At 41.1% G+C, this 72,089-nt stretch overlaps 3 protein-coding genes across 3 annotated transcripts in view; 2 read left to right on the forward strand and 1 right to left on the reverse strand.

The window, feature by feature from the left end:
• The first annotated feature begins 12,406 nt into the window (after positions 1 to 12,406).
• Positions 12,407 to 16,829, forward strand: LOC137075008 (serine/threonine-protein kinase pim-3-like). Its single transcript, XM_067443143.1, has 8 exons — positions 12,407 to 12,552; positions 13,156 to 13,353; positions 15,048 to 15,142; positions 15,394 to 15,441; positions 15,566 to 15,944; positions 16,048 to 16,224; positions 16,382 to 16,470; positions 16,695 to 16,829. Exons 1-8 carry the CDS (start codon positions 12,468 to 12,470, stop codon positions 16,773 to 16,775), a joined length of 1,152 nt encoding a protein of 383 aa, XP_067299244.1. The 5' UTR covers positions 12,407 to 12,467; the 3' UTR covers positions 16,776 to 16,829.
• A 21,093-nt stretch (positions 16,830 to 37,922) lies between these two features.
• On the forward strand, positions 37,923 to 39,808 carry LOC137075819 (serine/threonine-protein kinase pim-2-like). The gene is made up of 6 exons (XM_067444773.1): positions 37,923 to 38,199; positions 38,418 to 38,512; positions 38,766 to 38,813; positions 38,938 to 39,316; positions 39,420 to 39,596; positions 39,786 to 39,808. The coding sequence occupies exons 1-6, from the start codon at positions 38,196 to 38,198 to the stop codon at positions 39,806 to 39,808; spliced, it is 726 nt and encodes a 241-aa protein (XP_067300874.1). The 5' UTR covers positions 37,923 to 38,195.
• A 14,156-nt stretch (positions 39,809 to 53,964) lies between these two features.
• agps (alkylglycerone phosphate synthase) overlaps positions 53,965 to 72,089 on the reverse strand; it is a 62,732-nt gene continuing 44,607 nt past the window's right edge. Inside the window, exons 14-20 of the mRNA XM_067443144.1 lie at positions 69,842 to 69,954; positions 69,249 to 69,318; positions 67,188 to 67,249; positions 66,381 to 66,470; positions 65,510 to 65,609; positions 64,666 to 64,723; positions 53,965 to 56,066 (exon numbers count right to left, since the gene is read on the reverse strand). Of these exons, the coding sequence (XP_067299245.1) occupies positions 55,945 to 56,066; positions 64,666 to 64,723; positions 65,510 to 65,609; positions 66,381 to 66,470; positions 67,188 to 67,249; positions 69,249 to 69,318; positions 69,842 to 69,954 (615 nt within the window). The 3' untranslated portion in view covers positions 53,965 to 55,944. The remainder of the gene's footprint in view (positions 56,067 to 64,665; positions 64,724 to 65,509; positions 65,610 to 66,380; positions 66,471 to 67,187; positions 67,250 to 69,248; positions 69,319 to 69,841; positions 69,955 to 72,089) is intronic.

The raw sequence follows: 72,089 nt of genomic DNA on the forward strand, positions 1-72,089 counted from the left end.
TCAGGGGCGTGATTGATTAGGTGGGAGTGTGGGCAGGACCTTGATATTGTGGCTCCTCTTTGCGCGCACTACTGCGCAGACTCGAGACCCAAGATATCAGCGCCATATTTAAAGACCAGCTTACTCACTTCAATAAAAAAGAGAGTGAAAGGTGCGTTGTTCATCTTTTTTTACAGTCTATGGCAATTATGTGTTAAGACATCCGTTTGACACGTTTTACCCTGCGCGGGGGCGGGCAATTCAACAGGGACGCTAAAGACTTAATCTATGAAACTTGCAGGATGTTTTAATGGTACAAAGACCTCTGATATGACAAACAGTCATGGTAAATTTGATTTCTCACATCATGAGCCCTTTAAATAAAAGCTCACAAACAGTTTATCACTAGAAAATATGTAAATAACCTGCCGTAATTTAAGACATTTCACCTTCTAGAGCCCTTTTGAATTGAGCCGAGAACCCTTAAAGTTCTATACATAGACCGTAAAAAAATATGGATGACTCGACATCACCCGTTTCCGCTTGCTAGATTTGAAGCTTTCAGGCAGCCTGCACGGCGCGGACATCTTGGGGCCGAATCTGCGCAGTGGCGATTTCGGGACCGAGTCTGCGCAGTAGAGAGCAGGAAGTACAGTAGGAAGTACAGTCGCGATATCAAAAGCACTCACACTCTCGCAGATGCAGAACAATTAATTATGTTGGTGTGAAATAAACAGTTATGGAAATGTAGAAATAAAAGCTAAAGTTTCAATCTGCTCCCAAAAATCCCAAAAAAAGCCTGTTAGTCCCTCAGTGACAACTTCACTCAGAGAAGCCGTTGATCTCAGCTGTCAATCATGACGTCACACACCCCCTTTTTAAAGCGTCAGATAACTAACTAAAACTAAACTTATTTTAAAAACGAACACTTGAAATAAAATCATCGTGATGATAACTGCCTTCAATGACATAAACTAACTTTGGGGAAAAAATATTTGAAGTGTAATTTTATTGTTTAGTTTGCCTGGCGTCCATTAGAAAACACAGAGGGGCGGCTATACTGGGACCGGTCACCGGGGGGCGATCGAGGCGCGAAAGCTTCAGTATCTGAGAGGGAGACTGCCAAGGGTGTAATCTAGCGCTCGGAAAGCGTTCCACCCATTGCTAACCAAGCCATCACCTGCTGTTAGCATCCCATTGACTCCTATTCATTTTTGAGTCACTTTGACAGTGAATAACTTTACATCTGAGACGTTTAAAGACTCCATTTGTCCATTGTTTATTTCTAAAGAAACACGACAATGCATAAAAGTCTGCATTACCTTGTATCTTACACTATCACCCCGTAGAAGCTCCTTTTGTAAAAATAGGCTAACGATTGCGTCATAACCAACGCGACTCTGTCGCACAGATGATAAATTACCGTATAGACCTGAGGAGACGCTCAGAAACAATCTTTACTGTCTATGAGACAGTCGGGGGGACGTGGAGACATAAAGTCTGATAAAGTCAAGAATGGGGAGAAGCCGATAGTGAGCCAAAAGCTACGGGACAAAACATTTAAACAACGGGATTCAGATTTCACTTTCCACAACTACTAGAAGACCTACAGCTGTCAGACAGGTTACTCACGTCACACGTCCGTCCTCAAGCTCAGTCTGAGCCGGCGCAGTTCGCTCAGCCATCAGGAAGTGAGTGCTTCTCATTGACTTCATTTTCCGCCGTTGAAGTCAATGGGATCGCTCTGTCCATTTCTTTTACTGGAAACTGCAGGCTTGGTTCTATATAGTATCTATATATCTGTTTCTGACAGTGAAGTCTCCCTCCACCCAAGAAAGGGCAGCTATAGTCCACATTAAACCACAAATACTTTCTTGGATCAGAATCTTGTTTCTCTTCCCTGTCCCATATCTTTTGCGTCCTGAAGTGGACTCTGATTTCTGTAATCAGTGACTGCATTTTGATAATTGTGTTGTGGTTTTGAAAGCCTCCTTGTGCTGCTAAATGTCCACACACTCGAGGAAATTGGAGATAAAATGCCAATCGATGGAGAGTAAAAGTGAGTTGCATGAAGAAGTGTCTGCTTCAGAGATGAACAGTTAAGCTGTGATGAGATTCATTATTCTGTACTTGATTTAATGTACCTGCATGAAACCAGCTGTGGCATCACAGGGGGGAGGAATACTTCATATTGTGTAATTGCTTTATTCAGAATGTTTTACATTATTCCAAACGATTTGTTGGGGGATTGGGTATTGCTATCACCACTGTTGGACTCTTCTCTGAGGCATTATGTAAGTGATGATGCTGTCTTGAATTGTCTTGTTCTCTTGGTCCAACTCTCCTTCTTTTGTCTGGCAGAGATTTCTGGAGAATCCCGAAGCATGATTTCTGGAAGTGTAAACTGTCAGATTCAAATAAACGTGCTGCTAGTAATAATGAGTTGAAGATTTCTGCGAGTAGTTCAGGTGTACACTTCCCACAGTTAGCCCGACACTAGCAAAATCCCATTTGCTATGTCTATAGATTAAGGTGACCGGATTTCTGAAATGGAAATCGGGGACGTTTCTTATTTGAGTGGTCAAAATATCACTGAAATCTAATCTGTTTTTATCTATTAATTAAAAAACGAGGACAATACGTTTTTGAATGTTTTTTTTTTTTATGGTTGTGGTGTTCCTATATTATTATTAACATTAATAATTATAATTTAGTTTGATTATTGGGATTTTTGGTCTAGTTTTAATACAATTCACCACACACAGAAAAAACACTTATAAACAAACAATGAACACAGTCAATAGTGAACACTGTAAATAGCAAGCAGTTCAAAACAAAAGGCTATTATAACAAAATTATGACTTTACAAAAACACATTACAAAAATAATACCATAAATATGATGTGAAAAATAAAACTATTTCACAAATATTTTATATTTAATACTTTAATACAAATATTTTGTATTTAATACTTTAATTTACCCCAAAAAAACCACAAGAACAATGTTATATATTTTGTTGACTTGTTTTACATTCTCCCAAATGTTTCCAAGAATGTTTAAATCCAGAGAATTAAGCGATTTTAACCAGGACACGGCCCGCCGCCTGTCAGTGACATCATGTGTTACCCTTGATTTCCGTTTTATTTTGTAGAAGCCATGGAAACACCAAAGCCGCTTTAATATCTGATGTGTTTTATTAGACAGATGAGCAACTGTTTGGATCATTCATGGACTGAAACCGATCATTGTTCTCCAGCTCAACACAGTTAGTCTTAATGTTTAAATATGGTGTTCTTGATTTACCGCACAGAGTACCATGTTTTACCATGCCTAATATCCATCTCTCACTGCAGTGGGAACAAGTGTCTCAACAGCCGCCGAGCGAACGCACAGAGTAGCTTTATAACATCACTTTAACACACATTAAATGTGTGTAATATGATAAAACAGCACTGTGTTACCACACATAGGCCTACACATAAGCAGAAGAAGCGAGCGGTAGAAGAGGAAGAGGCAGAATAAAATCCCCACTTTGTTTTGAATTAGCGACCTCTAGCAGTGAAAAATTACATATGGACGGTGTTAACTTTTAGGAACGTAATTGTGCAAAACAATCCCGCCCCCTGTTATAAAGCACATACAAACAACATTACCTTATTTAACATTAAAGGTGAACTATGTAGTATTTTTGCAGTAAAATATCCAAAAACCACAAGGCCGGTGTTATATATTTTGTTCAGTTGAGTTCTTACAATATCCCAGATGTTTCCAACTATTTGTAAATTGTGAGAAAATTGCTATTTTAACTAAGGACAGGGACGTTGCAGCATTGCATTTGAGAGAGTCGCCTGTCGATCGTGTCATATCTGCGTTACCCTCGGTTTCGGCTTTTATTTGGCAGGAACGCTTTACTCTTAGCAGTGTGAACAACTGAACGCATGGAGTAACGTCATAACATCGTTTTAAACACACTTAAATGTATCTAATATGATAAACAGAGCTGCATTACCTCAAAATCATAACCGGAAGAGCGGATCAGTGCAGGCGCCCGGCGAATGAGTCCCGTCCCGTCATAATAAAAGTCCCGGTATTCGCGAGGCGGGTATTTGTTTAACAATCGCTCCAGCAGCTTTGCTCAGGTCCACAACACTCGGTCCTGCTCTGCTTTAGACTACAGTAACGTTAATAACCGCATGCATGAACGTGATTTCTGCCCGAGTCCTATTTTCCACTGGCTGTGATGAGAAGACCACATCTCCCAAGATGCAGCGCGCACACTTTGCGTCATCAAACTACGCATTTGTTATGAATAGGCGCCCTCCAGTGGACAAAAGCTGCATAGTGCACCTTTAATAGTTACTTAAGTTACTATACCTTGATAGCGATAGCATGTTTATTTTTTTTATTTTATTTTTTACTGCTTTTAAAGAAATACAAATATACAAACAGTCAGGGGTACAATAAACAAACACAGTAAGACATAAGTACAATAATAAAACAGAGTAGTGACAAACTTATCATTTAAATAAAAATATGAAAATGTTTACAAGTAGCCTAAACACATTTTACAGCTTTCTTATTTTTCAAATATAATATTGTTTTAAGGTATTGTTGCATTTCTAATTTTAGAATAAGAAATAAAGGCTTATTACCCCCAAATTTACATTTATGGATACTAAATTTAGCTAACAGTAGCATCAGATTAATTAAGTAATATTCCTTATGATAAGAATTGTTATAGGAAAAAAAGTCAAATAAAACATTTTTAAAGCTGGGCATGACGTGAGCCTTAATAAAAATACAGAAATCTGACCAAAAACAAACAGAATAAGGACAACTCACAAATGATAAAATGATTCAACACCACAAAATGTACATAATATATCAATGTCACAATTAAACCTGTTTACAAGATGATAATTACAGGGGTAATATTTATAAATGAGTTTACGAGAAATTTCTTTGGTTTTATTTGTGATTGAATATTTATGAGGAAGTTTCCAAATTTTGCTCCACAATAGACCATCAACATGACCATTCCAAAATGAGATACAACTGGAGACAATATCCCTTTGAAATAAAGACCGAATACAACGGTTATTATTCTTAATAGGAGAAAGAGAGAAACAGATATGACCAACTTCAGTATCAGCAGGATCCAATGGGTATGGAGAGGGCTGAGGACAGGCATTTTTAAGAAGCATTTTAAGACCAGAGGGAACAGCATCCATAACCACAGCATAATCTTTAGGAGTGACTGGAATATTATATTCAGAATAGGACAGCATAAGACCTTCACAGTTATAAAGTTGGCTAACATAAACTATGTTGTTACTAAACCAGTACTCAAGAAATAAAGATTTAGATTTATACAGAATGTATTTATTATTCCAGATAAAACATTTGTTTGGAGAGAAGTTGTGTTTATAGATTAAATTCCAAGAAAGAAGCATCTGTTTGTGAAAATTAGAAAGTTTTAAGGGAAGTTTTGTAATGCTGTAGTCACAGAGTAAAAGGAATTGAAGACCGCCAACTTGTGAGAAGATAAAGTGAGGTATAATGTTCCAGATAGATGTTGTTTTTTTAGGAATTGCTTAATCCAGTTAATTTTAAAGGTGTGATTAAGGGTGGTAAAATCTAAGAAGTTCAAACCTCCATTTTCAGTTGAGTTCATAACTACAGATTTCTTTATATAATGGATTCTATTTTTCCATAAGTTAAAAAGCATATTATCAATGATTTTACAAGTATTATTATTCACTGCTAAGGAGAGCGCTGCATATGTGAGTCTCGAAATGCCTTCTGCCTTTGTGACTAATACTCTCCCCCTCAAAGATAAGTCTCTTAGTAACCAGTAATTACATTTTTTTCTTTGCTTTATCAATAATTGGGGAAAAATTAAGCTCACATCGGTCCTCTTCATTCTTTACAATTTTAACACCTAAATGTGTGATCTCATCTTTAATGGGAATATTACACATTGACAGAAGATTACACTTTTTTTAAGAGCCAATAATTCACATTTGTTAATATTCAGATAAAGCCCAGCAGAACCTTGAGATTATTAAGTTTGTGATATTAGAGCTAAATATATGGATAAAGAGCATGTATACAACTAAAGTAACGGTTTTCTAATTTCACTAAACATTTTAATTCAAATTAAATTAAAATGAATATGTGAATATCGTTATTAAACATTAGGGCTGTCCTCGACTAAGGATTTAGACAATCGAATCAGAATTGTCGAATCTCTCTATGGTCGACCGATAGTCGAATCATCTGTGTGTGTGAATCATAGACCGTAAAAAAATATGGATGACTCGACATCATCCGTTTCCGCTTGGCAGATTTGAAGCTTTCAGGCGGCCTGCACGGCGCGGACATCTTGGGACCGAGTCTGCGCAGTAGAGAGCAGGAAGTAGGGTAGGAAGAACAATTAATTATGTTGGTGTGAAATAAACTGTTATGGAAATGTAGAAATTAAAGCTAAAGCTCCAATCTGCTCCCAAAAATTTCGAAAAAAGTCCGTTAGTGCCTCAGTGACAACTTCACTCAGAGAAATCAGTCTCAGCTGTCAATCATGACGTCACACCCCCCATCAAATAACTAACTAAAACTAAACTTATTTTAAAAACGAACACCTGAAATGAAATCATCGTGATGATAACTGCCTTCAGTGACATAAACTAACTTTGGGGAAAAAATATTTGAAGTGTAATTTTATTATTTAGTTTGCCTGGCGTCCATTAGAAAACATAGAGGGGCGGCTATACTGGGACCGGTCACCGGGGGGCGATCGAGGCGCGAAAGCTTCAGTATCTGAGAGGGAGACTGCAGGCTTGGGCACACTGTCAGCAGAAGGGTAAAACTATTTTTATTTTCCTTTACACACTGCACACAGCAACAACTTTTAATAAAGCGATCAAAACTGCCTGCCAACTGACAGACGAATTGACAATGGCTTTCTTATTTAGGTTTAAATAGCCTAAAAGGTAATGTGGTGGATAAACATTAATAAACCGTTTTCTCATAGCATGTTAAAGCCGCGATCGAAATACAGAACATCACACAAATATATAAGATAACATTTTGATAAATAAACCTAAAAAAAAAATACCTGCCTAGAGAGAAAAAGAACACTTTGAGTGCGTTTATATGCACGTTCTTCAGCCGATTGTGCCTAAAGGGGTGAAGACGTACGTGAAGCTCAGCCCCGCGCCTCAGGATCTCACCCACACCGACACCTGACGCGCACATTATACACACGCGAGCTCAATTTTAAATTGACTGACAGATGAGCTGCACGAAAGCGCTCTGTGGTGCGGCAGGATTTTAAACAACTTCCCGAGTGGCCGCGGACAGGCGCTGAATGCTGCCGCCCCGCCGGTGTGTGTGTGTACACTCATTGAACGTGTTCTAATTTTAAAGGCGCGGTGCGAAGCTCGGCGCCCTTAAAGGACCCCTTTAAGGGCGACCCGCACACCGATGCTCAGCTTAGCGCCGCGACACGTCTTTAAAATATTGAGCCCCCCCATATTGACAAAATAGTATGATCATCATAACACCCGCGGTGAGATCTGTGATTGAATCAGGGCATATCGTGCATGGAATCTTCGACTATTCGGGGTTACCCCTATTAAACATGGGCAATTGTTTTCATTAAATGGCTTCTTTCTGTTATTTTGGGCTCAGTTTGTAAATGTATGAAACTAGTTGAGACACTAAATGGAGGCAGAAGCCCACAGCACAGAATGGACCAATCACTGGAACTTCTCTGGGATTCCATCAACATTGTGACGTCACAGTATCAGGTATTAAAGTGCTTATGCTTTGTTCAAGACTTCTCTTGCTGTTCGTTGCTGATTTTAGTGTTTCTTGTGTTTCTCACTCGACTCGAGCTTTATTCACAACGATTTGCTAGCATTTCATGCCAATATTACTCAACTTTTATCTGTACACGACTTCAGTACTCAACTTTTATCTGTAGACTTCAGTCATCACAGATAAATACAACCCGTTGATCTTGCTGCAGATCTTGTGGTCTACGCTAGCTAGCCTGCTTGAGACGTCGAAATGGTGCTATTGACTGCATTTGGGCTATATGCTTATTTCCAGAGGAGAAGGAAAGAGGCCAAAGATGACCACGAGGACCAGAGCGAGGATGTTCCACCTGTGGAGAGTAATGATGGTAAATCAGATGATATGACAATACGTTACTCTTTTGATCATTGGAGTCTGTGCTGGCTATACACTTATTTTTATGTTTAAAGGCGTTTTGAGGACAGTCAAAAATGTACAGGCACATGTAAAGTTCAGTTTGTCGTGTCCGTAATGTGTCACAATACAACATACAGTACATATATACACCATCACAAATGTACAACAAAATTCAGACTTAATATACTCAACACATGATACAGGACATTACACACAATCTTTAAGTTTGTATCTTCATGAATTAATGCATTTACACAGAAATTAAAATGCTTAACCTCACTGTATGTTGCCTAACAAGGTGAATGTGCGCATTAATATTAATCACATTCATGATGTTTATTGTTTGCACACATTGACTGACGACTGAAAAACTGGAAAGAATGTGTCCTGTGTGAATTCCCCCGAAAAGTCTCTTCATAATGTACAGCAAGCGTAGATGCAGTAATGTGAGTGTTTTATTAATAATGTTGGTGTGATTGCCCTCTGTAGGTCAGTCGTCTTCTCAGGACAGCAGCGGACCTCCTCAAGTCTTCCACATTTCAGAGGAACCCGTCACTGCTGACCCTCGAGGCGACCAGGACTGGATTGACAACACCTTCCAAGTTTTCAAACGTGCCATGACAAAATTAAATGGCGACTCCTTCCCAACCCCTGTCCATGATGCTCCGGACACGAGTGTGGACGTCACCCAAGCTTCAGATGGTAAATGAGATCATTTAAGGAGCACTATGTAGCATTTTTGCAGTAAAATATCCAAAAACCGCTAGGCAAGTGTTATATATTTTGTTCAGTTGAGTACTTACAATATCCCAAAATGTTTCCAACTATTTGTAAATCATGAGAAAATGGCCATTATAACCAATGAACCCGGACGTCTGAGAGAGTCGCCTGTCAATGGTGTCATATCTGCGCTACTCTCAGTTTCCGGTTTTATTCTGAAGCGCTTTACTCTTAGCAGCGTGAACAAGAGTCACAGCAGCCGCTGAGCGAACACACAGAGTAACGCCATAACATCATTTTAAACACTTAAATGTGTCTAATATGATAAACTGAGCTGCATCACCTTATTCTCATGACCGGTAAAAGCGGAAATGGCGCCGGTGACTGCGGCATAATAAAAGTCCCGCTGCTCGCGAGGCGTGTGTTGTGTTCAATCGCTCCAGCGGCCTCGCTCAGCTCCTCAACACTCGCTCCTGCTTCACACTACACAGGGTATCCGCGGGGTCTTGAAAAGTCTTAAAAGGTGATAAATCAGTTTTGGGAAAATTAAGACCCTTATAAAGTATTAAAAAGTCTTATCACGGCTTTATAAAGTCTTAAATTTTGAAAGTATTTTGTTCAATCTTTGTCAAAAGAGTTTGACTCCAAAAAGTATTTTATGAATATATTTCTTTTCATCACCATAAGTATTAAAAAACAACGGGGCGCTCAGTCTGAGATCGGCTCGGAGCGCGCGCGGCAGGGGTGGAAATTAGCACTGCCACCAGCCAAATGCGGCTGATTTTGAGTTGTGGCGGGTAAACTCGCTTCACCTACCGAGCATACTGTTCACCTCTTTGTAAACTTTGTTTAATGCACACGAGTGCTGCCGTATGTGCGCATATGACCAGTCGTTTTCTCCGTCATCACTCGCGTGCAGATGCGCTGTGAGACTCGCGCGCGCTGAGAGAAGATCTGACGCTGTGCATCATCCGAGAGCGCGCAAATATTGAGTTCTCTTTCAAGTCTTGAGCGTAAACGGACAAACTCACACAAGAAGTATGTCAACATGTCCATCTTGATGAGTATCCTAGCAGACATACTCTGAATATGCCTTAAGTGAACTGTATAGTATGCACAGTCGAGAAAGACGAGCATATCCCTGCCTCAGGTCTTAAAGGCGCAGTAGCCTTTACTGCTGCCTGAGTGATGTTCTTATATTTAGTTTGACATTAAACAATGCTCTTGATTGAATAGCTTTTGTAAGTTTAATAAGGATTAATCTTTCATTTAAACAGTTAAATATTCAGTTATTTTACATTTGATTACTTTATTCAATTTCTGTACCTTTGTGCAGGCCAGTAGGCATGTGCATTATTATTTAATGTACACATGAGTGAGGTCGAGTTAAACATTTTAGTTTGAATTTTATTTTTCGGCTTTGGTTTCGGCCAAGAATTTTGATTTCGGTGCTTCCCAATCCCTACTGACAATGTTCTGCTCGTATGTTGTCAGGACGCTTCAAAGATGCCAAAACGAATAGTTTCATTCTTGGGACTAAAAAACATAAAACTGGAAGCCATAAAAGACCACAAATCATCGTGAAAATGTCAAAATGAAATTTCAAAATTTCATTGAGACTTGAGATTAAATAAACTGCTTAATTATTGTAGAGCGTGTAGTATTAATTTTCACGTGCAGTTACACATTGTCAGTTAAAAACAAAAAAGTGGCTGATAAAAACATTGAGTGGTAGACTTTGAAAAAAGTTAATTTCCATCCCTGGCGAGCGCTGTCTCAGTGACGTCATGTATTTTGCGAAATGCTTAGTTAGGTGATCTGTCGCCCTCCATACGTTGCAAAACAGATATGCAATATAAACGATACAAAATTGGCCTACGATAGAGATTTTAAGTCTACATTCGACTACAGCTGTTTATTCAAGGTTTGTTGCCGATTAGAACTTGAAGTGCGATGAGGTCTTAAAATATTTTGAAAAGGTCTTTAAAAAGTCTTAAAAAGGTATTGAATTTAACTTCAGGATTCCTGCATATACCTTGCTACAGTAACGTTAATAATCGCATCCCTGAGCATGATTTCTGCCCGAGTCCTATTTTCCACCGGCTGTGAGGTGAAGACCAAATGTCCCAAGATGCTGAGCTCAAATTTGGCGTCGTCAAACTACGTCTTTGTTTTGAATAGGCGACCTCTAGCGGACGGAAAGTTACATAGTGCACCTTTAACATTATGTCATGAGAATGTATTACCTCAGATTTTTTGTTTTAACAAACAAAAAAATATGTTTGTTTCCTAACAAAGTGAATATGCACATAAAAATGAGTTGCAGTAATGTGAGTGTTTTATTAATAATGTTGGTGTGATTGCCCTCTGTAGGTCAGTCGTCTTCTCAGGACAGCAGCGGACCTCCTCAAGTCTTCCACATTTCAGAGGAACCCGTCACTGCTGACCCTCGAGGCGACCAGGACTGGATTGACAACACCTTCCAAGTTTTCAAACGTGCCATGACAAAATTTAATGGCGACTCCTTCCCAACCCCTGTCCATGTTGCTCCGGACACGAGTGTGGACGTCACCACAGCTTCAGATGGTAAATGAGATCATTTAAGGAGCACTATGTAGCATTTTTGCAGTAAAATATCGAAAAACCGCTAGGCAAGTGTTATATATTTTGTTCAGTTGAGTACTTACAATATCTCAAAATGTTTCCAACTATTGGTAAATCATGAGAAAATGGCCATTATAACCAATGAACCGGGACGTCTGAGAGAGTCGCCTGTCAATGGTGTCATATCTGCGCTACTCTCGGTTTCCGGTTTTATTCTGAAGCGCTTTACTCTTAGCAGTGTGAACAAGAGTCACAGCAGCCGCTGAGCGAACACACAGAGTAACGCCATAACATCATTTTAAACACTTAAATGTGTCTAATATGATAAACTGAGCTGCATCACCTTATTCTCATGACCGGTAAAAGCGGAAATGGCGCCGGCGACTGTGGCATAATAAAAGTCCCGCTGCTCGCGAGGTGTGTGTTGTGTTCAATCGCTCCAGCGGCCTCGCTCACCTCCTCAACACTCGCTCCTGCTTCACACTACAGTAACGTTAATAATCTCATCCCTGAACATGATTTCTGCCCGAGTCCTATTTTCCACCGGCTGTGAGGTGAAGACCAAATGTCCCAAGATGCTGAGCTCAAATTTGGCGTCGTCAAACTACGCCTTTGTTTTGAATAGGCGACCTCTAGCGGACGGAAAGTTACATAGTGCACCTTTAACATTATGTTATGAGAATGTATTACCTCAGATTTTTGTTTTAACAAACAAAAAAGTATGTTTGTTTCCTAACAAAGTGAATATGCACATACAAATGAGTTGCAGTAATGTGAGTGTTTTATTAATAATGTTGGTGTGATTGCCCTCTGTAGGTCAGTCATCTTCTCAGGACAGCAGCGGACCTCCTCAAGTCTTCCACATTTCAGAGGAACCCGTCACTGCTGACCCTCGAGGCGACCAGGACTGGATTGACAACACCTTCCAAGTTTTCAAACGCGCCATGACAAAATTAAATGGCGACTCCTTCCCAACCCCTGTCCATGTTGCTCCGGACACGAGTGTGGACGTCACCCGAGCTTCAGATGGTAAATGAGATCATTTAAGGTGCACTATGTGGCATTTTTGCAGTAAAATATCCAAAAACCACTAGGCAAGTTTTATATATTTTGTTCAGTTGAGTACTTACAATATCCCAAAATGTTTCCAACTATTTGTAAATCATGAGAAAATGGCCATTATAACCAATGAACCGGGACGTCTGAGAGAGCCGTCTGTCAATGGTGTCATATCTGCGCTACTCTCAGTTTCCGGTTTTATTCTAAAGCGCTTTACTCTTAGCAGCGTGAACAAGAGTCACAGCAGCCGCTGAGCGAACACACAGAGTAACGCCATAACATCATTTTAAACACTTAAATGTGTCTAATATGATAAACTGAGCTGCATCACCTTATTCTCATGACCGGTAAAAGCGGAAATGGCGCCGGTGACTGCGGCATAATAAAAGTCCCGCTGCTCGCGAGGTGTGTGTTGTGTTCAATCGCTCCAGCGGCCTCGCTCAGCTCCTCAACACTCGCTCCTGCTTCACACTACAGTAACGTTAATAATTAATTTTATGTTGGTGCACATAAAAATGAGTTGCAGTAATGTGAGTGTTTTATTAATAATGTTGGTGTGATTGCCCTCTGTAGGTCAGTCGTCTTCTCAGGACAGCAGCGGACCTCCTCAAGTCTTCCACATTTCAGAGGAACCCGTCACTGCTGACCCTCGAGGCGACCAGGACTGGATTGACGACTCCTTCCAAACCCCTGTCCATGATGCTCCGGACACGAGTGTGGACGTCACCACAGCTTCAGACAGTCTAGCAGAGGATCAGAGAACAATTATGGGTCAGTTTGCTAAGAAACGCTAACATAACCCAACACACATGCACTCTTTAATCAGCAGGTCAATGGGTTATACTTTAAAGGGGGGGTGAAATGCTGTTTCATGCATACTGATCTTTTTACACTGTTAAAGACATGGAATCCCAAACTAAACATGGACAAAGTTTCAAAAGTTAAGGTGGACGTTTGATGGGAGTATTTCTTTATCAAAAATACTACTTCCGGTTAGTCATAAGTTTCGGCAAGTTTTTTGCGATCATGCGTCCCCTTTGACGTTAATGGGGGCGGAATTTCCTTGTATGGGCCTTACGGACAATTCTACCGGAAGAGCGTGAGAGAGAGAGAGGGAGAGAGCGAAAGTAACAGCCTACGCCCATCAAAGCGCTGGCTCGTAGGATGCTGCACAGGTGATGTGCACATAACAATGACATCAAAAAGTGCGTTTTTGGTTGCCAGACCAAGACAGTCCTGCACAGATTCTCCAAAACCCCGCGGTAAGGCAACAGTGGATGGAATTTGCTTTTCCGGATCAGCAACTGAGTTGCGCGAATGTTTATATCTGTTCACTGCATTTCGGTGCCGACTGTTTCATAAACAAGGCCCAGCTTGATGCCGGATTTTCCGATCGCCTAATGCTGAAGGATGGAGCAGTCCCAACGATAAAGGTCCCAACGTTAGAACCGCAGGCGGTGAGTTAGACTGCTTCAAATGTCTGTGTTTTTGACTATGCTCATCAAGTAGCCCAAACATGATCACGTATAGTTAATTGATCAATGGAGCATGCGATGTGTAGAGCGTGTACATTTGTTTAGCTGGCCACTATATGTGTAACTTTATGTTTGTGTATTGTAAAAGCACTCCAAACAACAATACACAAAGAGGGGGGAAATATGTTGAACTAAATAAGCGAGCTTCTTCATTCAAATGCGCTACTATTCCGTGTCTTTCTATGTAAACACTAACTTAGCCTGCCGTGCAAAACCAGTCCGCTTAATAACGTTACAATTGTCTACACAAACCACGCGTAAACACACACACACACGTGCACAACTGCTCTTCTCACATGTACACCTTCAAAGACAAAAATACGACGATATAATTCAAGTATAAATATGTAAATAACACAAGCCGCTAAGCATATTATATAGTTAGTGTATAACTTGTACCACATAGAGACGTCCTGCTCTAGTCGTTTTTGCTGCTGCTCCTGTTCAACTGCAGCCTCTGGGTCTGATTCCGGATCATAGATGTATGGCTGTATCTGATTAAAAGCCATATTTTTATTTTGAATAAAGTTTTTTTCCCGCTGTTAGGGATGACACAGCTTTACGACGCATCGACTCAACACAATAGCAGCAGCGTGCACACGTCATTATTTAGCTCCGCTCACACGATAGGCCCCCACCCGCTCGGCTTTTTTCGGAAAGACTCGGAACAACGCATCTTTCTTATATAATTATTAAAAAAATAAAGACTTTTCGGAGATATGCAGGATGCAATGCTACTCTATAGGTACTCAAGATTGACATGACACTGACTGAAACTGAGTGTTTCACCCCCCCTTTAAATTCATGCTTTCTTTAAGGGTAGTTGATAACATGCAAATTAACTTTTTTTGAAAGTGTGTGTGTGTGTGTGTGTGTTAGATAAAGGTTTTGATCAAGTAGGTGACCTTTCTTTCTTTCTTCTTTTAACAGACATCGGTTCCTCCAGATATGAAATGGGCGCTGAACTGGGTGAAGGAGGCTTTGGGACGGTTTATGCAGCGACACGTTTGAAGGATGGCCTTCAGGTATTCATTTTCATTACTTACAATATCTATATATGATTATTTGTGTCTTATATCACACACTTATATTCTCTATTTAGTGCACTTCACATGTCAGACCTGTTTTAATAGACAGACGTGCTCTGCATGTTTACAATTAAATTCATGGACATGTAAATGTTTGTTCAGGTGTAATGATTGTAATTTGTGAACTCTGAACACATGTATTATAAATAATTCTAACGCAAATCCATTTTCTGTTAATTTTTCATCAGGTGGCGGTAAAATTTGCCTCCAATCGGGAAGCAAGATATACCAGGATTGTAAGTCGGCTGTGCTCTCTCTGCTTTACCTCTCAGTCACTGTTTTCAGTTTTATACATCTCATGTTAACATTAATCACAGACTATAAATGATAAATATATTATAATGACTGTCTTTCTTCTAGAGCGGTTATTCCAGACCCATCCCGCTGGAAGTGGCTCTGCAAATGTTTGCCAATCGAGGGCCCAGTGCTCCTAACATCATCCAGCTCTTGGACTGGCAGGACGAGCCTCACCGATACCTTATGGTGCTGGAGCGGCCCATGCCCTCTCAGACCTTGAAAGAGTTTTTAACAAGCTACACGGGCACCAAATATGTAGATTCGGTACGCATTATTATGCGCCAGGTCATATTTGCGGCTCAGGCCTGCTGCCGGCGGGGAGTTTTTCATCGGGATATCAAGCTGGAAAACCTGCTGATTAACCCGGACACCTTAGAGGTCAAATTAATTGACTTTGGATGTGGAGAATTCCTCAACAGCAAGGGTTACCGCTCCTTTTCTGGTATGTATAATTCCTCAAAGCTGCGAGGTGTGCCTCAAACTCTGGTGCCGATTGTGAGCCGTTAATGTTGTGGTAATGTAAATGTGAAAATGTTTTCCTCCAGGCACAAAAAAGTACAGCCCCCCTGAGTACCGTTTGAGTGGCTACTATCACGGGGAACCTGCGACGGTTTGGTCGCTCGGCGTAGTCTTGTTCGTTATGCTGTGCAAGAAATTTCCGAGGAGCCGAGACCTGGAGGAGATACATCGGAACATCTGGACCAGAAACGGCTTGTCACAAGGTGAGATCCTCATTTAATTCTGGATCTTATTGGACAGATCAAAACAACAATGCAGGAAAAGGAACATCTGAGCCCAGTGGCTTAATAAATGATGGCTTTGAGGATATTTGTGACGTTTAAGCTAATAATCAAACGTCTCTTCCTTCGTTCTCCACAGAATGCTGCGATTTGATTCGCTGTTGTCTGCAGGTCTTCCCAACAAGGAGGATTGAACTGGAGAAAGTCGGTCTCCACGACTGGTTTAAGGTTTTCATTACATTTTGACACTTAGCTTTATTCACGCTAGTTTTCGATATGTGCTGCGAACCTCATTTAGTCACATGACACATTACAGTGCTGCTTTTCACTCATGCTTTTAAATTTCCATTTCTTTAAACTTTATATATGTTGCCTCTTTTTATTCATATCTCTATATTGTTTTTGTACTGTATTTAAACAATAACCTGATTTCTGTTTGTTTCAAATTACAGACTAGAAGTAATAAGGACCTTATTACTCTAACCTCTGTAACCTCTGGACCTCTGAGGAACCAGCGTGCCTACTCAATTTAAAACCTCTGAAAGATAAGGGTTTTTCTGGATCTTTAAATACACACAGACACACACACACACTCTCATTTTATAGAAAAACGTTTTGAAGAAATGTTTTGTACGAAGTAAAAAAAAAAAAGTAATTTATTTTTATTCATAAATTATTGTTTATTATACGTTATTATATGTTTTTGAGGAGGTATAATGTGACATAAAACAAGAACTAACCCTCCCCTGAATGGTGAAACTAGTCCAATCCTGATTGGTGTTACGTCATGATGTAGATGTGACGGCATACCCGGAAACTATAAAGGAGAGTGAAGCAAAACGCTCTCAGGCGATACGCAGTGCTCGTTCCCTCTCAGGGAACAAGGGTTATATACATAACTCGAGACGTTCCCTATATCGAGGGAACTTCGCATTGCGTCGAAACGACGAATTTGGGGAACGAGTGCCCACTAGGCCACACCAAGGATACGCCTGCCCTATTGTGAAGCTGGAGACCAGGCACAATTAGGACTGGAGCACCCTAGCGCCGGCATCGCAGGGAGGTGTTGCTGACCTTCCAAGTATATTCTCAAGGCCCTGAACAGGCATAAAAGGAAAAGCCTCCCTCCTTCCGCCGTCACATAGGGCGGGGGATGAAAAACCTGAAGAACCAATGACCTGGCCACCTAGATGGCACCCGAGGTACCTAGTTTAGGATGTAAAATGGCCTTAACTCCGCCAAGGGCAAACTCCAGGCATGTTGCTGTCACTGCCAAGGCCTAGAGGTCCCCCACTCTCCTCAGAGAAGTGATAGCAAGGAGAACGGCCACCTCAAGGGTCAGGTTCTTAGCCTCAGCCGACTCCTGTGGCTCAAAGGGGGCCTCAGCCAATCCTTCAATTACCACTGCCAGATCCCTGGTTGGAACACTGACAGGAGCCGCAGGCCTCATCTTCCGAGCCCCACGGAGGAACCGTACAACCAGATGGTGCCTACCCAAAGGCCCATCACTCACAGGAGCGTGGAAAGCTCTAATGGCAGCCACGTACACCTTGAGTGTGGACGGGGTAAGACCCGCAGAGAAACACTCTTGGAGGAACTCCAGTACTGAAGCCACTGGGCAGTTAACTGGGTCCACCTTACGCTCTCTACGCCAAGTAGAAAAAACACATTCCACTTAAGGCTGTACAGTCTCCTTGAAGACGAAGCCCTCTCAATCACATCTAGATACCTGACCCCCTCAGGGGCCAGACGTAAGGCTCCAAATTCCCAGCCGGGGGTAATATTGTGCCCCCCGCCTGAGATAGGAGATCCCTCCTCAGAGGGAGCCACCACTCCCCAGGCCTCAGCCCCTGCCTCGACAGGATTTCTGCTCCCTGGTTCGGTCCCCGGGGGTGTCCATCACCCTGAGGGATGACAGTTCCCCCCTGGGACCATAGGAGGGCCTGGTGCGCCAGTCTGCATAGAGGGCGTGACCTAAATAGTGAGACAATAGTGAGTGTCTTGAACCTGAATCTCCTCAGAGAACTGTTCAAGTACCTCAGATCTATTATGGGATGCAACCCCCCCCCCATCCTTTTTTTAATTTTAATTTTAATTTTTATGAAGTAGCGGCCATAAAAGCCGGACTCCCTGTCTGGCGGAGGGACACTTTATGGCCTCATTACTAACAGGGAGACACTTCCTGTTCCATAACCTGCCACTGGGCTAGGCACATCACCGTCCAGACCACACCGATGAACCTCGGTGGTGGAACACTGAACTGCAGTCTGTAACCTTTGCCCACAGTACACAGGGCCCCAGCAGATATATTCGGGAGGCATAACCATGCACCAAAACATTCTGCTTGGGGAACCAGCCTAGAGGCTGGTCTCTGGTACGCACCGATCCTCCTGCCCGACCCCCTGAAGTGGCCAGCCGGCAGAGCTTAGTCGGGGAGGATATTCAGTGTGTGAACACATTCACTGCCCAGCTGCAGGTCTTACTAGAGGCGGCTGGAGCAGCATTCGTTCGCTGGAAAACGATGTGGCCCGAGCGTCGTAGATGGCAGATCGCAGCATTGACTTCCATAAGACTCCACGGAGGGGGCGACCTCGATCGCTCCCCGGGAGAGGGGGCTGGCCAGCAGGCCACTGAGCTGGGCACACCACAGTCCAACCCACACCGATAAACCTCAGCAGTGGAACACTGAACTGCAGTCTGCACCCTTTTGCCCATGGTAAGCAGAGCCAAAGTAAATATATTCGGGAGGCAAAACCATGCCCCGAGGTACTCTACTAGAGGAATCAGTCTCTCGATGCTGGCCTCTGGTACCCACCGAGCCTCCTGCCCGACCCTCTGAAGCAGCCACCTGGCAGAGCTTAGTCGGGGAGGATTTTCGGTGTACAAACGCGTTTGCTGCCCAGCTGCAAGTCCTCTAGAGGCGGCATGAGCAGCATGCATTCACTGGAAAATCGGTGTGGTCCGAGCGTCGTAGACGGCGGATCGCAGCATCGACTTCCAAAAAAAAAAAAACTCTACGGAGGAAGCAACCTTGATCGCTCTCCGGAAGATTTCCCTTTTAGATTAATATATAAATAAGTGAACACGATTTGGATGATAGGCATAAAATATCTACTTCGAAAAGTCGGATAAATCCCATTTAATCCCTCAGATTATTAAATGCCACCAGTCACCCATCAATGAACATGGCCAGATTGATAGACTGAATAAACATATCTAACTCCTCAAGTCTGATAATATTTAATTCATTTTAATTCCTCAGAATTAAAATTCGGCCATAATCACCACCAGTCAATACTGTTTTAATATTTATTCATACGGAATCGTCAACTACACGCTGCCTCGGCAAACGTGAGATTCGATCCGATTACAACATTTAGCTTCCATCCCTTGAGATAAAAGACCACAGGCGTGAGGCTGAAATGCCCGAAAAGCGCAAGCGTCGAGATATTTCTCAATAACCACAGCCGGCACCCTCAGGAGCTGACTGCTGCCTCGCCCCAAACAGTATCACATGTACACCGATCGCACGTGTTCAACTTATTTTATTGCAAATCCGTAATCTGGGCGCTGCCTCGGCAATGCGACATCGAGCCTGCATTATGAAGTGGCGAACTCTCATTTACTTCACTCCTTCGATGCTGAGTATTTCTAATCCTCGGAATCAAACTACTCAAGCATCTGGTTCTCCACATCTGAATTGTCAGTGAGGACTGAGATGGTGCCTCAGCAGTCCCAAGACCCGCTAATAAGTTCATTAGATGATGATTTATGCCGCCGCACACTGCCTAAACAGACGCGGGACAGATGAGGCTCGCCGGCCTCTTTGAGCACACAGCCAGCAGAGAGCGAAGCACCCTGAGCGTCATCTTATCACAATGCCAACATGCGCGGCTCCCTCGAGAGCCACCCTAGCATACTGAACACCCAGGCACTTCACACAAAGCAAATTTGTGTCCGAGCCCGCATGAAACGGGGACACGGGCGCACACATTGCTTGAACTCTCTCTCAGTCGCCACTCACACAATATATATTTTTGACAAACAACAATAAATAGACAGACAATTTCACACAGAGCGTTATGCTGAAGAGCGATAACTGACGCTACTATGCGCCGGCCTCCCCTTTATAGTTTCCGGGTATGCCGTCACATCTACATCATGACCTAACACCAATCAGGATTGGACTAGTTTCATTCATACTTCAGATGCGTTGATGCTTAGGGAACATCCCGAAATTCGTTGTTTCGACGCAGTGTGAAGTTCCCTTGATATAGGGAACTGCACAAGTAGTAACCTAGAATACTGTCTAACCGTGCGTTCACACCGCCGCCGGCGAGAGCGTCAAAATTCGCTCTTGCCGCCCTGCCAACGACGCTGTAGAAAGCTTTGTGGACGCGCTGCCGCTCTGACGTAGAACGAATGTTTTTTTCTTTTTTTAAACTCTATTTAAAGAGGCCACAAATCAAACAAGCATGTTGATTGATAGACTGACCACTAGTAGGGTGTGAAAGAAAGTAAGAATGAATTGCATACCCGCTGAAAAACAAGCGTTCTAGCGCCTATAAAATAGTGTTGCGCGACTTCTTAACAAATTAAACATCACTTTGAATGGTCTCGTCATAAATGATAGGGAAAACCACACAGCAATGATCAACTTCTCCTACATTTGGCTTGGGAACTAATGTCGTCGTAGCCAAAGTTTACAGGCCTGCGTTCTCTGGATTTCTCTCAAGCGGAGCACTTCTACATTACAATTGGTTGCTGCCCAACCGCGTCATTTCCATAAAGTTGAGCTGATTTCAACTCTCCTCGACGACCAAATCGCCCAAGACGCGGCGTGCCGCTCTCGCCGCCCGGCTCCCATTGAAAATTAATGACTTCCGGCCACCTTGCCGCTCTTGCCGCCCGGCTCCCATTGAAAATTAATGACTTCCGGCCACCTTGCCACTCTCGCCGCCCGGCTCCCATTGAAAATTAATGACTTCCGGCCACCTTGCCGCTCTCGCCGCCGGTGTTGTGAACAGTAACACTCTCGAACACTTCCCATAACACCTGATTTACTCGTTGCATCATAAGAAGAATGGCATCTACACTAATGTTAGTCTCTCTGTTTATCCCGAGGTTAACTGCAGTCAGCCGGATCCAGGCCGTGTCCGGATGGGATGGTGGAGCTGCGTCTGGAGATGACCAAGGCATCCCTGAAGTGTCTGCTGAGACTGTGTCAATTAAACTCTTCAGATATTGTGTAATCAAACTGCGAATGGTCACCTTTACAAATTCATGTTCCAATAATGACTTATTGAGCTTCCAATATGAGTTATGGAAGTTAGAGCAAAAGGAGGAGTGTAATAAGATATTGATAGACACAGCCTTATGATCTGTTAATGGAGGGGGAAGAATATTAACAGAAATATCTTCTTTCTGTAAACTACAGGGAGTTAACCAGTAGTCAATACGAGACATAACGGTACAGGCTTTATTATTCCATGTGAAGGATCTAATCCCAGGGAATTTCTCTCTCTAAATGTCTATTACTCCAAATTTCTGCATAAACGTCTTCAGTATGGAATTATATTCATTTACATTGCGAGGTGGCCACCGGTCAAGCAAGTTATCTAAAGTGATATTAAAATCCCCTCCTATTAAAATAAGTGAATTTGGGAATTTAGACAAAAAGTATGTAATTCGAGTCTCTAAGCTTTTAATTAAGACATCATTTTCAGATTTAGAATTGTATCCATACAAATTTATTATAATTACATTTATCAGATCTAATTAACAAACTAAAATAATATAATGACCAAGGGGATCCCCCTCAGAAAATAAAATGTCCCCAGAAAATTTGTTTTTTAATATTGCAACACCAGCCTTACGCTCAGACCCATGAGCAAACCAAACATCGTTACCCCATTGTGCTTTCCAATAGTTTACATCTTTGGGAATTGAATGAACTTCTTGAAAGAAACAAAAGTCAGACTTCTGCTGTTTTGCAAATAAAAACAAAGCCTTACGTTTAACATTTAACCTTAAACCCCTGACATTAAGAGTTATTAATGAAAATGACATGAAAATATGAAGAACTAAAGGAACAAGAACAATATCACAAGAAAACTTCCATTCCCTTCAAAATAATAACGAATAAGAATTTTCCCGGTTATGAAACTATAAATGTTATTGTCAACATTATACAGAAATTTATTCTTTGTAGATCAAGTGGTTTTATAAACTTAGCTAGTTGGCTAACAGCAGGTCACAATGAAAAGTGATCATATTACATGGTGAAGAGCACTGTCATGTCTTCACGAGGGTGAACGCACCTCTTTCCCATCGATGAATACGCGCACAAAGAAAGCTCTTTTTCCTTCCTTCCTTGCAGCTTCAACCAACGGCCACCTCTTCATCCTCAGCAACTTGTCTGCTTGAGACAGATCTTCTGGGAATCTCAGCTTGTGATTCCTAAGGTATTCAGAGTTCTTTGCCTGCCGCCAAATCAGGTCCCGCGTAGATCTTCTCACGAAGCGAAGGATTATTGGTCTTGGTCTACTGTCCTGCTCTTACAGTCTTCCAAGTCGATGCACAACATCTATGTCATCTTTGAAGGAAACGTTTGAATCAGGAACAGTTGCAACACAGACTCCGATGACTTTTTGCTTGATGTTTTCCTCAGAGTGTTCTGGAATTCCATACAGACGGAGGTTTCCATCATCGCTGATAGCGTTCAGCATCGTTCAGTCTTTTGGTGCTGTTTGTACTGGCAGTAGCTTTACAACTTTCCATGTGTGTTTTCAAGTCATTTACTTCTTGAAACACAAAGTTAATTGATTTCTTAAGCGCCTCAATGCTCACGGTATTGTTGGTAATCAGTTTTCCGAGGTCGTCAGCACTTTCCTTAAAGCTACACTGTGTGATATTTTCCCCCATCTAGCGGTGAAAAGGTATATGACCATCCAGTGTATAATAGTTTCTGCTCCTCTCAATTTCGATTTCGTTTCAACTCCTACGGTGGCCGATTTAGTCACGGCTTCCAGTTCGACCTCTTCGGTGAGTGTTGCTTCAACTCAAGTGATGAGGTTACTTTTGAAAACTATTGTAATTTGCAGTTATTTAATTTACCAAATGATCTATGATCAAATTAATCTATGTAAAATGAATAATAGTTTTACGTTTTCGTTATTTTTAACCAGTTCATTGCTAACATCAGCTATCAGGTTCTTTTATCAGTGCTATCGTTATTCTGTATATTGTACGACATCACTAGCGTAAGGCAAACAAATTATAATGCAATTAAAATATTAATCTCATGTTATCCGTCATAGAACACGGATTTATGTTATAAGGTAAACAATACTTTTTCATCATTGGAGCGAGGAAAACTATCCTAGACGTCGTTCTAGTGTTATGCACAGCACACCATGATATAATTAGCCAAGCAACAATAAAACTTCCAATATACACAAATAGGCTGAATTAATATTACCTGTCGAGAAGAAAGCAGGCAACGTCGGCGTTCTTTTTAAAATCGTTTCTCCTCATGAGCTCTTTATCTTGGAAAGGCCACTCCAATATTTACTTTTGTCTTGTTGATTTGCCCGTTGCGTTGCCGTCTTAATTCTCTTTTCCGCTTCCTTGGCGACTCTGATACATATCCCGCAATGTTACTAGGTCCCCGACCCGGGTCGAATTCGGTAATCAATTCCGGGACGTGGTTGCTTTCACACAGAAGGCGACCCGGCAATGCTCCGGGAATATTGCGGGTCGGACGTGCAATGTGAAAGGGGCTTAAGAGTGATCCTCCATCGTCCTATAGCAGCCTCAAGCAATCCTCCTCTTCACATGCGACACGGTGCCATCGAGTGTAAAAACGCGAAAAGCGAAGCTTGAATTTACGGGTATGTCCCTCTTTGCCAAATGTACTTTCAAGATGGAGGAGCAACATGGTGACCGCCATCCGAACCCTCACCCGTATGTATTTTCAATGGTATATTATAAAATTACGAGACTGTATTATTACTTGAAAGAAGTAAATATACATTAATGAACACATATATTTTTGAAAGAACTAAGTGATTTTAGCTAAGAATAAACTAAAAAAGTTACACAGTGTAGCTTTAATTTTGGATGTCAATGCCGCAATGATATTATCTTGCAATTCCATCAGAGAAATGTCCGCTTGAGATTTCTTTTGCTGAGGTTTCACAGGCGTATCTAAGTTGGAGTCGTTTACAAACTCAAGGCTTGGGCTATCAGACCGGCTGGCAACTGAACGTTTTTGGTGATATTGATGGTCTGCCTCGATCTGTGGATCATTACCAACAGCGACAGGAGCATCAAAATCCATCTCTTCCACAGGAATCTTGGAGGTAGAGTTTTTATTTTTCCCTTTGCGTTTCACCATGCTATCCTTAACGTTAACTTCCATGTGCGCCAGTTAACGATCGCCAACTCAAGAGAACTTTAAGATTGTATGCGACCGGGTTACATATAAATAAAAGATAGGGAATGGCATGGGCGTAGATTACGCGGGGGACGGGGACGTGTCCCTCTCACTTTTAATAAAATGTATTTTCGTCCCCCGCACTTTTACTGGGTCTCACCGATCCTAGTCGACCCGCTCCGAGCGGGATTCGAACCGACGTTACCCTGCGCGGGGGCGGGCAAGTCAACAGGGACGCTAAAGACTTAATCTATGAAACTTGCAGGATGTTTTAATGGTACATATCACTGAAATCTAATCTGTTTTTATCTATTAATTAAAAAACAAGGACAATACGTTTTTGAATGTTTTTGTTTTTATGGTTGTGGGGTTCCTATATTATTATTAACATTAATAATTATAATTTAGTTTGATTATTGGGATTTTTGGTCTAGTTTTAATACAATTCACCACACACAGAAAAAACACTAATAAACAAACAATGAACACAGTCAATAGTGAACACTGTAAATAGCAAGCAGTTCAAAACAAAAGGCTATTATAACAAAATTATGACTCTACAAAAACACATTACAAAAATAAAACCATAAATATTATATGAAAAATAAAACTATTTCACAAATATTTCATATTTAATACTTTAATACAAATATTTTGTATTTAATACTTTAATTTACCCCCAAAAAACCACAAGAACAATGTTATATATTTTGTTGACTTGTTTTACATCCTCCAAAATGTTTCCAAGAATGTTTAAATCCGGAGAATTAAGCGATTTTAACCAGGACACGGCCCGCCGCCTATCAGTGACATCATGTGTTATGTCCGGTTTTATTTTGTAGAAACCATGGAAACACCAAAGCCGCTTTAATATCTGATGTGTTTTATTAGACAGGTGAGCAACTGTTTGGATCATTCATGGACTGAAACCGATCATTGTTCTCCAGCTCAACACAGTTAGTCCTAATGTTTAAATCTGGTGTTCTTGATTTACCGCACAGAGTACCATGTTTTATCATGCCTAATATCGATCTCTCACTGCAGTGTGAACAAGTGTCTCAACAGCCGCCGAGCGAACGCACAGAGTAGCTTTATAACATCACTTTAACACACATTTAGATTAGTGTGTAATATGATAAAACAGCGCTGTGTTACCACACATAGGCCTACACATTAGAGGTTAGATCGGGCTCAAAAAATCAAGCCCGACTCTACCCGAGCCTGTGCACGTTGTGTCCGAGCCCGGCCCGGCCCGACACATTAACTGTAATTATGAGCCCGAGCCCGATTTAAACCCGACCATTGTTCAATACGTGGGCGTTTGATGAGAACGAGCCTGTAATGAGCAAAGCGCAGCGAAACGGACTGCTGAGGCTCATGATAAAACTACATTTAGTTTTCAGTTTTCTCCACAGCGACTACAGCCGAATAACATTTTGTTGCAATATTGTCATATTTAACACTTTGAAGCTGCTTTGAAACAATCATCATTGTAAAAGCGTGATATAAATAAAGTTGACTTGACTCTGCTCAATAATCCGCAGGCGCGCGCTCATGATCCGCTCACCGCTAAACTGATGTCTGCTCAAATCCAGCTCAGACATTTATCTGTAGCTTACTTTGTTGTTGCCATTAAACAATGTGTTTTTTCCTTCATATTTATGTTTAAATATTATAATATTATTTTTACATATTTCATCTGATTATGATGAGTGAAAAGATGCGAGTGGGTCAGAAATGATTTTGGTGGTTATATTTAGTTTAATATTAAGTTTTGTTTTGTAGAAAGCATTTATTTCGTTTTGTTTAAATTGTATCTTAATTTTAAAAAAGGTTTCTTAGGCCAATTGCCTGGATTTAATAAATAAAAAGCAAATAGCAGACTATAATCGTGAGGTGAAGTCGTGATCGCTTTCATTGCTCATGAACTGGAGCGCGTCTCATAAATAAACCCAAACTCAGCAGGCCACTCGCCTCACAGACATGAGAAATATGCGTATAGAAAGCTTGAAATGACCACTTTTAAACGAAACGATTTGAAGATATTTAATTAAGCAAAGTGTTGACGTGAGCAGCTCTTGACAGAGCGTTTCTGTTTACAATGCTGCGCTCCATCACTGCTCGAGCTGTGAGTTTAACACACATTTTTACACTAATCCTGACTTGTGCAACTTTGTAGCCTACACATTTGTTTCTTAGTTGTTGTATTAGTTCTTACTTTGCTAAATATGTATATATAATTTCTGATTATAGCATAGCTTTCTGCCCACCCAATTAGACTAGTAAAGTAGGCTAATGATTAAAAAAACAAACGCTTGATCACGGCCCGGCCCTACCCGACCCGAGGATAGTGCAGGGAAATCTCAGCCCGACCCGAGGATAGTGCAGGGAAATCTCAGCTCGACCCGAGGATAGTGCAGGGAAATCTCAGCCCGACCCGAGGATAGTGCAGGGAAATCTCAGCCCGACCCGAGGATAGTGCAGGGAAATCTCAGCCCGACCCGAGGATAGTGCAGGGAAATCTCAGCCCGACCCGAGGATAGTGCAGGGAAATCTCAGCCCGACCCGAGGATAGTGCAGGGAAATCTCAGCTCGACCCGAGGATAGTGCAGGGAAATCTCAGCCCGACCCGAGGATAGTGCAGGGAAATCTCAGCCCGACCCGAGGATAGTGCAGGGAAATCTCAGCTCGACCCGAGGATAGTGCAGGGAAATCTCAGCTCGACCCGAGGATAGTGCAGGGAAATCTCAGCCCGACCCGAGGATAGTGCAGGGAAATCTCAGCCCGACCCGAGGATAGTGCAGGGAAATCTCAGCCCGACCCGAGGATAGTGCAGGGAAATCTCAGCCCGACCCGAGGATAGTGCAGGGAAATCTCAGCTCGACCCGAGGATAGTGCAGGGAAATCTCAGCTCGACCCGAGGATAGTGCAGGGAAATCTCAGCCCGACCCGAGGATAGTGCAGGGAAATCTCAGCCCGACCCGAGGATAGTGCAGGGAAATCTCAGCCCGACCCGAGGATAGTGCAGGGAAATCTCAGCCCGACCCGAGGATAGTGCAGGGAAATCTCAGCCCGACCCGAGGATAGTGCAGGGAAATCTCAGCTCGACCCGAGGATAGTGCAGGGAAATCTCAGCTCGACCCGAGGATAGTGCAGGGAAATCTCAGCCCGACCCGAGGATAGTGCAGGGAAATCTCAGCTCGACCCGAGGATAGTGCAGGGAAATCTCAGCCCGACCCGAGGATAGTGCAGGGAAATCTCAGCTCGACCCGAGGATAGTGCAGGGAAATCTCAGCCCGACCCGAGGATAGTGCAGGGAAATCTCAGCTCGACCCGAGGATAGTGCAGGGAAATCTCAGCCCGACCCGAGGATAGTGCAGGGAAATCTCAGCTCGACCCGAGGATAGTGCAGGGAAATCTCAGCCCGACCCGAGGATAGTGCAGGGAAATCTCAGCTCGACCCGAGGATAGTGCAGGGAAATCTCAGCCCGACCCGGCCCGCGGGTCGGTTCGGGTCAGGTTTCGGGCTCGGGCAGAGAATCTAAACTCTAGGGTAGACCGAGTACAGTTGGTACAGGGGTACATTTGAGACACCTCAAATAACTTGCGTGCTCAACAAGTCTGGTGTGTGATATTTTGCTTCGCACATGCGTATTAGCGTCCTCTTCAATCGTGGAAAATTTGAAGTCTGTGCGCTTCTCCAGTCCGAAGATATCGGTGAAAGTTTTTTTTGTAAGGTCAATTTTTCATTTCACCACAGCTCTTCCACATTGAATAGCTTCTTATCCTTACATGACTTTTAAAGTTAACTTACATTTTCTTAAACCTTAATCTGTGCTCTAAAAACTGGCATATAGGGCTTGGGCGCCGCGTTGCATTCTGGGACGTCGCGGCCATGTTGATGGCCTCGTGAATGTAAACATACAGCAAGTCGAATGAGGAGAAGCAGAGTTGGGAGAAAGAAAAAACATGTTAAAATCCTGAAAGGGATGTGGAATTTACCGGGATACGTTAAATAGGGAAGGCAGGGAACGCTGTAGAGACAAAATCAGAACTATTAAAGTTTTGGATCCACATGCATTTCCAAAGAAAGAGCGGAGCACCGACGACGAAAACTTCATTTTGTTGGTCCCCAACAGACGTTCTACTGACTATAAGTAACTTTGCAACTACAATTCAACTTATTCTACAAACCCGAACCCCAACACATATAACCATAACCTACAGTCTACTAACAGTACAGTTAATACTCTAATTAGTGTTAGTTGACATGCTGTTGAAAACGTACATAGTTAGTAGAATGTTTAAAGTCGACTATCGAAATAAAGTCTAACCGAAACGTATATATTATTATTTTTTTTATTATATAAGAAATTGCTCTGCCTCCGTTTTTATTTGTTATTGCAAAGTTATTGTTTACTATATTTATAATTGGCACTTCCTCCATTTTCTGTGTCTTTTGTTGTTGTTTTATAGATACCTATTTATTTGCTTATATAGTATTGAAAGAATTTATTTTTTTAAAAAGTGTATTTATTATTGTTATATAAAATGCACTCCGTTATATAAAGTGCAACAACTTGCACTCCGTTTTCTGTGTTCATTTTTTATTTGTAACCTTTTACCTTGAAGCATTCCACATTTCTGTGTTCTCAGGTTGCACTACTTGCAAATAAACACTAAAAAAACATCTGATTGTGTGACAATTCTTGCGTTTTGCACATCGTACTGTTATTACTTCTTGTCCGTGGTTGCGCCTCCAAGCATGAAAGCGGTGGAAAGCTAATCCATTTTCGACATTTCCCATGGTGATTATGTGTTGCGCTGTTACACCCCAAAATGCAGCAACGGTTTACCATAGTTGAAATAACGCCAAAATAATCAAATTAAGACACAACTGAGAGGGAGTACGTCTATAAACAGTGCGCAGTAGTCCGAGAAGCAGTAGAGGATGCCATCAACATGGCCGCCACGCCAAGTAATGACGTCATGACGTCCAAACCCTATTGCATGACTGTGTGTCATGTAAGGCAGTCGTAAAATATGGAGAAATGTCCAAGGTGGTCAGCGGGGTACAGTTGAGACGCAGTGTATCAATTGTACCCCGCACTAGAATCCTATTGCAGCACATGCAATTTAGTTGCACGATGAAATTATTTTCTTATAGTATTTTTGTCTTATTTCAAGTCCAAACATAAAAAAACATTAAATAAATAAAAAATAAAGTAAGAAGTATTTACTAGACTAGTAAAAATCAGTCTTGTTTTGGGATTTAATAATTTTTTTCCTATAGTTTTTGCTTAAAATAAGCAAAATAATCTGCCAATGGCAAATGGCAATTTATTATTGATAAATAATCAAATAAAATACTGAATGGAAATATAAAAAATGTTGAATTCTCATTTTAAAAGTATTTTACAAATTCAATGAATGGGTTGGGCAGTTTTACAGCATTACGGATGGGTGTCTCAACTGTACTCGGGTACTGTTCCAACTGTAGCCAACATGGGTACAGTTGGAACGAAAAAGCTTATTGTGTTTATAAGCTAATTGTGGCAAATATGACCGGTTTGTAGTGACTGGAATATTATATTTAGAAAGAAATTCAGAATAGGACAGCATAAGACCTTCACAGTTATAAAGTTGGCTAACATAAACTATGTTGTTACTAAACCAGTACTCAAGAAATAAAGATTTAGATTTATACAGAATGTATTTATTATTCCAGATAAAACATTTGTTTGGAGAGAAGTTGTGTTTATAGATTAAATTCCAAGAAAGAAGCATCTGTTTGTGAAAATTAGAAAGTTTTAAGGGAAGTTTTGTAATGCTGTAGTCACAGAGTAAAAGGAATTGAAGACCGCCAACTTGTGAGAAGATAAAGTGAGGTATAATGTTCCCGATAGATGTTTTTTTTTTTTAGGAATTGCTTAATCCAGTTAATTTTAAAGGTGTGATTAAGGGTGGTAAAATCTAAGAAGTTCAAACCTCCATTTTCAGTTGAGTTCATAACTACAGATTTCTTTATATAATGGATTCTATTTTTCCATAAGAAGTTAAAAAGCATATTATCAATGATTTTACAAGTATTATTATTCACTGCTAAGGAGAGCGCTGCATACGTGAGTCTCGAAATGCCTTCTGCCTTTGTGACTAATACTCTCCCCCTCAAAGATAAGTCTCTTAGTAACCAGTAATTACATTTTTTCTTTGCTTTATCAATAATTGGGGAAAAATTAAGCTCACATCGGTCCTCTTCATTCTTTACAATTTTAACACCTAAATGTGTGATCTCATCTTTAATGGGAATATTACAAATTGACAGAAGATTACACTTTTTTAAAGAGCCAATAATTCACATTTGTTAATATTCAGATAAAGCCCAGCAGAACCTTGAGATTATTAAGTTTGTGATATTAGAGCTAAATATATGGATAAAGAGCATGTATACAACTAAAGTAACGGTTTTCTAATTTCACTAAACATTTTAATTCAAATTAAATTAAAATGAATATGTGAATATCGTTATTAAACATTAGGGCTGTCCTCGACTAAGGATTTAGACAATCGAATCAGAATTGTCGAATCTCTCTATGGTCGACCGATAGTCGAATCATCTGTGTGTGTGAATCATAGACCGTAAAAAAATATGGATGACTCGACATCATCCGTTTCCGCTTGGCAGATTTGAAGCTTTCAGGCGGCCTGCACGGCGCGGACATCTTGGGACCGAGTCTGCGCAGTAGAGCGCAGGAAGTAGAGCAGGAAGTACAGTCGCGACATCAAAAGCCCGTCCACACTTTTGCAGATGCAGAACAATTAATTATGTTGGTGTGAAATAAACAGTTATGGAAATGTAGAAATTAAAGCTAAAGCTCTAATCTGCTCCCAAAAATTTCGAAAAAAGTCTGTTAGTGCCTCAGTGACAACTTCACTCAGAGAAGCCGTCAGTCTCAGCTGTCAATCATGACGTCACACCCCCGTTTTTATTGCATCAAATAACTAACTCAAACTAAACTTATTTTTAAAACGAACACCTGAAATGAAATCATCGTGATGATAACTGCCTTCAGTGACATAAACTAACTTTGGGGAAACATTTTTGAAGTGTAATTTTATTATTTAGTTTGCCTCTTGTCCATTAGAAATCAGAGGGGCGGCTATACTGGGACCGGTCACCGGGGGGCGATCGAGGCGCGAAAGCTTCAGTATCTGAGAGGGAGACTGCAGGCTTGGGCACGACACTGTCAGCAGAAGGGTAAAACTATTTTTATTTTCCTTTACACACTGCACACAGCAACAACTTTTAATAAAGCGACCAAAACTGCCTGCCAACTGACAGACGAACTGACAATGGCTTTCTTATTTAGGTTTAAATAGCCTAAAAGGTAATGTGGTGGATAAACATTAATAAACCGTTTTCTCATAGCATGTTAAAGCCGCGATCGAAATACAGAACATCACACCAATATATAAGATAACATTTTGATAAATAAACCTAAAAAAAATACCTGCCTAGAGAGAAAAAGAACACTTTGAGTGCGTTTATATGCACGTTCAGACGATTGTGCCTAAAGGGGTGAAGACGTAACGTTACGCGAAGCTCAGCCCCGCGCCTCAGGATCTCACTCACACCGACACCTGACGCGCACATTATACACACGCGAGCTCAATTTTAAATTGACTGACAGATGAGCTGCACGAAAGCACTCTGTGGTGCGGCAGGATTTTAAACAACTTCCCGAGTGGCCGCGGACAGGCGCTGAATGCTGCCGCCCCGCCGGTGTGTGTGTGTACCAAGCCTGCAGTCTCCCTCTCATTTACTGAAGCTTTCGCGCCTCGATCGCCCCCCGGTGACCGGTCCCAGTATAGCCGCCCCTCTGTGATTTCTAATGGACGCGAGGAAAACTAAATAATAAAATTACACTTCAAAGATTTTCCCCCAAAGTTAGTTTATGTCACAGAAGGCAGTTATCATCACGATGATTTCATTTCAGGTGTTCGTTTTAAAAATAAGTTTAGTTTGAGTTAGTTATTTGATTCTATAAAAACGGGGGTGTGACGTCATGATTGACAGCTGAGACTGACGGCTTCTCTGAGTGAAGTTGTCACTGAGGCACTGACTGACTTTTTTCGAAATTTTTGGGAGCAGATTAGAACTTTAGCTTTAATTTCTACATTTCCATAACCGTTTATTTCACACCAACATAATTAATTGTTCTGCATCTGCGAGAGTGTGGGCGGGCTTTTGATATCGCGGCTGTACTTCCTGCTCTACTTCCTGCGCTCTACTGCGCAACTCCGGTCCCGAAATCGCTACTGCGCAGACTCGGTCCCAAGATGTCCGCGCCGTGCAAGGCTGCCTGAAAGCTTCAAATATGGCAAGCGGAAACGGATGATGTCGAGTCGTCCATATTTTTTTACGGTCTATGGTGTGTACACTCATTGAACGTGTTCTAATTTTAAAGGAGCGGTGCGAAGCTCGGCGCCCTTAAAGGGGTCGCACACCGATGCTCAGCTCAGCGCCGCGACACGTCTTTAAAATATTGAGCCCCCCCATATTGACAAAATAGTATGATCCTCATAACACCCGCGAAGATTCGACCGTGAGATCTGTGATCGAATCAGGGCATATCAATGCATCGAATTTTCGACTATTCGGGGTCACCCCTATTAAACATGGGCAATTGTTTTCATTAAATGGCTTCTTTCTGTTATTTTGGGCTCTGTTTGTAAATGTATGAAACTAGTTTAGACACTAAATGGAGGCAGAAGCCCACAGCACAGAATGGACCAATCACTGGAACTTCTCTGGGATTCCATCAATATTGTGACGTCACAGTATCAGGTATTAAAGTGCTTATGCTTTGTTCAAGACTTCTCTTGCTGTTCGTTGCTGATTTTAGTGTTTCTTGTGTTTCTCACTCGACTCGAGCTTTATTCACAACGATTTGCTAGCATTTCATGCCAATATTACTCAACTTTTATCTGTACACGACTTCAGTCATCACAGATAAATACAACCCGTTGATCTTGCTGCAGATCTTGTGGTCTACGCTAGCTAGCCTACTTGAGACGTCGAAATGGTGCTATTGACTGCACTTGGGCTATATGCTTATTTCCAGAGGAGAAGGAAAGTGGCCAAAGATGACCACGAGGACCAGAGCGAGGATGTTCCACCTGTGGAGAGTAATGATGGTAAATCAGATGATATGACAATACGTTACTCTTTTGATCATTGGAGTCTGCGCTGGCTATACACTTATTTTTATGTTTAAAGGCGTTTTGAGGACAGTCAAAAATGTACAGGCACATGTAAAGTTCAGTTTTGTCATGTCCGTAATGTGTCACAATACAACATACAGTGCATATATACACCATCACAAATGTACTACAAAATTCAGACTTAATATACTCAACACATGATACAGGACATTACACACAATTTTTAAGTTTGTATCTTCATAAATTAATGCATTTACACAGAAATTAAAATGCTTTACCTCACTGTATGTTGCCTAACAAGGTGAATGTGCGCATTAATATTAATTACATTCATGATGTTTATTGTTTGCACACATTGACTGACGACTGAAAAACTGGAAAGAATGTGTCCAGTGTGAATTCCCCCGAAAAGTCTCTTCATGATGTACAGCAAGCGTAGATGCAGTAATGTGAGTGTTTTATTAATAATGTTGGTATGATTGCCCTCTGTAGGTCAGTCGTCTTCTCAGGACAGCAGCGGACCTCCTCAAGTCTTCCACGTTTCAGAGGAACCCGTCACTGCTGACCCTCGAGGCGACCAGGACTGGATGGACAACACCTTCCAAGTTTTCAAACGTGCCATGACAAAATTTAATGGCGACTCCTTCCCAACCCCTGTCCATGATGCTCCGGACACGAGTGTGGACGTCACCACAGCTTCAGATGGTAAATGAGATCATTTAAGGAGCACTATGTAGCATTTTTGCAGTAAAATATCCAAAAACCGCTAGGCAAGTGTTATATATTTTGTTCAGTTGAGTACTTACAATATCCCAAAATGTTTCCAACTATTTGTAAATCATGAGAAAATGGCCATTATAACCAATGAACCGGGACGTCTGAGAGAGTCGCCTGTCAATGGTGTCATATCTGCGCTACTCTCAGTTTCCGGTTTTATTCTAAAGCGCTTTACTCTTAGCAGTGTGAACAAAAGTCACAGCAGCCGCTGAGCGAACACACAGAGTAACGCCATAACATCATTTTAAACACTTAAATGTGTCTAATATGATAAACTGAGCTGCATCACCTTATTCTCATGACCGGAAATGGCGCCGGTGACTGTTGCATAATAAAAGTCCCGCTGCTCGCGAGGTGTGTGTTGTGTTCAATCGCTCCAGCGGCCTCGCTCAGCTCCTCAACACTCACTCCTGCTTCACACTACACAGGGTATCCGCGGGGTCTTGAAAAGTCTTAAAAGGTGATAAATCAATTTTGGGAAAATTAAGACCCTTATAAAGTATTAAAAAGTCTTATCACGGCTTTATAAAGTCTTACATTTTGAAAGTATTTTGTTCAATCTTTGTCAAAAGAGTTTGACTCCAAAAAGTATTTTATGAATATATTTCTTTTCATCCCCATAAGTATTAAAAAACAACGGGGCGCTCAGTCTGAGATCCGCTCGGAGCGCGCGCGGCAGGGGTGGAAATTAGCACCGCCACCAGCCAAATGCGGCTGATTTTGAGTTGTGGCGGTAAACTCGCTTCACCTACCGAGCATACTGTTCACCTCTTTGTAAACTTTGTTTAATGCACGCGAGTGCTGCCGTATGTGCGCATATGACCAGTCGTTTTCTCCGTCATCACTCGCGTGGAGATGCGCTGTGAGACTCGCGCACGCTGAGAGAAGATCTGACGCTGTGCATCATCTGAGAGCGCGCAAATATTGAGTTCTCTTTCAAGTCTTGCGCTTAAACGGACAAACTCACACAAGAAGTATGTCAACATGTCCATCTTGATGAGTATCCTAGCAGACATACTCTGAATATGCCTTTGAACTGTATAGTATGCACAGTCGAGAAAGACGAGCATATCCCTGCCTCAGGTCTTAAAGGCGCAGTAGCCTTTACTGCTGCCTGAGTGATGTCCTTATATTTAGTTTGACATTAAACAATGCTCTTGATTGAATAACTTTTGTAAGTTTAATAAGGATTAATCTTTCATTTAAACAGTTAAATATTCAGTTATTTTACATTTGATTACTTTATTCAATTTCTGTACCTTTGTGCAGGCCAGTAGGCATGTGCATTATTATTTAATGTACACATGAGTGAGGTCGAGTTAAACATTTTAGTTTGAATTTTATTTTTCGGCTTTGGTTTCGGCCAAGAATTTTGATTTCGGTGCTTCCCAATCCCTACTGACAATGTTCTGCTCGTATGTTGTCAGGACGCTTCAAAGATGCCAAAACGAATAGTTTCATTCTTGGGACTAAAAAACATAAAACTGGAAGCCATAAAAGACCACAAATCATTGTGAAAATGTCAAAATGAAATTTCAAAATTTCATTGAGACTTGAGATTAAATAAACTGCTTAATTATTGTAGAGCTTGTAGTATTAATTTTCACATGCAGTTACACATTGTCAGTTAAAAACAAAAAAGTGGCTGATAAAAACATTGAGTGGTAGACTTTGAAAAAAGTTAATTTCCATCCCTGGCGAGCGCTGTCTCAGTGACGTCATGTATTTTGCGAAATGCGCAGTTAGGTGATCTGTCGCCCTCCATACGTTGCGAAACAGATATGCAATATAAACGATACAAAATTGGCCTACGATAGAGATTTTAAGTCTACATTCGACTACAGCTGTTTATTTAAGGTTTGTTGCCGATTAGAACTTGAAGTGCGATGAGGTCTTAAAATATTTTGAAAAGGTCTTTAAAAAGTCTTAAAAAGGTATTGAATTTAACTTCAGGATTCCTGCATATACCTTGCTACAGTAACGTTAATAATCGCATCCCTGAGCATGATTTCTGCCCGAGTCCTATTTTCCACCGGCTGTGAGGTGAAGACCAAATGTCCCAAGATGCTGAGCTCAAATTTGGCGTCGCCAAACTACGTCTTTGTTTTGAATAGGCGACCTCTAGCGGACGGAAAGTTATATAGTGCACCTTTAACATTATGTCATGAGAATGTATTACCTCAGATTTTTTGTTTTAACAAACAAAAAAATATGTTTGTTTCCTAACAAAGTGAATATGCACATAAAAATGACTTGCAGTAATGTGAGTGTTTTATTAATAATGTTGGTGTGATTGCCCTCTGTAGGCCAGTCGTCTTCTCAGGACAGCAGCGGACCTCCTCAAGTCTTCCACATTTCAGAGGAACCCGTCACTGCTGACCCTCGAGGCGACCAGGACTGGATTGACAACACCTTCCAAGTTTTCAAACGTGCCATGACAAAATTTAATGGTGACTCCTTCCCAACCCCTGTCCATGTTGCTCCGGACACGAGTGTGGACGTCACCACAGCTTCAGATGGTAAATGAGATCATTTAAGGAGCACTATGTAGCATTTTTGCAGTAAAATATCCAAAAACAGCTAGGCAAGTGTTATATATTTTGTTCAGTTGAGTACTTACAATATCCCAAAATGTTTCCAACTATTTGTAAATCATGAGAAAATGGCCATTATAACCAATGAACCGGGACGTCTGAGAGAGCCGTCTGTCAATGGTGTCATATCTGCGCTACTCTCGGTTTCCGGTTTTATTCTGAAGCGCTTTACTCTTAGCAGCGTGAACAAAAGTCACAGCAGCCGCTGAGCGAACACACAGAGTAACGCCATAACATCATTTTAAACCCTTAAATGTGTCTAATATGATAAACTGAGCTGCATCACCTTATTCTCATGACCGGTCAAAGCGGAAATGGCGCCGGCGACTGTGGCATAATAAAAGTCCCGCTGCTCGCGAGGTGTGTGTTGTGTTCAATCGCTCTAGCGGCCTCGCTCAGCTCCTCAACACTCACTCCTGCTTCACACTACAGTAACGTTAATAATCTCATCCCTGAACATGATTTCTGCCCGAGTCCTATTTTCCACCGGCTGTGAGGTGAAGACCAAATGTCCCAAGATGCTGAGCTCAAATTTGGCGTCGTCAAACTACGCCTTTGTTTTGAATAGGCGACCTCTATCATTTTAAACACTTTCAGCTCCTCAACACTCACTCCTGCTTCACACTACAGTAACGTTAATAATTAATTTTATGTTGGTGCACATAAAAATGACTTGCAGTAATGTGAGTGTTTTATTAATAATGTTGGTGTGATTGCCCTCTGTAGGTCAGTCGTCTTCTCAGGACAGCAGCGGACCTCCTCAAGTCTTCCACATTTCCGAGGAACCCGTCACTGCTGACCCTCGAGGCGACCAGGACTGGATTGACGACTCCTTCCAAACCCCTGTCCATGATGCTCCGGACACGAGTGTGGACGTCACCACAGCTTCAGACAGTCTAGCAGAGGATCAGAGAACAATTATGGGTCAGTTTGCTAAGAAACGCTAACATAACCCAACACACATGCACTCTTTAATCAGCAGGTCAATGGGTTATACTTTAAATTCATGCTTTCTTTAAGGGTAGTTGATAACAGGGAAAATGACTTTTTTTGAAAGTGTGTGTGTGTGTGTGTGTGTGTGTGTGTGTTAGATAAAGGTTTAGATCAAGTAGGTGACCTTTCTTTCTTTCTTCTTTTAACAGACATCGGTTCCTCCAGATATGAAATGGGCGCTGAACTGGGTGAAGGAGGCTTTGGGACTGTTTATGCAGCGACACGTTTGAAGGATGGCCTTCAGGTATTCATTTTCATTACTTACAATATCTATCTAGATGATTATTTGTGTCTTATATCACACACTTATATTCTCTATTTAGTGCACTTCACATGTCAGACCTGTTTTAATAGACAGACGTGCTCTGCATGTTTACAATTAAATTCATGGACATGTAAATGTTTGTTCAGGTGTAATGATTGTAATTTGGGAACTGTGAACACATGTATTATAAATAATTCTAACGCAAATCCATTTTCTGTTAATTTTTCATCAGGTGGCGGTAAAATTTGCCTCCAATCGGGAAGCAAGATATACCAGGATTGTAAGTCGGCTGTGCTCTCTCTGCTTGACCTCTCAGTCACTGTTTTCAGTTTTATACATCTCATGTTAACATTAATCACAGACTATAAATGATAAATATATTATAATGACTGTCTTTCTTCTAGAGCGGTTATTCCAGACCCATCCCGCTGGAAGTGGCTCTGCAAATGTTTGCCAATCGCGGGCCCAGTGCTCCTAACATCATCCAGCTCTTGGACTGGCAGGACGAGCCTCACCGATACCTTATGGTGCTGGAGCGGCCCATGCCCTCTCAGAACTTGAAAGAGTTTTTAACAAGCTACACGGGCACCAAATATGTAGATTCGGTACGCATTATTATGCGCCAGGTCATATTTGCAGCTCAGGCCTGCTGCCGGCGAGGAGTTTTTCATCGGGATATCAAGCTGGAAAACCTGCTGATTAACCCGGACACCTTAGAGGTCAAATTAATTGACTTTGGATGTGGAGAATTCCTCAACAGCAAGGGTTACCGCTCCTTTTCTGGTATGTATAATTCCTCAAAGCTGCGAGGTGTGCCTCAAACTCTGGTGCCGATTGTGAGCCGTTAATGTTGTGGTAATGTAAATCTACAAATGTTTTCCTCCAGGCACAAAAAAGTACAGCCCCCCTGAGTACCGTTTGAGTGGCTACTATCACGGGGAACCTGCGACGGTTTGGTCGCTCGGCGTAGTCTTGTTTGTTATGCTGTGCAAGAAATTTCCGAGGAGCCGAGACCTGGAGGAGATACATCGGAACATCTGGACCAGAAACGGCTTGTCACAAGGTGAGATCCTCATTTAATTCTGGATCTTATTGGACAGATCAAAACAACAATGCAGGAAAAGGAACATCTGAGCCCAGTGGCTTAATAAATGATGGCTTTGAGGATATTTGTGACGTTTAAGCTAATAATCAGACGTCTCTCCCTTCGTTCTCCACAGAATGCTGCGATTTGATTCGCTGTTGTCTGCAGGTCTTCCCAACAAGGAGGATTGAACTGGAGAAAGTTGGTCTCCACGACTGGTTTAAGGTTTTCATTACATTTTGACACTTAGCTTTATTCACGCTAGTTTTCGATATGTGCTGCGAACCTCATTTAGTCACATGACACATTACAGTGCTGCTTTTCACTCATGCTTTTAAATTTCCATTTCTGTAAACTTTATATATGTTGCCTCTTTTTATTCATATCTCTATATTGTTTTTGTACTGCATTTAAACAATAACCTGATTTCTGTTTGTTTCAAATTACAGACTAGAAGTAATAAGGACCTTATTACTCTAACCTCTGTAACCTCTGGACCTCTGAGGAACCAGCGTGCCTACTCAATTTAAAACCTCTGAAAGATAAGGGTTTTTCTGGATCTTTAAATACACACAGACACACACACACACAGACACACACACACACACACTCTCTCATTTTATAGAAAAACGTTTTGAAGAAATGTTTTGTACGAAGTAAAAAAAAAAAAAGTAATTTATTTTTATTCATAAATTATTGTTTATTATACGTTATTATATGTTTTTGAGGAGGTATAATGTGACATAAAACAAGAACTAACCCTCCCCTGAATGGTGAAACTAGTCCAATCCTGATTGGTGTTACGTCATGATGTAGATGTGACGGCATACCCGGAAACTATAAAGGGGAGTGAAGCAAAACGCTCTCAGGCGATACGCAGTGCTCGTTCCCTCTCAGGGAACAAGGGTTATATACATAACTCGAGACGTTCCCTATATCGAGGGAACTTCGCATTGCGTCGAAACGACGAATTTGGGGAACGAGTGCCCACTAGGCCACACCAAGGATACGCCTGCCCTATTGTGAAGCTGGAGACCAGGCACAATTAGGACTGGAGCACCCTAGCGCCGGCATCGCAGGGAGGTGTTGCTGACCTTCCAAGTATATTCTCAAGGCCCTGAACAGGCATAAAAGGAAAAGCCTCCCTCCTTCCGCCGTCACATAGGGCGGGGGATGAAAAACCTGAAGAACCAATGACCTGGCCACCTAGATGGCACCCGAGGTACCTAGTTTAGGATGTAAAATGGCCTTAACTCCGCCAAGGGCAAACTCCATGTCATGTTGGTGTCACTGCCAAGGCCTAGAGGTCCCCCACTCTCCTCAGAGAAGTGATAGCAAGGAGAACGGCCACCTCAAGGGTCAGGTTCTTAGCCTCAGCCGACTCCTGTGGCTCAAAGGGGGCCTCAGCCAATCCTTCAATTACCACTGCCAGATCCCTGGTTGGAACACTGACAGGAGCCGCAGGCCTCATCTTCCGAGCCCCACGGAGGAACCATACAACCAGATGGTGCCTACCCAAAGGCCCATCACTCACAGGAGAGTGTAAAGCTCTAATGGCAGCCACGTACACCTTGAGTGTGGACGGGGTAAGACCCGCAGAGAAACACTCTTGGAGGAAATCCAGTACTGAAGCCACTGGGCAGTTAACTGGGTCCACCTTACGCTCTCTACGCCAAGTAGAAAAAACACATTCCACTTAAGGCTGTACAGTCTCCTTGAAGACGAAGCCCTCTCAATCACATCTAGATACCTGACCCCCTCAGGGGCCAGACGTAAGGCTCCAAATTCCCAGCCGGGGGTAATATTGTGCCCCCCGCCTGAGATAGGAGATCCCTCCTCAGAGGGAGCCACCACTCCCCGGGCCTCAGCCCCTGCCTCGACAGGATTTCTGCTCCCTGGTTTCGGTCCCCGGGGGTGTCCATCACCCTGAGGGATGACAGTTCCCCCCTGGGACCATAGGAGGGCCTGGTGCGCCAGTCTGCATAGAGGGCGTGACCTAAATAGTGAGACAATAGTGAGTGTCTTGAACCTGAATCTCCTCAGAGAACTGTTCAAGTACCTCAGATCTGTTATGGGATCTGATAATCCCCCCCCCCCCCCCATCCTTTTTTTAAATTTTATTTTTATGAAGTAGCGGCCATAAAAGCCGGACTCCCTGTCTGGCGGAGGGACACTTTATGGCCTCATTACTAACAGGGAGACACTTCCTGTTCCATAACCTGCCACTGGGCTAGGCACATCACCGTCCAGACCACACCGATGAACCTCGGTGGTGGAACACTGAACTGCAGTCTGTAACCTTTGCCCACAGTACACAGGGCCCCAGCAGATATATTCGGGAGGTATAACCATGCACCAAAACATTCTGCTTGGGGAACCAGCCTAGAGGCTGGTCTCTGGTACGCACCGTTCCTCCTGCCCGACCCTCTGAAGCAGCCACCTGGCAGAGCTTAGTCGGGGAGGATTTTCGGTGTACAAACGCGTTTGCTGCCCAGCTGCAAGTCCTCCAGAGGCGGCTGGAGCAGCATGCATTCACTGGAAAATCGGTGTGGTCCGAGCGTCGTAGACGGCGGATCGCAGCATCGACTTCCAAAAAAAAAAAAAACTCTACGGAGGAAGCAACCTTGATCGCTCTCCGGAAGATTTCCCTTTTAGATTAATATATAAATAAGTGAACACGATTTGGATGATAGGCATAAAATATCTACTTCGAAAAGTCAGATAAATCCCATTTAATCCCTCAGATTATTAAATGCCACCGTAGTCACCCATCAATGAACATGGCCAGATTGATAGACTGAATAAACATATCTAACTCCTCAAGTCTGATAATATTTAATTCATTTTAATTCCTCAGAATTAAAATTCGGCCATAATCACCACCAGTCACTACTGTTTTAATATTTATTCATACGGAATCGTCAACTACACGCTGCCTCGGCAAACGTGAGATTCGATCCGATTACAACATTTAGCTTCCATCCCTTGAGATAAAAGACCACAGGCGTGAGGCTGAAATGCCCGAAAAGCGCAAGCGTCGAGATATTTCTCAATAACCACAGCCGGCACCCTCAGGAGCTGACTGCTGCCTCGCCCCAAACAGTATCACATGTACACCGATCGCGCGTGTTCAACTTATTTTATTGCAAATCCGTAATCTGGGCGCTGCCTCGGCAATGCGAGATCGAGCCTGCATTATGAAGTGGCGAACTCTCATTTACTTCACTCCTTCGATGCTGAGTACGTCTAATCCTCGGAATCAAACTACTCAAGCATCTGGTTCTCCACATCTGAATTGTCAGCGAGGACTGAGATGGTGCCTCAGCAGTCCCAAGACCCGCTGATAAGTTCATTAGCGAGTACACTGATTTATGCCGCCGCGCGCTGCCTAAACAGACGTGGGACAGATGAGGCTCGCCGGCCTCTTTGAGCACACAGCCAGCAGAGAGCGAAGCACCCTGAGCGTCAGCTTATCACAATGCCAATATGCGCGGCTCCCTCGAGAGCCACCCTAGCATACTGAACACCCAGGCACTTCACACAAAGCAAATTTGTGTCCGAGCCCGCATGAAACGGGGACACGGGTGCACACATTGCTTGAACTCTCTCTCAGTCGCCACTCACACAATATATATTTTTGACAAACAACAATAAATAGACAGACAATTTCACACAGAGCGTTATGCTGAAGAGCAATAACTGACGCTACTATGCGCCGGCCTCCCCTTTATAGTTTCCGGGTATGCCGTCACATCTACATCATGACGTAACACCAATCAGGATTGGACTAGTTTCATTCATACTTCAGATGCGTTGATGCTTAGGGAGCATCCCCAAATTCGTTGTTTCGACGCAGTGCGAAGTTCCCTCGATATAGGAAACTGCACAAGAAGTAACCTAGAATACTGTCTAACCGTGCGTTCACACGGCCGCCGGTGAGAGCGTCAAAATTCGCTCTTGCCGCCCTGCCAACGACGCTGTAGAAAGCTTCGTGGACGCGCTGCCGCTCTGACGTAGATCGAATGTTTTTTTCTTTTTTTAAACTCTATTTAAAGAGGCCACAAATCAAACAAGCATGTTGATTGATAGACTGACCACTAGTAGGGTGTGAAAGAAAGAAAGAATGAATTGCATACCCGCTGAAAAACAAGCGTTCTAGCGCCGATAAAATAGTGTTGCGCGACTTCTTAACAAATTAAACATCACTTTGAATGGTCTCGTCATAAATGATAGGGAAACCCACACAGCAATGATCAACTTCTCCTACATTTGGCTTGGGAACTAATGTCGTCGTAGCCAAAGTTTACAGGCCTGCGTTCTCTGGATTTCTCTCAAGCGGAGCACTTCTACATTACAATTGGTTGCCGCCCAACCGCGTCATTTCCATAAAGTTGAGCTGATTTCAACTCTCCTCGACGACCAAATCGCCCAAGACGCGGTGCGCCGCTCTCGCCGCCCGGCTCCCATTGAAAATTAATGACTTCCGGCCACCTTGCCGCTCTTGCCGCTCGGCTCCCATTGAAAATTAATGACTTCCGGCCACCTTGCCACTCTCGCCGCCCGGCTCCCATTGAAAATTAATGACTTCCGGCCACCTTGCCGCTCTTGCCGCTCGGCTCCCATTGAAAATTAATGACTTCCGGCCACCTTGCCGCTCTCGCCGCCGGTGGTGTGAACAGTAACACTGTCGAACACTTCCCATAACACCTGATTTTCTCGTTGCATCATAAGAAGAATGGCATCTACACTAATGTTAGTCTCTCTGTTTATCCCGAGGTTAACTGCAGTCAGCCGGATCCAGGCCGTGTCCGGATGGGATGGTGGAGCTGCGTCTGGAGATGACCAAGGCATCCCTGAAGTGTCTGCTGAGACTGTGTCAATTAAACTCTTCAAATATTGTGTAATCAAACTGCGAATGGTCACCTTTACAAATTCATGTTCCAATAATGACTTATTGAGCTTCCAATATGAGTTATGGAAGTTAGAGCAAAAAGAGGAGTGTAATAAGATATTGATAGACACAGCCTTATGATCTGTTAATGGAGTGGGAAGAATATTAACAGAAATATCTTCTTTCTGTAAACTACAGGGAGTTAACCAGTAGTCAATACGAGACATAACGGTACAGGCTTTATTATTCCATGTGAAGGATCTAATCCCAGGGAATTTCTCTCTCCAAATGTCAATTACTCCAAATTTCTGCATAAACGTCTTCAGTATGGAATTATATTCATTTACATTGCGAGGTGGCCACCGGTCAAGCAAGTTATCTAAAGTGATATTAAAATCCCCTCCTATTAAAATAAGTGAATTTGGGAATTTAGACAAAAAGTATGTAATTCGAGTCTCTAAGCTTTTAATTAAGACATCATTTTCAGATTTAGAATTGTATCCATAAAAAAATATTATAATTACATTTATCAGATCTAATTAACAAACTAAAATAATATAATGACCAAGGGGATCCCCCTCAGAAAATAAAATGTCCCCAGAAAATGTGTTTTTTAAAATTGCAACACCAGCCTTACGCTCAGACCCATGTGTAAACCAAACATCGTTACCCCATTGTGCTTTCCAATAGTTTACATCTTTGGGAGTTGAATGAACTTCTTGAAAGAAACAAAAGTCAGACTTCTGCTGTTTTGCAAATAAAAACAAAGCCTTACGTTTAACATTTAACCTTAAACCCCTGAGATTTAGGGTGCGTTCACACTTGTCATGTTTGGTTCGATTAAAACGAACCCTGGTGCGGTTGCTCGGTTAGTGCGGTTCATTTGAACATATGTGAACGCTGCCATCCGAACCCTGGTGCGCACCAAACAAGCGGACCGAGACCGCTAAAAAGATGGGTCTCGGTCCGCTTCCAAACGAACTCTGGTGCAGTTCGATTGATATATGAACGCAACACGGACCAAAGGCATGTAAACGGACCAAAAACAGGACGTAATGTCACAAGATGCCACGCATAATGCAGCTGATTTGACGACGCGGAAAGATTGGTGTATCCAAAATGAGTAACTTTAACGTTAGAGGGCAAACGTGGAGCAACGAGGAAGAGCCTCATCAATATTTGGTCAGACGAGCATGTTTCGAAAATGCTAGAAAAAACACACAAAAAGCAGACCTGGCTCTTCTCATCAAAGTTCCTGTGTTGCCCATTATTAGCAGGTACAGACGACAGAACGGCCGTCTCTGTTCTGCACAACGGAGGAAATCCTGCTGCTGTTTTGAATATTTTGAACACTTATGAGCTCTTCATGAGTTCTCAGCGGGTAAAAATAATGCCACATGTACACGCATAAAATGATCGCGTTTAATCCAGCACACAGCGTTGTTTTGAACATTTCATGAGCTCTTCATGAGTTCTCTGGAAAAAAAATAATGCCATATGTACACGCATAAAATGCCCGCGCGTGTAATCCGCACACAGCACTGTTTTGAATGTTCGGTAAACGAGCTCCTACGTCATATAAGCCGACCAATCAGGTTGTGAGCGTCTCCCTGTGCCTTTGGTTCGGTAACTTTAGGTTCGCTGTTAAAAATGCCCGTGTGAACGCTAAGCGGACCAGGACTATTATGTTTGTTTTTGTTTTTTGGTCCGGACCAAACGAACCGAACTACAAGTGTGAACTTGTAAGAGTTATTAATGAAATATATCTAAGAGTTATTAATGAAAATGACATGAAAATATGAAGAACTAAAGGAACAAGAACAATATCACAAGAAAACTTCCATTCCCTTCAAAATAATAACGAATAAGAATTTTCCCGGTTATGAAACTATAAATGTTATTGTCAACATTATACAGAAATGTACTCTTTGTAGATCAAGTGGTTTTATAAACTTAGCTAGTTGGCTAACAGCAGGTCACAATGAAAAGTGATCATAATACATGGTGAAGAGCACTGTCATGTTTTCACGAGGGTGAACGCACCTCTTTCCCATCGATGAATACGCGCACAAAGAAAGCTCATTTTCCTTCCTTCCTTGCAGCTTCAACCAACGGCCACCTCTTCATCCTCAGCAACTTGTCTGCTTGAGACAGATCTTCTGGGAATCTCAGCTTGTGATTCCTAAGGTATTCAGAGTTCTTTGCCTGCCGCCAAATCAGGTCCCGCGTAGATCTTCTCACGAAGCGAAGGATTATTGGTCTTGGTCTACTGTCCTGCTCTTACAGTCTTCCAAGGTGATGCACAACATCTATGTCATCTTTGAAGGAAACGTTTGAATCAGGAACAATTGCAACAACAGACTCCGATGACTTTTTGCTTGATGTTTTCCTCAGAGTGTTCTGGAATTCCATACAGACGGAGGTTTCCATCATCGCTGATAGCGTTCAGCATTGTTCAGTCTTTGCTCAATTTCGTGGATTTTGGTGCTGTTTGTACTGGCAGTAGCTTTACAACTTTCCATGTCTGTTTTCAAGTCATTTACTTCTTCAAACACAAAGTTAATTGATTTCTTAAGCGCCTCAATGCCCACGGTATTGTTGGTAATCAGTTTTCCGAGGTCGTCAGCGCTTTCCTTAATTTTGGATGTCAATGCCGCAATGATATGATCTTGCAATTCCATCAGAGAAATGTCAGCTCGAGATTTCTTTTGCTGAGGTTTCACAGGCGTATCTAAGTCGGAGTCGTTTACAAACTCGAGACTTGGGCTATCAGACCGGCTGGCAACTGAACGTTCTTGGTGATATTGATGGTCTGCCTCGATCTGTGGATCATTACCAACAGCGACAGGAGCATCAAAATCCATCTCTTCCACAGGAATCTTGGAGGTAGAGTTTTTATTTTTCCCTTTGCGTTTCACCATGCTATCCTTAACGTTAACTTTCATGTGCGCCAGTTAACGATCGCCAACTCAAGAGAACTTTAAGATTGTATGCGACCGGGTTACATATAAACAAAAGATAGGGAATGGCATGGGCGTAGATTACGCGGGGGACGGGGACGTGTCCCTCTCACTTTTAATAAAATTTATTTTCGTCCCCCGCACTTTTACTGGGTCTCACCGATCCTAGTCGACCCGCTCGGAGCGGGATTCGAACCGACGTTAGCCTGCGCGGCGGCGGGGAAGTCAACAGGGACGCTAAAGACAGCCTTCTCTAATCTCGGTTGATAGCGCGCTTCACGCGTCACGGTCAAATGTATTTACATAGAAACCAATGTGAATACATCAAGATTTAAATTCAGAGACAAAAAATAATCTATGCATGACCTGCTGTCATTTTATTCGCATCTAAATATGAGGAGGGCGCTCTCACAGAAAGTCCAAAAGCGGATTCGTAGAGGTAATACCCCTGTCACGCTGGAGCTGCAGCTGAAGGAAAACAATCGTTATGATGATGAAACGTGACGACGACAATCAGACGATTGCGACAATATATGCTTTATGTGTTTTTTTCAAGCCATCTCAATGTAGGCTATTTATTGACAATAAAGTATCATATGAATAATGCAGCTTTTAATGTTTAGTATCTTCTGCTCACCAAGGCTGCATTTATTTAATCAAAAATAGTTAAAACAGTAATATTGTGAAATATTATTACAAATGAAAACAGCTTTTTTTCCCTATGTGAATATATAGTTATGTATTCCTGTGATCAAAGCTGAATTTATCATCATTACTCCAGTCTTCAGTGTGACATGATCCTTCATTAATCACTCTCATATGAGGATTTCATAATCAAGAAACATTTATGATTATTATCTGTGTTGAAAACAGTTGTGCTGCTTAAAAATGTTGTGGAAACCATGATAGCCTGCATGTTATTTTTCAGGATTCTTTGATGAATGGAAAGTTCAATGGACAGCATTTATTTGCATTTATTAAATAAATTATTATCTTTTATAATATAAAACATATCACTTGTGATCAATTGAATGCATGTCTGATCAATAAAAGTATTAATTTCGCTCTTTTTTTTTAATTTTACCACAAATGTTTAGATGGTTTCCACAAAAATTAAGCAGCACCATGAGCAGCACAACTGATAATAATCCTAACTGTGTGTTGATGATCAGATCCTCATCTGAGAATGATTAGTGAAGGATCACTGAAGACTGGAGTAATGATGATAAATTCAGCTTTGATCACAGGAACAAATCACACTTTACTATGTATTCACAAATAGAGAACAGCATGTTTTACATCAGAATATTATTTTATTTTGCATAAAATCTATGGAGACTTAATGCACAAGTGTTTGTAAACCAATCATAAAATTGGCAAAAAAATATAGGAGAAAAATATTATAGATATTAGTGGTTATTGTTCAGCAGTGTATTTGATATCTTACGAAATTAAAAGCAAGAGATGCGATAAATTATATCGGCCCAAAAAAAAAATGGTAATACGACATTTCTGTCCCCCTCACTCCAGAAAAGATGGCTACGCCCCTGGGGAATGGAAGGTCAAATTAGCTCAGCTATAAGAAATTGCGATCACACCGGCTGCCATCTTGGAACGCCCCTCATAGCATGTTTCTTTTGATATTTGACGATAATGGGGTGACTGTCAGTGGCAACAGCCAATCACACGTCTGCTCTAGGGTTGAATGAACACAATTGGCTAGCGTCTGCTCTAGGGTATTTGCATAGGGCGATCCGATTGGATGACACCGGCATTGGCACTTGAAAAGTTGAGAAATCGTAAACTTCTGCCGCTTGCAACGCGAGTGAAGCGACGCGACGGAACCCACAATTCAGTTCGGCAACCCATGACGCCCCGTGTGAATGCAGCGTTACGTTCTTTATAAGGCAGTGGCGCTTGCTCGACTAAAGTCAGTGTAGCTCACAACACCATCTGTTGGTGAAATTAATCACGACACAATTGCTCCTATAAACAGAAGTTGCTGAATGTTTGTCGGGATTTTTTTTTTGTGGGTTGTTTTGAATGAGCTGTAAAACCGGGACTGTCCTGAGAAAACGGTCTGGTCACCTTAATATAAACCTTATGTAACGCTTTCTGTCTTCCGGTTTGTATTTCCACAGCATGGAGGTAAGATCTTACGGATTTATGAATGAGCCGCTCGATTTAACATCACAATGCTTGTGATAACTTTAGTTAACTCTTGTTGTTGTTGTTAAGGCTCTCTCTCTCTCTCTCTCTCTCTCCCTCCCTCTCTCTCTCTCTCCCTCTCTCTCTCTCTCTCTCTCTATATATATATATATATTTATATATATAGGTTTGTTTCACAGCAGCCTCCATGTTGAAAATGAATCAGAAATGCGGCCGTGCAGCACTGCTCATTTTAGACGTCTCACTAACCTGACACACATAGTTCAGGTCGTGAAGCACAAATGAGTTCAGTTCATTAGTCAGGTGTGTTACATAAGGAGAAACATCCCAAATGTGCTCCGGGGCTCCTGCACTTCAGATTCAGACAGACTCAACAGCGGCACCGTGTGGTTGCATGCGGTAGCGCACATTATTACACAATGATCTGCAGCCGAAAGATGAATGATGAAAGATGAAAAATGATTCAAATCATTTTAAATACTAAAAACATTGAAATTAAAATACAATTTCAGATTTCTTCACTGTTCTTTTTAGCCAGTGAATCCGTTAATACTGTGAAACTGCATGATTATAACATTTTTACAAAATCTTATAAATACATGAGGTGACGACACATGGGGCAAAAGACACAGTATTGATACAAATACTTTAGCAGAAATAATGTCTAAGTTAATACTTGTTCAAAACGATCACTTTAGCAAAGTTTTTTATTTTCTGTTTATTTAGATAAATAAAATAATTTATTTTTGTTCAATAAATATAGCTAGGCTACTGTTATTTAAATGTTACAGACACAAAATTATTGAAACAGTAGCGATTGACAGAAATCCTATAATTTAATATAGATTTACAGTAGTAACAATAAATTACATTTTATTATATACAATTAATATCATATTTTAAATATGGTTTCATTAAAAATATGGTGATTTTCTCTAAGGTGGACACCCAATTTAACCCAACATTTAATGTCATGTCAACAAATGGAAAATGTAATCATTGTGTATTTTACCCCAAATATCATACTTTTAGATATAAAACATACAATAACATATAAAATTACATATAATAACACTGATGATCTCTTCATCACGGCTCCTGTTAGTGGGCGGGATATATTAGGCAGCAAGTGAACATTTTGTCCTCAAAGTTGATGTGTTAGAAGCAGGAAAAATGGGCAAGGGTGAGGATTTGAGCGAGTTTGACAAGGGCCAGATTGTGACAGCTAGAGGACTGGGTCAGAGCATCTCCAAAACTGCAGCTCTTGTGGGCTGTTCCCGGTCTGCAGTGGTCAGTCTCTATCAAAAGTGCTCAGAGGAAGGAACAGTGGAGAACCGGCCACAGGGTCATGGGCGGCCGAGGCTCACTGATGCACGTGGGGAGCGAAGGCTGGCCCGTGTGGTCCGATCAAACAGACGAGCTACTGGAGCTCAAACTGCTCCAGAAGTTAATGCTGGTTCTGATAGAAAGGTGTCAGAATACACAGAGCATCTCAGATTGTTGTGTATGGGGCGGCATAGATACCAGTCAGTCAGGGTGCCCATGATGACCCCTGACCCCGCCGAAAGCACCAACAGTGGCACGTGAGCATCAGAACTGGACCACGGAGCAATGGATCGTTTTCTTATACATCACGTGGATGGCCGAGTGTGTGTGCGTGGCTTACCTGGGGAACACATGGCCCCAGGATGCACTTTGGGAAGAAGGCGAGCCGGCGGAGGCAGTGTGATGCTTTGGGCAATGTTCTGCTGGGAAACCTTGGGTCCTCCATCCATGTGGATGTTACTTTGACATGCTCCACCTACCTAAGGATAGTTTCAGACCATGTTCAGCCTTTCATGGAAACGGTATTCTGGTGGCTGTGGCTCTTCCAGCAGATAATGCTCCTGACACAAAGCACAAATGCTTCAGGAATGGTTTGAGGAGCACAACAATGAGTTTGAGGCGTTGACTCTGCCTCCAAATTCCCCAGATCTCAATCCAGTCGAGCATCTGTGGGATGTGCTGAACAAACAAGGCCAATCCATCGAGGCCCCATCTTGCAACTTACAGGATCTAAAGGATCTGCCACTAACATCTTGGTGCCAGATACTACAGCACACCTTCAGGGGTCGAGTGGAGAAGTTTTGGCAGGAAAAGAGTGACCAACACAATATTAGGTCATAATGTTATGCCTGATCGGTGTATGTTTCGCTCTGAAATTCTGGTTTAAACAGGAAATCGCATTCTGCGAACCACTTCATTGGGTCATTAGGCACGGTGAGACCTTAACACACAGCCTGAAGTAACCCTTTAAATGTGAATAAATAAATAAAAACTACAATACAATAACTAAAAACTAAATAAAGGACCATTTATCAATTAAATATCTGACAATGATGCAATTTTTTTTGTACAGTCATACTGTACTCTGCAATACTGTTATTCATAAGTTATTATTCCATTATTCATAAAGTTACAAGTTCATATCTGAAGTGAAAAGTGAATGGAATGAAATTGAATAGCATTTCAATAATTATTATTATCCCACTGTATTCACAATATATTGTTCTCATGTACCTTTTGCTTATACCTACTATATATTAAAAAGGAGTATGTGTGAAACATTAAGCACATATTTACAGTATTCTACATCTTCAGAAATAAAGTTATTTTGCATGGTATGAGTTTGGCAGCAAATAATGAGTATGAAAACGAGTCCCCTCCGATGCATTCGTCCCCCAAATGAAAGATGGAGTGAATTATGTTGTGGGACTGGCGTTTGTGTTGTGGATGCCTACCAGCACACTTTCTGCATTTCACCGGTGAGTTTGGAGCAATCAGGAAGAGGACGTGTGTTTTACACGACAGACAATTCAACATGTGAAATAATGACAGAAGACATAAGATCTAAAATGTTCTGACATGTTAATTTATTGCACAAACAGCTTTGACAAAATGTACTCTGATATTAAACACGACCAAGACATCTGAGGGAAAACGGGAACTTTCATAATATTCAGAATTAAATCTGTTAATACGGTTGTTCTTGCAGTAAAGCGAAACGAGACGTTTGGTGATGAAACCATTCAGGAATCAATCCGAGGGGCAGAGAAACGTCCTCTTGATCCTTCATTTTGCGTTTCAGAAACACAATAGTTCAGAAGCAGATGGATTCATAACACGCAAAACATCTCCTCTGACACTCATAAATGGTGCGAGTGTCACGTGGGAAGGCTCTGCTGAACATCACAGCCCTGTTTGACAGGACGTCTGGAAATAAAGACCCTGACTTGCTTGTTTAGGCTTAAATGTTTTACAGAAGTGCCACCGTAGTAAAGTGAGACGTCTAAGCCCTGTTAAACGGGGCACACACACACTACATTAATCAGCAGAGTTTAGTGTCTGCGCAGCTCTGACAGTCGCCTACAGGAAGAGTTCACTCAAAAGTACAAATCCATCATTAGGTCCAAACATTACGCGCTCCGGCTTTCTTCTGTGAAACACAAAGAGCCAAAGCATGTTCATGCTGCTTTTCTTCAGTATACTAATTTAAAAAAAGTATCAGACTAGCACATTTTCAAAGGGATGACGTCTGAGTGGTCCCCTAAAGGTTTTCCTATGGGCTTTTATAATAAGCTTTTTTCAATTTATGAGTGAAATACGGTTTGTGGAAACAACATAAAGGGATAGTTCACCCAAAAATGTAAATCCTGTCATTAATTCCTCTCCCTCATGTCACTCCAAACCCATAAGACCGTTCATCTTCAGACACAAATGAAGAGATTTCTGATGAAATCTGAGAGCTCGGGTTCCTCTATAGAAAGCAATTTAATGAACACTTTCAAGCCCCAGAAAGGCTGTAACATCGTTAAAATAGTCATGTGACTCCAGTGGTTCAACATTAATGTTATGAAGCCTTGAGAATACTTTTTGCACGCTAAAAACTACTTTTTGTACACGCTTCCCGTAGTAAACGACAGCGCTTTCAGATTCTTCGTCAGAGCGCCGGCTCACCATTGGCCACTGATTGGCCGTCTCCTGCATGCTCATGAGAACAGCGTCGGCCAATGGGAAGCCAGCGCTCTGACATAGAACCCACTGCACTGTATTTACAATGGACTCTGACACCGACGAAATGATTCTTGAATAAAGTCGTTATTTGTGTTTGTTTTTGCGCACAAAAAGTATTCTCGAGGCTTCATAACATTAATGTTGAACCACTGGAGTCACATGACTATTTTAACGATGTTACAGCCTTTCTGGGGCTTGAAAGTGTTCATTAAATTGCTTTCTATAGGCTCTCGGATTTCATCAGAAATATCTTCATTTGTGTCTGAAGATGAACGAAGGCGTGACGGGTTTGGAACGACATGAGGGAGAGGAATTAATGACAGGATTTTCTTTTTTGGTGTGAACTAACCCTTCAATTTTCACACACTCACACCCCAAACTGCCTTAAACATACAAGCTGTCAGTAAGTATCAAAGTATCATTTACCACAGACCTTATTCCACTCATAAATTGAACTGGTGGTAAAATCTCGAGGAAACCCGGTGTGGATTTAGACGTCATCCCTATAATGCACGCTATAACCCGATATCAGTGATGGCAAATGGCAGTGTTTGTGTCTCATAACTGATCATGACGCAGCACTTTTAAATGTACAGAAATGCGCATGAGATTTCAGAGCTTTGGCGAAGGTTTTTAGCTACAATGTCAATTTCAGTATGTTCGTCAAACAAAGCTGACATATTACTTGGAATATTGTTAGTTTTGCTACTTTTTTATTTAATTTAATCTGGCTATATGTTTCCATGGTCTAGAAAAGAGCAGCGTAAACATTCTTCCAAACATCTCTCTTTATGTTCCACAGATGAAGCATGAGGGCGAGAAAATAACAAACTATTCCTTTGAAAGAAAGCATCTCCTACATATCAAGTATAACGGACTCTCAACGTATAATAAACTGGGAAACCAACAACAGATGAACGGAGGAGGAATGCGTACAAATCAAATGACGTAACAGTCACACAATGTTTTAGATCCCAGTACAGATCATCTCTGGCTTTTTTGTTTTTTTGTTTTTTGAATATGTTGTGTTAAAAAAAATACAATTTATTGTGATGGATCTTCGCTGAACATACTCTCCAAACCGTGTTTATATACATGATGTACAGTTGTGTGTGTGTGTGTGTGTGTGTGTGTGTGTGGCAGAAGAAGAGATGCTGACAATCTTTGGCAGAAACACAAGGAGAGATCATTCAGATGATCAAATCAGGCAGGACACAAGACCTCTGTTCAAAACAGGCTCAATGCACAAACCGCACCTCTTAAAGGGGTCAATCTCAGAAAAACGCACATTCCCTCGCTCCAGAATCAAGAGAAAAACTACAGTTTACAATAAGGTTTGTAGATTAGTTAATGAAAAACAACAACAAAAAACCAATTTGTAAATGCACACAAAAAATGAAGCCTTTGTGCAATTGAATTAATAGTAAAATCAAACTGAACAGAATAATCCATATGCTTTTTACATGAATAACTAAGGATTGTTTCATTATTAAAAATGTATTAATTAAACTAAACTACTGAGTGTACAACTGATCCTTGTTACCTCGCATTGATTCATAAAGCATTTACTGATGTTATGATTAACGTTAAAAGTGTGTATGTGGAAATGAACATAAGAATAATAAATTCTGTACGGATCATGATTAACGTCACCAACTAACGCTGGTGAATAAAACCTTATTATAAAGTGTTAAAAATAAAACGATTTAAAAAAGGCAATATTGGAACGATTCCCACTTCTCGTTACACAAATAATAATTTTATACTATTTTAAATTTCCTTTCAATTTGGTAGGAAATTTAAGCCCAAAAAAGTGAAATACAAATGGGCCATTTTTCATGAGATTCACCCCTCAAACACACACACACACAGTTTATCACGCAGACGAATAGAAAAGGCAGAAGTACAGTAAGGAAGAGAGGATAAAACATTGATTCTCTCAGAAAGAGGAGTGTAAGACAGACGGACAGAAGGCACGCTGCTTTAAAAAGCTTAATTCAGTCACTGCTCATTTACGAAACACAACAGAAGTGCCAGAGCTTACAGTATCAAAAACCTGTGGGAAGACCGGCGAGAAGTCAAGCCACCTCGCAGAAGATGAGGTCAAAGGTTAAAGGAGGATGGTGTTAATGAGAAACAGAGGGGTTTATCGTGTTACTGTGCGCACACGCACGCACACACACACACACCGAGAATATGTGGTTTGAATCAAATATGCCTGGAAGATAATAGAAAACGCTTGAGTGTTGCTGAATTACAACAGGTTTCTGTTGCCAAAAATGTTCTGAGGGTCCACAAACTCCTTCACCGACTGGAGCATGCCGAGCCCCACGCTGGACACGCTCTCTTTCATCCATTCCTTCCGGAGCTTTCCCACTGCGAGAGAGAGAGAGAGAGAGAGTGAGTGAGTGTGTGTGTGTGAGCAGACCGCAGGACGTGCCTCTGGATGATGGATGTTGTGCGGTGGGCGGCTCTGCTGAAACGCTGAGATGTTTTGCATGATGTGATTTATGGAGAGCAGCAGACTATCAAACTCATTATGCTGCCGGAGCTCTGATCATGTTCAGACTAAACGCCACACGCTTCCAACAAACACACATCAATATCAGAGGAATTATCACACAACTTTAGAACAGAATATCACATTATAATGTATAAATTGATTCAAATAACCTATCACAACTACTTGTAAGCGCTACAGTACAGTACAGTACAGTTAAATCAATGATTTAAAGGGAAATTGTGGATGGCTCCTAGTTGTTTTTAATATGTTGTTAGGGTGATTTGTGTGGTTGCTAGGTTGTTGCTTACAGGACAAAAAAACAACAACAACAACAACAAAAACCCCACTATCGATCACCGATATGAAAGCCTTTAAAGGGGGGGTGAAACACTCAGTTTCAGTCAGTGTCATGTCAATCTTGAGTACCTATAGAGTAGCATTGCATCCTTCATATCTCCGAAAAGTCTTTATTTTTTTTATAATTATATAAGAAAGATGCGCTGTTCCGAGTCTTTCCGAAAAAAGCCGAGCGGGTGGGGGCGTGTCATGTGAGCGGAGCTAAATAATGACGTGTGCAGCAGCGCGCTGCAGTGAGGAAAGTGAGTCGCTCTGTGAGGAAAGTGATTCGCTCAGTGAGGAAAGTGATTCGCCCGCCGCGTGAGGAAAGTGATTCGCTCTGTGAGGAAAGTGATTCGCTCAGTGAGGAAAGTGATTCGCCCGCCGCGTGAGGAAAGTGATTCGCTCTGTGAGGAAAGTGATTCGCTCAGTGAGGAAAGTGATTCGCCCGCCACGTGAGGAAAGTGAGTCGCTCTGTGAGGAAAGTGATTCGCCCGTCGCGTGAGGAAAGTGATTCGCTCTGTGAGGAAAGTGATTCGCTCAGTGAGGAAAGTGATTCGCCCGCCGCGTGAGGAAAGTGATTCGCTCTGTGAGGAAAGTGATTCGCTCAGTGAGGAAAGTGATTCGCCCGCCGCGTGAGGAAAGTGATTCGCTCTGTGAGGAAAGTGATTCGCCCGCCGCGTGAGGAAAGTGATTCGCTCTGTGAGGAAAGTGATTCGCTCAGTGAGGAAAGTGATTCGCCCGCCGCGTGAGGAAAGTGAGTCGCTCTGTGAGGAAAGTGATTCGCTCAGTGAGGAAAGTGATTCGCCTGCCGCGTGAGGAAAGTGAGTCGCTCAGTGAGGAAAGTGATTCGCCCGCCGCGTGAGGAAAGTGATTCACCCGTCGCGTGAGGAAAGTGCTAATACAGATCGACCGCCGGCCTATCAGTGGGTAAGTCAGTAGCTACTGGTTATATCACCTGTTTAGCATCCTACAAGCCAGCGCTTTGATGGGCGTAGGCTGTTGCTCTCTCTCTCCCTCTCTCTCTCTCACGCTCTTCCGGTAGAATTGTCCGTAAGGCCCATACAAGGAAATTCCGCCCCCACTAACGTCAAAGGGGACGCATGATCTCAAAAAACTTGCCGAAACTTATGACTAACCGGAAGTAGTATTTTTGACAAAGAAATACTCCCATCAAACGTCCACCTTAACTTTTGAAACTTTGTCTGTGTTTAGTATGGGATTCCAAGTCTTTAACAGTGTAAAAAGATCAGTATGCATGAAACAGCATTTCACCCCCCCTTTAAGCTGAAGATTAATAAGACGCTAAGGTCAATAAATGGCTGATTTAATATTTCAATTACAATTTTGTTATAGAGAAGAAAAAAAAACTAAACACTTAAAACTAAAATACGTTTTAAATGTAACAAGTGAATTTAGGTGTCAATATTATTTTCTATAGTGTGAATATGGATATTAATTTTGAAATTTGCCAAGATAAGTGTTATTAATATTTTCATAAAGATTATTAAATTATTATTATTAGAAGATTATAATATAATTATTGTTATTTTTAAAGACGAAATAAGGTAGATTAAGGAAAATGTAATATAAAGACATAAATAGGGGAATTGAATGGTGTTTTTGATTTTTTTTAAAAAAGATTATTCCTTATTATTATTTTTATTAATCCAATAATTATTATCGTTGTTTGTTTTATATATACCATATATTATATCAATTTGGTAGGATATATGATATGATAGGATATACAAGATATGATTGAGATATGATTGAGATATGCTTGAAATGAGATATGATTGAGATATGATTGAAATGAGATATGATTGAGATATGATTGAGATATGCTTGAAATGAGATATGATTGAGATATGATTGAAATGAGATATGATTGAGATATGATTGAGATATGCTTGAAATGAGATATGATTGAGATATGATTGAAATGAGATATGATTGAGATATGATTGAAATGAGATATGATTGAAATGAGATATGATTGAAATGAGATATGATTGAAATGAGATATGATTGAAATGAGATATGATTGAGATATGATTGAGATATGATTGAGATATGATTGAGATATGATTGAAATGAGATATGATTGAGATGAGATATGATTGAGATGAGATATGATTGAGATATGATTGAGATGAGATATGATTGAGATGAGATATGATTGAAATGAGATATGATTGAAATGAGATATGATTGAAATGAGATATGATTGAGACATACGATAATATATGATTGATATGATAGGATATGAAATGTGATATATGATTGAGATATATGATTGAGATTATATGATACGAGATATATGATTGATATGATAGGGTATAAGATATGATTGAGATGATATGATTGAGATATATGATTGATATGATATAAGATATGATTGAGATGATATGATTGAGATATATGATTGATATGATATAAGATATGATTGAGATGAGATATGATATATGATTGAGATAATACATGATTGAGATATATGATTGATATGATATAAGATATGATTGAGATGAGATATGATTGATATGATAGGATATAAGATATGATTAAGATGATATGATTGAGACAATATGATATGAGATATGATAGGATATAAGATATGATTGAGATGATATGAGATATATGATTGAGATATGATTGAGATGATATGATATGAGATATTATATGATTGAGATGATATGAGATATATGATTGATATGATATGAGATATGATATGATATATGATTGAGATGATACATGATTGAGATATATGATTGATATGATATAAGATATGATTGAAATTATATGAGATAATATGATTGAGATATGATTGAGATGATATGATATGAGATATTATATGATTGAGATGATATGATATGAGATATGATTGAAATGATATGAGATAATAGGATTGATATGATATGATTGAGATGATATGAGATATGATTGAAATTATATGAGATATATGATTGAGATGATATGATATGAGATATGATATGATTGAGATGATATGAGATATATGATTGATATGATATGAGATATGATATATGATTGAGATGATATGATATGAGATATGAGATATGATACGAGATATGATATGATTGAGATGATATGAGATATGATTGAGATATGATATGAGATATGATATATGATTGAGATGATACATGATTGAGATATATGATTGATATGATATGAGATATGATTGAGATGATATGATATAATATAGGATTGCTATGACATGTAATATGAGATATGATATATATGATATGCTGGTCCCTGGATATAATTCAGACATTTACATTTCTATAAAATGTACTTCTACAGTAGAATAGAATGGAATAGACTTATAGCACAGAATATAGTTATGATTCTTTCCCATATCATTAAAACAATGGCACGTCCTTTATGAGTGTTGGGTTAATACAATAGCACATTTGTCAGAGCAGCAGTTTAGAGAAGTGCGATGTCCCGTCTTCCTCTCACGCTTACTATGATTGATAAGCGAGCAGACGGCATATCGTCATAATGCGTTACTGTTTGAGAAGGGGCGGGGTTTAGGGCAAGGCCAGCTCGCTATTGGCAACAGCCCAAGCCGAGCTTCTCTCATACATATGCAAATAGCTCTTGTGGCGTCAGAGCCAGTCATCTCGCATGAAAGAACAGACGGCCGGCCCACTTAAGGCACAGCGAGCCAATCAGGAGCGGCACACACCGGCCCCTCCTCAAACCCCCAGCGGTGCGTGTGTGTGTGCGCGTCTCTGCTGGGCGGCAGACAGAAACAGAAGGAGGCATGACTGCATCATTGCCTCCATCACGGAGATAATTTACACATCTATCATCTCGCCATCAGCCCATATTCCTGCTCTCTCTTTCCATCACTATCCTGTCACTATTCATCTCTCATAACCACTTTCGCACAGCTGAGACATGCAAAAACTAGAGCCAGGGACAAAAGCATAGGTATGTGTCCAACAGTGGACGAGTGTGTTTGAGGCTGATGCACTCATTTCCCCTATAACCCCTGCTCTTCACCTGCACAAACACAAACACACACACACACACACACACACACACACACACACACACACACACACACACACACACACACACACACACACACACACACACTCTCCTGGGCCGTGCGTTCACCCGCTGCGCTCTGACACTCTGGGATCAGCTCAGGAGACATGTTTGAGCATGTCTGCATGGTGCCAAACAAACAAACCTGAAAAACAAAACTCCTGCTGCGAAACAACAAGAAACCTTGGAATCCGGGTCACGACACCAAAAAAAAGCTTTTTACTTTGTAGCGGTCATTTTAGTCCAAACACATCTCTGATACTACAGATGTTGGACAGCAGAGGTGATCCCTGGAGAGCGCTGGAACGTTTTATTCATTTTAGTGAATCAGTTCATTTGGACAGTTCCTTTCAATGAGCAACCTGATTCATTTGAATCATTATTTTCAAAATGTTCTCATGCCCTTCTTTTTTTAATAGATACTCACAGCTATTCTCTATTTAGTGATGATTCATTTCAGTTAGTTAGTTCTGCTTGCTAGGTTAATTTAGATGGTTCATTCCAATGAAAACACAAATGATTCACTGATTCACACAAATAAAACCCACCACACACATGATTCACTGATTCACACAAATAAAACCCACCACACACATGATTCACTGATTCACACAAATAAAACCCACCACACACATGATTCACTGATTCACACAAATAAAACCCACCACACACATGATTCACTGATTCACACAAATAAAACCCACAACACAAACGATTCACTGATTCACACAAATAAAACCCACCACACACCATTCACTGATTCACACAAATAAAACCCACCACACAAATGATTCACACAAATAAAACCCAACCCACATATGATTCACTGATTCATTTGAGCCATTATTTTCAAAATGTTCTCAGAAGCCCTTCCTTTTTTAATAGCTGTAAGTCACTAATAAAAAAATAACGGCTTCTGAGAACATTTTAGAAATAATGACTCAAATGAATCAGTGAATCATTTGTGTTAATTCAGTTAATTCCAATGAAAACACAAATGATTCACTGATTCATTTGAGTCATTTTTTTCAAAATGTTCTCAGAAGCCGTTTTTTCTCAAATAGATACTCACAGTTATTCTCTGTTTAGTGAAATAAATGTTCAGTAAGTTCTGTTGGCTAGATTTGTTCAGACAATTCACTCAAATGAACCACTTAAACACAATTGATTCACTAATTAATTTGAGTTATTTTCACAAAATTTATAAAATTTGAGTTTACATAATTTTTTTTAAGCCTTTCTTCTTAGTTGTGAAATAAATGTTCAGTTAATTTTGTTTGCTATGTTCGTTTGGACGGTTCATTCCAATGAAAACACACATGATTCACTGATTCAAACAAATTAACCCCACCCCACAGATGATTCACTGAATCATTTTAGTAATTACATTCAAAAGATTCTTGGAAGCTCTTCTTTTTGTAATGAATGAAATAAACATTTAGTTACTTCTATCAGATAGGGTTGCTCCTTTGGACAGTTAATTTCAATGAACAGCTGAAACAGAAATGATTCACTGATTCATTATTTTTAATAAGTTCTCAGAAGCCCATTTTGAATAGATACAGCTATGTTCGGACAATTCACTAAAATTAACCATTCAAACTAATTAGGACAAAAAAAAAGATTCACTGATTTAAAATATTCTCAGAAGCTCTTCTTTTTGTATGAATTAAAACATTTAGTAACTTCTGTCAGCTAGAGTTTCTAGGTTCCTTTGGACAGATTCAATGAACTGCTGAACCACAAATGATTCACTGATTCATTCTCTTTTTTGTAGTGAAATACATTTTTAGTTAGTTCTGTCAAACAAACCCATAGTATTAAACTAATTAATTTACGTTGTGTCCAGTATTGTTTTGTCAATGTTTCAAAGATATCACGGCCCTCCAGTGATTGAAACGGAGGCGTTATTAGTCGACTAAAGGCTGTTTGAACGGTCTCTCTTTAACCCTTTATCTCTAGCAAAGAAGCACATCTGTTTTAACGTGTTCTTTTAAAGTTCAAAGGGCATATTTCTGTAGGGTTAGTTTGCTTTAGATGCATGTACACACGGTCCAACAAAGGATCTGTGTGTGTTGTGTTTAAAGCGCGTGGAGGTCTGGCAAACGTGTGTATTCACAGCTCTGACCCGCGGTAAACACAGGTTAGTAAACTGTGCGTTTCTCTCCTGCGCCCTCCCACCTCGCGGGCCCAGACTACATCTGTTTTTCCAGATACACACACACACACTTCATTTGTCATGCTGTGATTGTGTGTAGACAAAAGGGCCTGTCGGCAGCAGATAGTACCGCAGCACCGCTATTAATCACAATTACAGAGAACCCCCCCCATACACACACACACACCATCAGCATGGCTTTCTTTCTTTTAGATAGCAGCGATGAAAGTGTATAAACATCAGCATGTCCTCTCTGATTTTAAAGGTATAGTTCATCCCAAAATCCCCACGTCATGTCAAACGGCCTTCATTCTCCCTCTTCTGTGAAATAGAAGATATTATTTTGCATCCGACTGCTCAGTTCTCCACTCACTGACTCAATGATCCGGTCGCAGCATTACCAGCCGACTGGAGGACAGATGATCTGGTAATAATGTCCTATTACATTTTATTTTATACCGATATGGGATGCACCATATCGGTATCGGCCGATATATACAGTATGTTCATCTTTACTGGTATCTTTATCGGCCCGATAAGAACATTCGGCTGATATATTAACGCTAATAAATTATGGATTATTTCCTTCAGATGAGACTTCAGATGCCCACTGTCCACCATGACAGGGCCATAACAGCTGATATTGAGGGGAACGTGTGTGTGTGTGTGTGTATGAGAGAATGTGTGCATGTGTGAGAGTGTGTGCATGTGTGTGTGTATGTGTGTGTGAGAGAGAGAGAGAGAGAGAGAGAGTGTGTGCATGTGTGAGAGTGTGTGCATGTGTGTGTGTATGTGTGTGTGTGAGAGAGAGAGAGAGAGAGAGAGAGAGAGAGAGAGTGTGCATATGTGTTTGAGAGAGCTTGTGTGTGTGTGTGTGTGTGTGTGTGTGTGTGTATGAGAGAATGTGTGCATGTGTGAGAGTGTGTGCATGTGTGTGTGTATGTGTGTGTGTGTGTGTGAGAGAGAGAGAGAGAGAGAGAGTGTGCATATGTGTTTGAGAGAGCGTGTGTGTGGAGAGTGTGTGTGCGTGTGTGAGAGTGTGTGTGAGTATGAGTGTTTATGAGAGAATGTGTGTGCATGTGTGAGAGTGTGTGTGCATGTGTGTGTGAGAGAGTGTGCGTGTGTGTGAGAGAGTGTGCGTGTGTGAGGTGGGTGAGTGTGTGTGTGTGTGTGTGTGTGTGTGTGTGTGTGTGTGTGTGTGTGTGTGTGTGTGTGTGTGTGTGTGTGTGAGAGAGTGTGTGCATGTGTGTGAGCAAGTGTGTGTGTGAGAGAGTGTGTGTGTGTGTGTGTTTGTGTGTGTAAGAGTGTGTGTGAGTATGAGTGTTTATGAGAGAATGTATGTGCATGTGTGAGAGTGTGTGTGCATGTGTGTGTGAGAGAGTGTGCATGTGTGTGAGAGAGAGAGTGTGCGTGTGTGAGGTGAGTGTGTGCGTGTGTGGATTTGTGAGAGTGTGCGTGTGAGAGTGTGTGCATGTGCGTGAGAGAGTGTGTGCATGTGTGTGAGAGAGTGTGTGCATGTGTGTGAGAGAGTGTGTGCATGTGTATGAGAGAATGTGTGCGTGTGTATGAGTGTGTGTGTGTGTGTGTGTGTGTGTGTGTGTGTGTGTGTGTGTGTGTGTGTGTGTGTGTGTGTGTGTGTGTGTGTGTGTGTGTGATTAATGAGTCTGGTGATGTTTAGCTAGCAGCAGGCGGGCGGTAATGTTGATAAGTCATGTGTTTCAGACCCAATAAACCAGGACAAACCACTGACCCCAATGCTACAATTGTGTCTAGAGTCCGAGTGTGTGTGTGTGTGTGTGTGTGTGTGTGTGTGTGTGTGTGTGTGTGTTGTTCAGTAGAGCTCAGAGTGACAGGGTAGATTCATTTATTTCAGAAGATTCGCATGCTGTGCTGAAACAAACCTCCATGGTGGTGAGACAGACTTCCTCCATTGGCCAGAATCTCCTCCCGGGCTGCATGCTACACAACACAAGCAGAAAGACACGACCATTACACTTATTCAAACCTAAAAAAAGAGACAGACTGTTTTTTTTGGAACAAAAGCACACTAAAACTACAGTTGAAACAGCACATTTTGATGGTATTAAAATTGAAAAAATATTTCACAGGTAAATATTGAGAAATTCACTGATTCACTTGAGTCTTTACTTTCAAACTGTTCTCGGATGCCCTTCTTAGTAGAGAAATAAATAGTTCTGCTTGCCATGTTCATTCCAATGAACACAAATGATTCAATGATTCACACAAATAAACAAACAAATGATTCAGTGATTCACACAAATAAACACAAATGAACACACACAGCTAATGAAGTGATTCACTCAAATCAACATTAATGATTCAGTGATTCACACAAATCAACAAACACAAATGATTCAGTGATTCACAAAAATAAACTAACACAAATGATTCACTGATTAGAGTCATAACTTTATGAAGCCCTTACTTTTGTAGTGAAATAAATCTTTAGTTAGATGTATCAGCTAAAGTGGTTAGGTTTCTTTGGACAGTTCATTTCAATGGACTGCTTAAAAAACTAATGATTCACTGACTCATTTGAGGCTTTACTTTCAAAATGTTTATGGAAGCTGTCCTTTTTAGTAGTGAAATTAAAGTTCAGTAAGATCTATCAGCTTATATTGCAAGATTCAGTTGGACAGTTTATTTTCACAGGTGAATATTGAGAAATATTGTGCTATAGTTTAAAGATCGATGGCTAATCTCTACCGTTCTTTCTGTGCTTACCTCCACTTTTTCGTAGACGTGAACCGGATCACTCAGACCCCGGTAATTAAAGGCAAAATAGAAATACACACAGGCACCTGCATCATACGTCTGTGTAACTCTGGAAAGAAAGAAAAATAGAGTTATGCCGCTTTCAAGTCCTTCCGGGGAAGATGTCCGCCATTTTCTTCCACTTCCGCCATTTCTGAGAGCGCGAGTGTTTGGTGTTTCTATTATCAGTTATGTTAAGACTCTTCCTGCTAAAGCAGATTAACGGCTCTTTTATGACTCTAGAAAGGCACAAAAACAAAGTGAGCAACACTGACATGCTTTCTCTCCAGGTCCTGCCTTTGTGACCCTTGACTTTGAGACAAAGTAAGTTTAAGTTTATCTGGTTTTGCAGAGGTTAAATGGCCAAATCAATCATGTCACACGCAGCAGGAAAGCAAAGGACAGGAAATGAATGGCCAAGAAAAGCTCTCCGGCCCCAAACTCCCTCTCTTTCTCTGTGTGTGTGTGTGTGTGTGTGTGTGTGTGTGTGTGTGTGTGTGTGTGTGTGTGTGTGTGTGTGTGTGTGTGTGTGTGACGGGAAAGGTGAGATCAGAACGGACACAGAGTTCACTCATCAATATATCAAATTACACCTGTCGATTTTACATTTACTGAAGAAAACGTGAGCATTGCTGGGTTATACAATAGATGCCTCTAGCATGCTAGGGTCTCGTGGGTAATATTTTTAGTGTGTTGCTCTATTACTAGCCCGGATGGTTGTTAGGCGCTTACTTATGGACAGCAAATCAAGGGTCAGAAAGATAGACGTGTGTGTGTGTGTGTGTGTGTGTGTGTGTGTGTGTGTGTGTGTGTGTGTGTGTGTGTGTGTGTGTGTGTGTACCTGCATGTGGACAGCGGAGGGAACTGTACTCCTCTCTCCTTACACTCTCTTACAATCCTCTCTTTCACATTCCTGCACAAGTCCAAAACCCTGAAAGAGAGGAAAATTAGAAAAAGATAAATATTAAATAACATGTTGTCAAGAGTGGCCATGAAGAAACCTAATCACTGTTATTCTGAAATGTTAAAAATAGTCAAATGTAAATAATTAAAACTATAATACAACACACATTGAAGCATGGGGGAAAAACATAAAAACACAACAATATAAAATAAACAAAAATAATAATAAAATCACAACAAAAGCACACAAGCAAAAACAAACCAAAAGAAAACAAACACAACTAAAAACCAAAAATAACAAACAAAACAACTAGAAAAAAAGCAAAAACAAACAATAAAAAAAAAAAACGAAAGCAAAAAACCCAGAAAAACTAAATAAAAACAAAACTAAACACAAAACACAAAACAAAACTAAACAAGCACACAAACATAACAAAAGAAAAGACTGAACAAAAACAAAACAAAAAAAACAAAACAAAACTAAACACAAAACAAAACTTAAGCAAAAAAACAAACAGAAAAACTAAATAAAAACAAAACTAAACAAACACACAAACACATTTTTTTCCCCTTCAGATTCACAAACTTTGAAGGATTTCAAGGGCCCGTGGGAACCCTGCACAAAGTCTGAAAGCTTTCCTTTACTTTGTGTCCTTTTAACCTTCCCACCTCCACTAAAGCATCCCGACAGAGACAGGGTGGGCGGCGGACAGAAAGAGCCCTGTGCTGCCGAACCATCGCTTACCTGTCCCAGGGCACAGACGTCTCAAACGACTCTCCGATCACATAGTAGTCCATTCCCAAATCCTGCACACACACACACACACGCACACTGTTACACTAATGATATAGAACTGTACAGTGTAACTGGAGACTTGAGTCTCTACCACTCAGAAGACTTTGGAGAGAGATCACCTCGTTTGTTTGAGGTCTTGAGGTTATCAAGCTCTCTCTCTTCAATATCCCAGCAATAAACAGCAACAAATACTGCGTCGAGTATCAGCAGACCAATATCAGTCAGAGCAATGAATCAGCCAATATTCAGGGCTTTTAACACCGAGAATAATGTGTAAACTAAACGTTAAATCCCAGCATACATTTAAGAACAAATGTATATGTTCAGACTGAGTTCATTTAAAAGGATTATGTACAGTCTGCTGTATTATCCTCTCAAAATAAACCCTGACAGGATAAACAGGACCGTTGATTTAAAGCAACCAGTGCTTGACCAATCATAAGCCCCTTTCACACTGCGATTCCGGCAAATACACGGATAATGCGACCCGGCATTTGTTCCCAGGCCGCTAGATTTGGTCCATTCACACTGCCAGCGAAATACCGTAATATGTGCGCTTTCACACACAACCTGTAACGGTCCCGGGTCGAGTTGAAACGTGACATCCTGATGTGACGTATAACGGCGAGCGATCTCAGCTTCAGCGCGGATAGTAAGGAGCTCCGTGGTCTCGACTTGTGTCCAATTTGCGCACGTTTCTGCTTGTTTAATTTTAGTTTCTTTTGTATACGAACACTCTCTGCGTTTAAAACACCGACTAGCTCTTCTGGCACTGCAGGGTTGTGTTATTGAAAAAACAAGCTCTAGGAGTGGCACGATAACTACGCACACGTTGCGGCATTAGTTTCGGCTTTTGTTCACACAGCGCTCGTCCCGGATTGAACCCCGCAATGTTATTAGGTCCCCGACCCGGGTTCAATTCGGTAATCAATGCCGGGACGTGGTTGCTTTCACACAGAAGGCGACCCGGCAATGTTCCGGGAATATTGCGGGTCCGACGTGCAGTGTAAAAGGGGCTATAGTCAAGTCATAAATATATCACATTGTCTTTCTTTTGTTCATAAGCAGCCATAAACTGATATCTATATTATACACTTGTATTCAAAAGTTCAGGGTCGGTAAGATTGCTTATGTTTTTGAAAGGAGTCTCTTCTGCTCACCATAAGACTGCATTTATTTGTATTCACTATTGGCCTCTAATTAAAAACACAACTAAAGAAAAACTAAAAAAACTAAACAAAAGCAAATACACAAGTAAATAAAAAATGCAAAAAACTAAAATAATTAATAAATAAATATGAAAAAAACAACAAAAGATAGACAACTGGACTAAACAAAAAGCAAAAACACAACTAAACTAAAAAAAAAAAAAAAAACTAAATTAAACAAAAACACCTAAAAACACCTAAACAAAAACAAAACAACTAAAACAAACAAAAACCCAGAAAAAATAAGGAAAAAACAAAATACAAAATGACAAAAAACAAACAACTAAAGAAAACAAAAAGAAAACCCCCCCACTAAACTACACAAAACAAACACAAACCGTAAAATCTTAAAATAAGTAATTGATCACAAATACTGTAAAAACTAATATTTTGTGAATTATTATTGCAATGTAAAATAACTTTATGTGAATATATATTAAAATGTAATTTTGATGCTCAAGAGACTTTTATGATTATATTCAATGTTGAAAACAGTTGTGCTGCTTCATAATTTGGGAGAAACGGCACTACATAGATCATTTATGTTCGAGTCTTGTGTATCTTTATAAAAGGCCTTAAAGTTTTGATCAATGTTATGTTTCCATGTTGTATAGAAGTATAACATTTCATTTAAAAAAAATAATATTGACCCAAAACTTTTGAATGAGTGATCAAGAAAGAAAAAAAACTTCCCAAGACATGCCACCAAACACACATTTAGGGTTAGACATGAAAATACAAGTTATTGTAGCTGCATTTTGAAATCTGTTGAAATGGAGGAGGATGAAGAACTGTAACACACCCGCAGATACGCGATCACAAACGTCAGCATGTAACCCCTCTGACCGTTGTCCTCTCCTGCTGCCAGTCCCCTAAAACACACACACACACACACACACACACAGTAACCAACCAGAGTACAGGTCACTGGGACGTGAAGAGGAACATCATATATTATCAGCACAGTCACTGTTGCAAAAGAAGAATCGTCAAGGCGTTTGTGGTCTGGTGAACATTTGCCTCATGGACACACACGCGCACACAGGGGCATCGGATCAATAAGGTCAGCTGTGGGACTCCCCTTCTATCCATCACAATCGGCCTCTAATTAAATATTCTCAAAATCAAACCAACCTTTAATGCCGAAATCATTCAATCTGTGCACTCTTTTCCTCACACACCCATCACTGCCACTGAAAGAGCAATGATGAATGAGGGAGCATGAAAAGACAGAGACAAACGCCAGTGCTTCCGTATACAATCAGAAAGATCACTTCAGGTCAGGGGTCACGACCCTAATGGCCCATGCTGAACTATACTGGTGAAACGGTAACTCTGGTAGCATAGAAACGGCATAGATTGGACGAACACACACAAAAACCGAGGCTTTCTTACCCGAATTTGGCTGCGATGTCGTAAACCTGTTTCTCGTGCTGCAAAACCTTCCCACGATCCCCCTCAAATAACAGCGTCGCCACACACAGGTGGTGCGGGTCGAACCCTTTAAACTGAGAACGGGGTTAGACGGTTAGACAACATGTAATCAAAAGAGACCCACAATCCATCAGTGAACTCTATTCTGAAGAAAAAAAAAATGTTGTGATAATCCTTTATCATAATGTACGAGACTTTGACATTCTCTGCCTCTAAAATCAGTTTTCATTCTGGATTTTCTTTCAAGTCTGTGTGAGTGTGAATGAAAAAACGAACAATATTAGCCAATAATATCATCAGATACTTTTCACAATCAGTGGATGAAATCAGTCTTGCAATATCTCTTGCTTTGAAAGCAGAATACTGTGATTGACCAATCAGAATTAGAGGTTAGATCGGGCTCAAAAAATCAAGCCCGGCCCTACCCGTGCACGAGCACGTTGTGTCCGAGCCCGGCCCGGCCCGACACATTAACTGTAATTATGAGCCCGAGCCCGATTTAAACCCGACCATTTTTCAATACGTGGGCGTTTTGACGAGAACGAGCCTGTAATGAGCAAAGCGCAGCGAAGCGGACCGGTGAGACTCATGTTAAAACTAACACTGATAAACTTAAATGAGTCGATAACGTCGCTGTTTTCTCCACAGCGACTTGCAATATTTTCCTTTTTAACACTTTGAAGCTGCTTTGAAACAATCCTCATTGTAAAAGCGTGATATAAATAAAGCTGACGTGACTCCGCTCAGTAATCCGCAGGCGCGCGCTCATGATCTGCTCACCGGTAAACTGATGTTTGCTCAAATCCAGCTCAGACATTTATCTGTAGCTTACTTTGTTGTTGCCATTAAACAATGTGTTTTTTCCTTCATATTTATATTTAAATATTAGTAATATTATTTTTACATTTCAGTGAAAAGATGCGAGTGGGTCAGATATGATTTTGGTGGTTATATTTAGTTTAATATTAAGTTTTGTTTTGTAGGAAACATTTCTTTCATTTAGTTTAAATTGTATATTAATTTAAAAGAAAGGTTTCTTAGGCCAATTGCCCGGATTTAATAAATAAAAAGCAAATAGCAGACTATAATCGTGAGGTGAAGTCGTGATCGCTTTCATTGCTCATGAACTGGAGCGCGTCTCATAAATAAACCCAAACTCAGCAGGCCACTCGCCTCACAGACATGAGAAATATGCGTATAGAAAGCTTGAAATGACCACTTTTAAACGAAACGATTCGAAGATATTTAATTAAGCAAAGTGCAGTGTTCACGCGAGCAGCTCTTGACTCAGAGCGTTTCTGTTTATAATGCTGCGCTCCATCACTGCTCGAGCTGTGAGTTTAACACGCATTTTTACACTAATCCTGACTTGTGCAACTTTGTAGCCTACACATTTGTTTCTTAGTTGTTGTATTAGTTCTTACTTTGCTAAAAATATGTATAATTTCTGATTATAGCATAGCTTTCTGCCCACCCAATTAGACTAGTAAAGTAGGCTAAAGATTAGATTAAGGGCCCGGCCCTACCCGGCCCGAGGATAGTGCCGGGAAATCTCGGGCTCGGGCAGAGAATCTAAACTCTAATCAGAATGAAGTATTCCAGAGAGCAATGCAATAGAGTGCATTAATGCCCGCCCACTTTCATTTATTTTTCCCATAGGGATTTTTAAAAAAAAGTCTTCGTTAAAAAGTTATAAGCTATGTTTCCGAGCCTAAAAGACTGTGTACTTAGCTTTAGTGAGGGAAAGGACTACAATCCCATGAAGCATTGCAAATTACAGAATTAAAAACATAGCTTAAAACAAGCAGCAATTACAAACATTTAAAAAAAGCACAAAGAACACGATAAGTCCAACCAACATGGCTGAAGCATCAGTCCTACTGCAACAGTGATCAATTAAAGACATATCAAGATCATTTTAGTTACTGCACTATAAGAAAACGGTTTAACCTATCGACATAAAATCCATAACTCTTTATCGACACAGACTGGAGATGCTGCGACTAGACTTGGGTGAAAATCAGACAAATGGTCTAGGAGGAGATCAAAAAAGCAGGTTTTTAAAGAAAATCAAAATGGCGGACAGCAATTCAGACAAATATGAAAAAATTGGTATCCATATTTCTAGGCATTACACAAGGAATCTATTAAGACCTATTCAGTGGACAATTATGCATTCATTATATCAGGCTAACTTGATCAAATATTA

This window comes from Pseudorasbora parva, chromosome 5 (genome assembly GCF_024679245.1).
Source record: "Pseudorasbora parva isolate DD20220531a chromosome 5, ASM2467924v1, whole genome shotgun sequence".
Lineage (NCBI taxonomy): Eukaryota > Metazoa > Chordata > Actinopteri > Cypriniformes > Gobionidae > Pseudorasbora > Pseudorasbora parva.

Coding starts and splice junctions, on each gene's coding strand:
- LOC137075819 (XM_067444773.1), top strand. Junction 38,513..38,765: donor GTTTGAAGGATGGCCTTCAG/GTATTCATTTTC, acceptor ATTTTTCATCAG/GTGGCGGTAAAATTTGCCTC. Junction 39,597..39,785: donor CAGAAACGGCTTGTCACAAG/GTGAGATCCTCA, acceptor TGTTGTCTGCAG/GTCTTCCCAACAAGGAGGAT.
- LOC137075008 (XM_067443143.1), top strand. CDS start 12,468: ATGACAAAATTAAATGGCGACTCCTTCCCAACCCCTGTCCATGTTGCT. Junction 13,354..15,047: donor GGATCAGAGAACAATTATGG/GTCAGTTTGCTA, acceptor TTCTTTTAACAG/ACATCGGTTCCTCCAGATAT. Junction 15,143..15,393: donor GTTTGAAGGATGGCCTTCAG/GTATTCATTTTC, acceptor ATTTTTCATCAG/GTGGCGGTAAAATTTGCCTC.